The 72,089-nt window shown below is 41.2% G+C and overlaps 2 protein-coding genes and 2 pseudogenes across 2 annotated transcripts; 1 reads left to right on the top strand and 3 right to left on the bottom strand.

Moving 5' to 3' along the window:
• Nucleotides 1-10,770: 10,770 nt before the first annotated feature.
• Or2ak6b (olfactory receptor family 2 subfamily AK member 6B) lies at nt 10,771-11,691 on the bottom strand. The gene is given in 1 exon segment (NM_001000775.1): nt 10,771-11,691. A coding segment is annotated over 1 exon segment (921 nt).
• Nucleotides 11,692-30,198: 18,507 nt separating this feature from the next.
• On the bottom strand, nt 30,199-31,119 carry Or2ak5 (olfactory receptor family 2 subfamily AK member 5). Its single transcript, NM_001000019.1, is given in 1 exon segment — nt 30,199-31,119. A coding segment is annotated over 1 exon segment (921 nt).
• Or2w26-ps1 (olfactory receptor family 2 subfamily W member 26, pseudogene 1) lies at nt 59,428-60,323 on the bottom strand (annotated as a pseudogene).
• On the top strand, nt 66,570-69,252 carry Or2ak4b-ps1 (olfactory receptor family 2 subfamily AK member 4B, pseudogene 1; annotated as a pseudogene).
• The last annotated feature ends 2,837 nt before the right edge of the window (nt 69,253-72,089 follow it).

Below are 72,089 nucleotides of genomic sequence, written 5' to 3'. Positions count from 1 at the left end.
ACAAAAGAAGAAAATCTCTCTCTCTCTCTCTCTCTCTCTCTCTCTCTCTCTCTCTCTCTGTTCCTCACACACATAAACACACTCACACACATAAACACACAAACATACACACTGCACTACATCCAACAACATCAGAATTACATGACCTATGAATCATTGGTCATTAATATCTCTCAACATCAATGGACTCAATCTCCCCCCCCCAAAAAAAAACCCGACAGGCTAACAGGATGGGTATTTAAACTGGATCTATCAATCTGTGGCATACAAGAAACATACCTCAGCAACAAAGATGAACACTAGTTCAGACTAAAGGTTTGGAAAAAGGATTTCCAAGCAAAATGACCCAAGAAACAAGCTGGGGTAGCCATTCTAATATCTAATCAAATAGACTTTCAACCAAAACTAAGCAGATAGGAGGAAGGACACTTCATATTTGTCAAGGAATAATCCACCAAGATGACTTCTCAATTGTGAACATCTATGCCTCAAATGAATCTATCATACACATTCATAAAAGAAACATTACTAAAGCTTCAATCATCCACAAAACCTCATACATTAATAGTGGGGGACAAAAATGCCCCAATATCACCAATGAACAGGTCATTGAAACATATTCTAAACAGATAAATAATGAAACTACTTGACATTATGAATCAAATGGACCTTATAGATACTACAGAACATTTCACCCAAACACAAAAGAATATACATTCTTATCAGCATCTCACAGAACCTTCTCCAAAATGGGCCACATATTCAGTCACAAAGCAAGCCTCAAGAGATAGAAGAAGACATAGACAACTCCTTCCATCTTACCAAATCACCGTGGAGTAAAACAACAGAAACAACAGAAAGTCTACAAATTCATAGAAAGTGAAAAACTCTCTACTCAGTGACCACTGGGTCAAAGAGAAATAAAGTAAGTAATTAAAGCCTTTCTAGAATTCAATGAAAATGAAGGAACAACATATCCAAACATATGGGATGCAGTGAAAGCAGTGCTAAGAAGAAATTTTATAGCATTAAAGGCCTTCATAAAGAAATTGGATAGATCTCATACTAGCAACTTAACACCAACCCTAAAAGCTCTAGAAGAAAAAGAAGCAAACACACACAAGAGAAGTATGTGGCAGGAAATAACCAACTCTGGGCTTAAACAAATCCATTAGCAAAAAAGAATGATAACAAGAATCAATGAAACCAATGTTGGTTCTCTGAGACAGTCAAGGAGATGGAGAATCCCTTAGCCAAGGTAACTAAAAAGCAGAGAGACTATATTCAAATTAATATAATCAGAAAGGAAAATGGGGCCATAACAACAGACACTGAGGAAATACAAGAGTTATTACTTCAAAGCTTGTACTATACAAAGTTAGGAAATATAAGTGTAATGGATGATATTCTGCATAGATTACATTTACCAAAGTTAAATCAAGATCAGGTAAACTATCTGAATATTCCTATAACAACTAAGGAAATAGAAGCAGTCATTAAAAGTGCCCCAACCAAAAATAAGACCAGGGTCAGATGGTTTTAGCATAGAATACTACCAGACTTTCAAAAAAGAGCTAATGCCAATACTCCTCAAACTATCTCACAAAACAGAAACAGAAAGAACTTTGCCAAACTCATTTTACGAGGCCACAGTCACCTTGATACATAATTCACACAAAGACTCATCCAAGAAAGAGCATTTAAGATGAACTTGTCTTATGAGCATTGGTGGAAAAACACTCTTTAAAATACTCCTAAACCAAATCCAAAACCAAATCAAAACCATCATCCATCATGATCAAGTGGGCTTTATTCCAGGAACACAGGAGTGGTTCAATATGTGAAAATCTCTCCACATAATCCAGCACATAAATAAACTGAAAGAAAGAAAACCACATGACAATCTCATTAGATGCTGAAAAAGCCATTAGATGCTAACACTCGTTCTGCCACTTGGTACCAATTTTTGTATTAGTTTCTTTTCCCTGGACAAAGCTGTCATAAACTACCTCAAAGAAAGCACCTTGAGAAAGTTTCATAGGTTTGCAGTCCCAGAGGAATATGGCCAAAACGATGGGGAACATAATAGCAGGCAGATACTACATGGTGGTTAGGACAGGAGGTTGGCTTGTCACATTGCAGCTGCATTCAGGAAGCAGACCACAGGACAGAGAAAGTAGGGGTAAGGTACACAACCAGAAGGCTGACCCTAGAGACCCACTTCTCTGAGGCTCCACATTATAAGGGTTCCAAATCTCCCCAAACACTGTTGCCACTGTGAACTGAGGATTCAAATCAGGATCTGTAGGGACAGATAACTCTTGAATCACAATGGGGGACACATGAGGAGAGAGAACTTAGAAACCTCAGACTTTCAATTTAGAGTGAGTTTATAGATTATATTAATTACAGGAAATCAAACAGACAAAGTGAGCCATTCATGGATGATGCATTTCATTTTTTTTTAATTAACTTGAGTATTTCTTATATACATTTCAAGTGTTATTCCCTTTCCCGGTTTCCGGGCAAACATCCCCCTCCCCCCTCCCCTTCCTTATGGGTGTTCCCCTCCCAACACTCCCCCCATTGCCGCCCTCCCCCCCATAGTCTAGTTCACTGGGGGTTCAGTCTTAGCAGGACCCAGGGCTTCCCCTTCCACTGGTGCTCTTACTAGGATATTCATTGCTACCTATGGGGTCAGAGTCCAGGGTCAGTCCATGTATAGTCTTTAGGTAGTGGCTTAGTCCCTGGAAGCTCTGGTTGCTTGGCACTGTTGTACATATGGGGTCTCGAGCCCCATCAAGCTCTTCCAGTTCTTTCTCTGATTCCTTCAACGGGGGTCCTATTCTCAGTTCAGTGGTTTGCTGCTGGCATTCGCCTCTGTATTTGCTGTATTCTGGCTGTGTCTCTCAGGAGCAATCTACATCCGGCTCCTGTCGGTCTGCACTTCTTTGCTTCATCCATCTTGTCTAATTGGGTGGCTGTATATGTATGGGCCACATGTGGGGCAGGCTCTGAATGGGAGTTCCTTCAGTCTCTGTTTTAATCTTTGCCTCTCCCTTCCCTGCCAAGGGTATTCTTTTTCCTCATTTAAAGAAGGAGTGAAGCATTCACATTTTGATCATCCGTCTTGAGTTTCGTTTGTTCTAGGGATCTAGGGTAATTCAAGCATTTGGGCTAATAGCCACTTATCAATGAGTGCATACCATGTATGTCTTTCTGTGATTGGGTTAGCTCACTCAGGATGATATTTTCCAGTTCCAACCATTTGCCTACGAATTTCATAAACTCGTTGTTTTTGATAGCTGAGTAATATTCCATTGTGTAGATGTACCACATTTTCTGTATCCATTCCTCTGTTGAAGGGCATCTGGGTTCTTTCCAGTTTCTGGCTATTATAAATAAGGCTGCGATGAACATAGTGGAGCATGTGTCTCTTTTATATGTTGAGGCATCTTTTGGGTATATGCCCAAGAGAGGTATAGCTGGATCCTCAGGCAGTTAGTTCAATGTCCAATTTTCTGAGGAACCTCCAGACTGATTTCCAGAATGGTTTTACCAGTCTGCAATCCCACCAACAATGGAGGAGTGTTCCTCTTTCTCCACATCCTCGCCAGCATCTGCTGTCACCTGAGTTTTTGATCTTAGCCATTCTCACTGGTGTGAGGTGAAATCTCAGGGTTGTTTTGATTTGCATTTCCCTTATGACTAAAGATGTTGAACATTTCTTTAGGTGTTTCTCAGCCATTCGGCATTCCTCAGCTGTGAATTCTTTGTTTAGCTCTGAACCCCATTTTTTAATAGGGTTATTTGTTTCCCTGCGGTCTAACTTCTTGAGTTCTTTGTATATTTTTGGATATAAGGCCTCTATCTGTTGTAGGATTGGTAAAAATCTTTTCCCAATCTGTTGGTTGCCATTTTGTCCTAACCACAGTGTCCTTTGCCTTACAGAAGCTTTGCAGTTTTATGAGATCCCATTTGTCGATTCTTGATCTTAGAGCATAAGCCATTGGTGTTTTGTTCAGGAAATTTTTTCCAGTGCCCATGTGTTCCAGATGCTTCCCTAGTTTTTCTTCTATTAGTTTGAGTGTGTCTGGTTTGATGTGGAGGTCCTTGATCCACTTGGACTTAAGCTTTGTACAGGGTGATAAGGATGGATCGATCTGCATTCTTCTACATGTTGCCCTCCAGTTGAACCAGCACCATTTGCTGAAAATGCTATCTTTTTTCCATTGGATGGTTTTGGCTCCTTTGTCAAAAATCAAGTGACCATAGGTGTGTGGGTTCATTTCTGGGTCTTCAATTCTATTCCATTGGTCTATCTGTCTGTCTCTGTACCAATACCATGCAGTTTTTATCACTATTGCTCTGTAATACTGCTTGAGTTCAGGGATAGTGATTCCCCCTGAAGTCCTTTTATTGTTGAGGATAGCTTAAGCTATCCTGGGTTTTTTGTTATTCCAGATGAATTTGCAAATTGTTCTGTCTAACTCTTTGAAGAATTGGATTGGTATTTTGATGGGGATTGCATTGAATCTGTAGATTGCTTTTGGTAAAATGGCCATTTTTACTATATTAATCCTGCCAATCCATGAGCATGGGAGATCTTTCCATCTTCTGAGGTCTTCTTCAATTTCTTTCCTCAGTGTCTTGAAGTTCTTATTGTACAGATCTTTTACTTGCTTGGTTAAAGTCACACCGAGGTACTTTATATTATTTGGGTCTATTATGAAGGGTGTCGTTTCCCTAATTTCTGTCTCGGCTTGTTTCTCTTCTGTATAGAGGAAGGCAACTGATTTATTTGAGTTAATTTTATACCCAGCCACTTTGCTGAAGTTGTTTATCAGCTTTAGTAGTTCTCTGGTGGAACTTTTGGGATCACTTAAATATACTATCATGTCATCTGCAAATAGTGATATTTTGACCTCTTCTTTTCCGATCTGTATCCCCTTGACCTCCTTTTGTTGTCTGATTGCTCTGGCTAGAACTTCAAGAACGATATTGAATAAGTAGGGAGAGAGTGGGCAGCCTTGTCTAGTCCCTGATTTTAGTGGGATTGCTTCAAGTTTCTCTCCATTTAGTTTAATGTTAGCAACTGGTTTGCTGTATGTGGCTTTTACTATGTTTAGGTATGGGCCTTGAATTCCTATTCTTTCCAGGACTTTTATCATGAAGGGGTGTTGAATTTTGTCAAATGCTTTCTCAGCACCTAATGAAATGATCATGTGGTTCTGTTCTTTCAGTTTGTTTATATAATGGATCACGTTGATGGTTTTCCATATATTAAACCATCCCTGCATGCCTGGGATGAAGCCTACTTGATCATGGTGGATGATTGTTTTGATGTGCTCTTGAATTCGGTTTGCCAGAATTTTGTTGAGTACTTTTGCGTCGATATTAATAAGGGAAATTGGTCTGAAGTTCTCTTTCTTTGTTGTGTCTTTGTGTGGTTTAGGTATAAGAGTAATTGTGGCTTCGTAGAAGGAATTCGGTAGTGCTCCATCTGTTTCAATTTTGTGGAATAGTTTGGATAATATTGGTATGAGGTCTTCTATGAAGGTTTGATAGAATTCTGTACTAAACCCGTCTGGACCTGGGCTCTTTTTGGTTGGGAGACCTTTAATGACTGCTTCTATTTCCTTAGGAGTTATGGGGTTGTTTAACTGGTTTATCTGTTCCTGATTTAACTTCGATACCTGGTATCTGTCTAGGAAATTGTCCATTTCCTGAAGATTTTCAAGTTTTGTTGAATATAGGTTTTTATAGTAAGATCTGATGATTTTTTGTATTTCCTCTGAATCTGTAGTTATGTCTCCCTTTTCATTTCTGATTTTGTTAATTTGGACGCACTCTCTGTGTCCTCTCGTTAGTCTGGCTAAGGGTTTATCTATTTTGTTGATTTTCTCAAAGAACCAACTTTTGGTACTGTTGATTCTTTCTATGGTCCTTTTTGTTTCTACTTGGTTGATTTCAGCTCTGAGTTTGATTATTTCCTGCCTTCTACTCCTCCTGGGTGTATTTGCTTCTTTTTGTTCTAGAGCTTTTAGGTGTGCTGTCAAGCTGCTGACATATGCTCTTTCCTGTTTCTTTCTGCAGGCACTCAGAGCTATGAGTTTTCCTCTTAGCACAGCTTTCATTGTGTCCCATAAGTTTGGGTATGTTGTACCTTCATTTTCATTAAATTCTAAAAGGTTTTTAATTTCTTTATTTCTTCCTTGACCAGGTTATCATTGAGTAGAGCATTGTTCAATTTCCACGTATATGTGGGCATTCTTCCCTTATTGTTATTGAAGACCAGTTTTAGGCCATGGTGGTCTGATAGCACGCATGGGATTATTTCTATCTTTCTGTACCTGTTGAGGCCCGTTTTTTGACCAATTATATGGTCAATTTTGGAGAAAGTACCATGAGGAGCTGAGAAGAAGGTATATCCTTTTGCTTTAGGATAGAATGTTCTATAAATATCCGTTAAGTCCATTTGGCTCATGACTTCTCTTAGTCTGTCGACATCACTGTTTAATTTCTGTTTCCATGATATGTCCATTGATGAGAGTGGGGTGTTGAAATCTCCCGCTATTATTGTGTGAAGTGCAATGTGTGTTTTGAGCTTTAGTAAGGTTTCTTTTACGTATGTAGGTGCCCTTGTATTTGGGGCATAGATATTTAGGATTGAGAGTTCATCTTGGTGGATTTTTCCTTTGATGAATATGAAGTGTCCTTCCTTATCTTTTTTGATGACTTTTAGTTGGAAATTGATTTTATTTGATATTAGAATGGCTACTCCAGCTTGCTTCTTCTGACCATTTGCTTGGAAAGTTGTTTTCCAGCCTTTCACTCTGAGGTAGTGTCTGTCTTTGTCTCTGAGGTGTGTTTCCTGTAGGCAGCAGAATGCAGGGTCCTCGTTGCGTATCCAGTTTGTTAATCTATGTCTTTTTATTGGGGAGTTGAGGCCATTGATATTGAGAGATATTAAGGAATAGTGATTATTGCTTCCCGTTATATTCATATTTGGATGTGAGGTTATGTTTGTGTGCTTTCATTCTCTTTGTTTTGTTGCCAAGACGATTAGTTTCTTGCTTCTTCTAGGGTATAGCTTGCCTCCTTATGTTGGGCTTTACCATTTATTATCCTTTGTAGTGCTGGATTTGTAGAAAGATATTGTGTAAATTTGGTTTTGTCATGGAATATCTTGGTTTCTCCATCAATGTTAATTGAGAGTTTTGCTGGATACAGTAACCTGGGCTCGCATTTGTGTTCTCTTAGGGTCTGTATGACATCAGTCCAGGATCTTCTGGCCTTCATAGTTTCTGGCGAGAAGTCTGGTGTGATTCTGATAGGTCTGCCTTTATATGTTACTTGACCTTTTTCCCTTTCTGCTTTTAATATTCTTTCTTTATTTTGTGCGTTTGGTGTTTTGACAATTATGTGACGGGAGGTGTTTCTTTTCTGGTCCAATCTATTTGGAGTTCTGTAGGCTTCTTGTATGCCTATGGGTATCTCTATTTTTAGGTTAGGGAAGTTTTCTTCTATGATTTTGTTGAAGATATTTACTGGTCCTTTGAGCTGGGAGTCTTCACTCTCTTCTATACCTATTATCCTTAGGTTTGATCTTCTCATTGAGTCCTGGATTTCCTGTATGTTTTGGACCAGTAGCTTTTTCCGCTTTACATTATCTTTGACAGTTGAGTCAATGATTTCCATGGAATCTTCTGCTCCTGAGATTCTCTCTTCCGTCTCTTGTATTCTGTTGGTGAAGCTTGTATCTACAGCTCCTTGTCTCTTCTTTTGGTTTTCTATATCCAGGGTTGTTTCCATGTGTTCTTTCTTGATTGTTTCTATTTCCATTTTTAATTCCTTCAACTGTTTGATTGTGTTTTCCTGGAATTCTTTCAGGGATTTTTGTGTCTCCTCTCTATGGGCTTCTACTTGTTTATTCATGTTTTCCTGGAATTCTTTCAGGGATTTTTGTGCCTCCTCTCTATGGGCTTCTACTTGTTTATTTATGTTTTCCTGGAATCCTTTCAGGGATTTTTGTGTCTCCTCTCTATGGGCTCCACTTGTTTATTTATGTTTTCCTGGAATTCTTTCAGGCATTTTTGCGATTCCTCTCTGTAGGCTTCTACTTGTTCTCTAAGGGAGTTCTTTACGTCTTTCTTGAAGTCCTCCAGCATCATGATCAAAAATGATTTTGAAACTAGATCTTGCTTTTCTGGTGTGTTTGGATATTCCATGTTTGTTTTGATGGGAGAATTGGGCTCCGATGGTGCCATGTAGTCTTGGTTTCTGTTGCTTGGGTTCCTGCACTTGCCTCTCGCCATCAGATTATCTCTAGTGTTACTTTGTTCTGCTATTTCTGACAGTGGCTAGACTGTCCTATAAGCCTGTGTGTCAGGAGTGCTGTAGATCTGTTTTCCTCTCTTTCAGTCAGTTATGGGGACAGAGTGTTCTGCTTTCGGGCGTGTAGTTTTTCCTCTCTACAGGTCTTCAGCTATTCCTGTGGGCTTGTGTCTTGAGTTCACCAGGCAGCTTTCTTGCAGCAGAAAATTTGGTCTTACCTGTGGTCCTGAGGCTCACGTTCGCTTGTGGGGTGCTGCCCACGGGCTCTCTGCAGCGGCAGCAACCAGGAAGACCTGTGCCGCCCCTTCCGGGAGCTTCAGTGCACCAGCGTTCCAGATGGTCTTTGGCTTTTTCCTCTGGCGTCCGAGATGTGTGTGCAGAGAGCAGTCTCTTCTGGTTTCCCAGGCTTGTCTGCCTCTCTGAAGGTTTAGCTCTCCCTCCCACGGGATTTGTGTGCAGAGAACTGTTTATCCGGTCTGTTTCCTTCAGGTTCAGGCGGTGTCTCAGGCAGGGGTCCTGCCGCTCCTGGGCCCTCCCCCACGGGAGCCCAGAGGCCTTATACAGTTTCCTCTTGGGCCAGGGATGTGGGCAGGGGTGAGCAGTGTTGGTGGTCTCTTCCGCTCTGCAGCCTCAGGAGTGCCCACCTGACCAGGCGGTGAGGTCTCTCTCTCTCACGGGGTCTGGGAGCAGAGAGCTGCTGCGGGCCGGGATCCGCGGGTGTGGGACTTCCGGTAAACACAGAACGTGCCCGGTCCTAGAGGAATTCTGCTTCCGTGTGTCCCAAGCTCACCAGGCAGCTTTCTTGCAGCAGAAAAGTTGGTCTTACCTGTGGTCCCGAGGCTCAAGTTCGCTCGTGGGGTGCTGCCCACGGGCTGTCTGCAGCGGCAGCCGCATTTCATTTTTAAAAAATTTTTCTTTATCTGCATTGGTGTGAGGGTATCAAATACCTATAAACATTACAGGCCATTGTGAGCTAGAAATTCAACCCAGATCCTTTGGAAGAACAGGAAGTGCTCCTCAACATTGAGTCATCTCTCCAGTGACAGCCATGGTGCTTTGTCCCAGAAATAGAAAAGTGCCTAAGACAGTTTGAGAGAGGCATCCTGTGCTTGACACATAGATTTCTCTTAAATAATCCATGTCTTTTCGGTGCACCATTATAATCCTCTGTAGGGTATGTCTGGCTAAGTCTCTTTCACTTTAAATTTTTACTGAATTTTTAAGTGCAATAGAGTAGTATTATTTTCCTTCTCTTTATTTCTTCAAATCTCATCCACATTTTCCATTTTCAATCTGATAACCTCTTTTTATTGATTATTGCTGTATAGACATGTATGTATTCATATGTAGCATATGATACATGTATATAATAAATTATATCCACACATGTATGCATACACAACTTGTGGAGTACATTCATTTTTTACCATTTTTAAATTAAGTTTACATCTTGAATGCTGCCCCTTTGTTCTCCCTCACACAATTCAACCCCCATAGCCATCTCCTTTTTCTCTTAGTGTGGGGGCACACTTGATATTAGAGACCCTAGTGTACAAACTTTCTGCTTTTCTTGTTCTCAGCTTTTACTGTATATTATCCATGGACAAAATACAGACATTGTCTATGGATTTCTAAAGCAGAACCATTCTGGGTCCGTTTCTCTAAGTGTCCTTATCCTAAGTTAGCATGGGTGATCCACATAAATTTTAACATGAGAGAACAACATAAAGGTGTTGATGGAAAGAGACAGGGTGCATACTGATAGACAGATCCATTGATGATGTTTATTATAAAGTCATTAGTGAGTTTTGGGGAATGATACTAAGAAAGTGAGTCAGCAAGACATCTTAAACAGCTTAGGGTGCCTGAAAAACTTATTTATGTGGTAATAGTCACATAAGAATCAAAGCAAGAATTAACTTGGCTCCCTACCTATTTCAGGATTGTCCTTAAAATATGTCATAATATAACATACATATTATTATATAATATCTGTATCTGCAAAGGAAAACTGATAAAATATTCTAGATTTCTGCAAAATTCATGCATAGCTACAATTGTACTCCTAAACTGCAGAAAGAACTTCCAGAGCAAGACAAGTGCATATCAGGCAACTCCTGAATCCCACAGTCTGACAGCCTGTATCAGGGAAGAAAGTGAGAAAAGTCCATGGAAAGCCAACCCAGGCTGACAGGCAGCCAGAGATGCCAGGGCCAGAGTCAAAGCCCTTCCATCTCTCCTGGAGATAACATTCAGATCAAACCATGAACTCAGGGCAACACTGTGTGGGAGAAGGTTCACGTTCTTGCCTTGTTAGTGAGAAGAGCTGATGAGCGTCCACCAGAATATCAGTCCTGAAATCATCGCAGAGAGTGTCAAGACCAGGCTTTGCAATAGTTTATAAGGTGACCCAAAGTCCCGTGTTCATATCCATCATCCCATTTGTCTCCTCAGGGCCCCCATGACCTCCTTGTTCCTCAGGCTGTAGATGAACGGGTTCAGAACAGGGGTGATGATAGAGTAGACCACAGCTACCACTTTGTCCCTCCCAGGAGAATGCAAAGAATGTGGCTGGGTGTAGGTGCAAAGACCAGTGACATAGAACAGGCTGGCCACAGTCAGATGGGAAGAGCAGGTGGACACAGCTTTACTCTGTCCCTTCCCTGAACCCATCCGGAATACAACAACCAATACCTGAGCATAGGAAGCTAGGATGGCCAGGAAAGGTATCAGTACAAGGATAAGGACACTCATGACAATCAAATGCTCATATTGGGACGTGTCTTCACACACCAGTGGCAGGAGAGATGGAACCTCACAGAAAAAGTGGTTAACAATCTTAGATCCACAGAATGGAAGTTGAAATATATAGATTATGTGCATTAATGCAGTGATGGAGCTACTGCTCCAGGCACTGGCGACAATAGAGCAGCAGATCTTTCTGCTCATGAGCAAAGGGTAGTGCAAGGGCCAGCAGATGGCTATGTACCTGTCATAGGACATGAAACTCAGCAGGAGGGCTTCAGACCCACCCAGGGTCAGAAACACAAAGGTTTGGATTGCGCATCCCAGAAAGGAAATGGTCTTAGTGTCTGACAGGAAGTTAGCTGCCATCTTGGGCACAGTGGTGGAGATGTACATCATGTCGATGATGGAGAGCTGACTGAGGAGGAAGTACATGGGGGTGTGGAGTGTTTGGTCCAGCCTGATGAGGTGGACCAGTGTGATGTTGCCTATGAGAGCCACTGCAAAGAGGAGGACAATGATTGTGAAGAGGAAGGTGTCCATGTGTCCATACTGGAAAAGACCAACCAAGGTGAAGTCTGTCCCACAGCTGTGGTTTCCCATCTCCATGACTTAGACTGAACCATCAAAGCAGATACAACTGGAAAGGGCATGGACTGTCCTTGAGGAGAAAATGTCATTTATTATACAGAATAGATTTCGGGACTAGCTCTAGGACACTGTCTCATATCCTGTGTTTTATGATTTCATCTATTTTAAAACAGTCCTTTTAGTTATTTATATTTTTTCTATTTCTGCACAACAGGTAATAATTACACATTTTAAGGTAAGACTCTTAAATTTCAGTCAGACCAGGTAGAGCACATCCATTTAACCAGGGGATCCCCTTCCCTTCTCCTGGTCATTTCTTACATTTGAAATCTGCAAGCTCTTCCTTCTCAAGGTCTTTGTAAATTACAACATAGAAATGGAAACAAAATTCTTCAGGACAGCAACATTAAAATGCAAATGACAAATTACTTTGTTCATCTGCTTTGTTTTCAAAAACTGTATTCCCCTCAGATTCTTTTCACTGGGGAATTGGAGCCTTGGTCTTTGGCAGTGAAAACATTCTCTGGGTTCTCTCACATTTGTGATTTAATATGTAGAGCAGAGTTGATCAAAAAGAGTAAAATTTTTAACGATTATTTTATATCTCAATTTTAATCATAAAGGTGAGTTAAGGGTTTTGAACTATCTGCATAGAAGTTTGCATTCCTTATGAGCTTAACTTATTCCTGTAAAATTAACATGGAAAAAGGTACAATGACATAAGAAATCAATTGGTTGGAGTTGGAAAGAAGGTTTAGGGGTTAAGAGCATTGGTTATTCTTAGAGGGCCCTGTTTCAAGTCCCAGCACATAAATGGCAGCTCACAACTGTTTGTAACTGCTATTCCAGGGGAAGCTAATACTTGATTCTGATTTCCATGGGTACTAGATACACAGTGTTGCACAGACATACATAAAACCAAATGTTGATATACATAACATAACATAAAATTATATAAAATCAATTGTTCAATTTTATTTAGTGCTTTTTATTTTTGATTACTGTTCAAAGATTTTTAAATGAAATTTATAGACCTGAATATAGTGTTCCTGAGACACAAAGGTAATGGGAGTATTGCCATGAGACCAAAACATTTTTTACTGTTTTGAGAATTGAAAAGTGAGAAAAATGACCTTGCAAACATAAAACAGGCCAACTGTGTGAGTTAGAATTATTAAAGCAGAAGAATTTTATCATATGTTTTGTTCCATTTTATAGTAACCTAAAAGAATTCACAGTTAATATACACCAATTTATATGTAGGCTATATTTTAATATGATTATTGTAAGAATAATTCATGTATCAGATTAAGTAGACAATACAGCCCAGATCTCACATAGACAGACTCTGTGGCAGCATATGGTTCTGTTAGTAATGGACCTCCATCTCTAGATTCCAAATTTCGATCTGTGACTTATAAACTCATAAAAGTTTAGAAAAAAAGCTATAGCAAAGATGTTAAAAGAGTTGTCAAGACGGTGTCCTAGAAAATTCTAATATAGTATTTTATAGAAGAGGAAAAATAGAATCAACTGTGAGAGAATTTCACCTTGAAATACACACAATATCTGTAATAGACAACATGAATTATGAGGTCATTAGTGTTGTACCAAGCTGCTATAAAAAGCAAAGTCAACTGCCACTGCTTAGGTGTAGCTAGGCAACACAAGGTGGACTCTGCTTTTTCTATGATATTTTTTGTTCATTTGTTTGGTTGGTTTTGGTCTTCCTTTTTAATAGAAAGTACATTGTATTGGGTGGGTCCGTCAATGTGAGTGGGTAGGGAGGTTGAAGAAGATCTGATAGGAGTTGGTAGAGGTGAAAAATTATAAAAGTATATTACGTGAAATTCCAAACAATGAATGAAAACATATAGAATACTGCTCTTGAACTGGTAACATGAAAATGTGAGCTATTTTTCAAATATCTGAAATGGTCATGCCATTTATGGCTACTGTAATATATTAGACTTTTCCTTGGAAAGTCTTAATATACATACTGAAAAACATCTAGTGTGAATGAAGTAAAATTTAAGAGAAGTTTCATGTATGGGTATATGTGTGCATGCACATGTGTGAGCATATGTGTATGTGTGTGAGCATATATGTATGTGTGTATATGTGCACATGTGTGACAATATGTGTGTTTAAGTATGTCCCTGTATGTGTGTGGATACACATGTAGTAGTATGTGTATATATGTAGGTGAGTGTATGTGTATCTGTGTTTGCCTGTGCATGTGCATGCTCACGTAAGTGCTCATGTGTGCCGCTTCTGCTGAGGCAGACTGTGTTTTATCTTAAAAGGTGGAGAAGCCTGATGAGGTAATGTTCAAAACACTCAGCAAATGTCTTTCCTCATTGGTGGTGAAGGGAAGAGGATGGAAAACATCATCATCATCTCATGAAATTAGTAAGGACAAATTATGCTATCATACGCTCATTTGTATACTGGAATTTTTTTCTTCATGGACATGGATTATTTGTCTTAGCTTTTAAGCCTTGGGGACTGACAGTTTCTAATAAGCACTTGGCAATATTTTTGGGGTCCATGATTCTAAGAACAAATTGAACGTTTTATATATACATCCATCTATAACTGTCTGTCTGTCTGTCTGTCTGTCTGTCTATCTATCTATCTATTGTGTGTGTGTGTGTGTGTGTGTGTGTGTGTGTGTGTGTGTATGCCTGCACGTGTGCATTTCTGAGGCTCTAATTATGAACACTAGAAATGCTAGCCAACTTGGTGGGCACCAATGTGAGGAGAAACCCTTGGTCCGGTCAAGGCTGGACTCCCCAGTGGAGGGGAATGTCAGGGTGGGGAGGCAGGAAGGGGTGGGAGGGTGGGTGGAGGAACACCCTTATAGATGAAGGGGGAGGTGGATGGGATAGGGGGTTTATGGACAGGAAACCAGGAAAAGGGATAACATTTGACATGTAAATAAAAAATCCAATAAGAAAAGAAATGCTAGCCAAGTTCTGTACCACTTTTCTTATGGGACCTTTTTCAGATAATAGGTTTTGTTCTGTGACCCAGACTGGATAGGATCTTGATTTGTAACTTACACTTGTCTTGAACCTGTAATCCTCTTGACTCTTATTCTGGAGTGCTGGGATGATTGTCCTGTAACACAATGTCATGTGTGCTCTGACCTTGGATGATCAGAAATGTTAGTCACATTGAGCCCATCAGCTGTTGTGTGTTCTAAATCTCTGGAGCTAGACAAGCCATGTTTGCAATTCTCTTCCCTTCACAAATGAGATCAGAGGTTGGGTGAATGTATTGAAAATTACCTAGTCAAGTTTCTCCACCTCTTAAATTAAAAACAGCCATCATCATCATCATCATCATCATCATCATCATCATCATCATCATCAGCAGCAGCAGCAGCAGCAGCAGCAGCAGCAGCAGCAAACCCTGACATTTCCTCCCCTCCAGAAGTAGATCTTTCCCTTGTGTAGGGTGGGGAGTCTTGAGAGGTCCAGAGCAGCAGGAACACCCCAAGCCCCATCTAACAAATCCATGTCGCAATAACCTCTTTTATCAGATGAAGGTATGAAAATAAGACTCATTTATAATCTTTTGACCCAATTTTGTGTGGCTCATGCTTGTTTTGGATACCATATAGCCAGGCATAAAAATCACAAATTTGTTATCTATGTAACAAATCAACATACTCTACCTCAATGAATAATAAATTACAATAAAAATGAATTTTAAAAAACACTGAGAAACAGCGTCTAACATTACATTTACAATCATGCTTAGCACATTGCAGGGTCATGCCCCACAGCTCTAGGGTGCTGCTGCAGATCTAACTGCCTGTGAGTTCACAGCTAAGACAGCAGCATGACTTCAGTCACACATCTTCCTGTCCATTTGATCTTCACTGCTAGTCAATCCCAGACCTTACAGAGAGAGATGAGGTAATGCAGCATTTTTCATGACCATCACAGACTCAGCAAGGAGTCCACTATCAATCTACTGAACAGCAGCTTGGAGATGTCCCCACTGCAGCACTGCCTTTTCTCACAGACTCACTGGGCACACAGGTGTGCACCACTCAAAAGCATGTTAATATGAATTTGAACACAGATGTGTCAGTCATTCTACCATGGAAAGGTTTAACCCTGTACAGTAACTCATCAATGTGCCCAGGAACTGAACAAATGGTGCAGCTAGGGACATGGAAATAGCAATTCTCTCACAGGGAAAGTTGAAAAAAATAGAGTCAACAGTAGAATTAAATGTACCATGTATTACACAAATTTTATTGTATTTTAGAAATGTAATAGAGTCTCCTGAATTTTAGGAATATGGTGGAATATATTATAGGATAAGTCTAGTTTTAAAAACTGAGGTCTAAACAAGAAAGACATGTATTTCTACACCCCAAGAAAGAACTCTGTGACTCTGCCATGTCCTGCTCCTTCAGGGGGAGAATTTGCTAGACTACCATACCTGTGCTCCCATGTCAGAACACTGAACCCCAGCTCTCATCCCTAAATCTGTGAGATGGTTACACAGAGCCTGGGTAACTTGGCTGCACACACTTTCACAATGCACATGTTTTTAAAGCAATACTAGAAATGCTGTAGCCTGGAGTGAATCAAAGTCAGAACATTAACCAACAAGAAAAAGATGCAGTGTGATGAACAAGGTGATTCCAGTCAGACATACCTGAACCAGCAAAGTGGGATGAGTTGTGTCTTCTCACCAATTACCACTAGGTTCTCTTCACTTCAGTACTTCACTGGCTTCAGGGCTGCTTGGCAGCTGAAGGAATGAGTTGGGAACCAACCTTTTGGTCCTAGTCCATCTGAGCCTTGAACATGACAGAGAATGATGGGTACTTTCCTCTAGTTGTCTAGGGATATTAGTTTTGTGTCATATCCTAGGATAACCCATTCGATTATAACTCAAGTGAGGTCTATACAGCCTCTTTGTTTCAGAAGTCTCTCCAGAAAGTTTACAGGGAAACAGACCTGCAAAGGCTGACTTCTTGACAGTTCACTCCCACTGAGAGACAGTTATTAAATAGTACACCAATGCCTTTTTCGATGTACTTTTAAATTAAATTATGATATGTTATCTTTTTTCTTTACCAAACAGACATAGGAAAGGAAAGGAATGTACTCTGAAGAATGAGTCCACCTGAGCCAAGTCATCTGAAGTAAACTTCTACACTTCCATGGCCCCCAATATCAACCATATTTTAGGAACTATGCCTACTCATGAATTTGGAAGTTGTTTCTTTTGCTTAATATAAACAGACCTTCAGTTAACCCTAAAAGCTTGAGGGGAAAGTAGAGTTGAAATAAAAATGTTGCTATTTTTCCCATCCTGGCAAATGCTTAGAATGTCTCCAAGGATCTGTCTACCTGATGAATGTTGGGACTCACATGGGTTCTGTCTCAGTCCTTCTGGGAAAACTAGTCTCTCATCCACAATTAAACACACTGTGTACAGAACATGTGTTTCATTAGATCTGACTTCTGCATTCCATTTTTGAAAACCATTCAAAATAGTGTTCAGAATTAATGCTCAAAATTTTGTTTGAATTAGTAAGTCACAATTGGAAGATTGAAAACTCTGGTTCTCATGTTCATATGAGTTACACACAGTTGCTCATAAGCAATGAACTGAAATGTATACATAACCCAAAGCAACTGTATGATATTTTAGGAACTGAATATCCTAGGCCTTGGTATGTTCCAGATATCACAGAATCTATCCCTGAAAACCATCTTGATAACTGAGGTAGACTCAAACTTCCCAGAGTCCCTGGTGCTGATACTTCAATGTATCCCATGGAGAATGAGTTGGGCTGTTTCTAAGTGTCCATTCAATCTTTCCCTGCTACAACCAAATTATTTAATTGAAGGGAGTTGTAGTAAGATTGAATGGAATGAATGTTCTTGCACACTGAGGTGATGTCAGTGACCCTTGCTCATGTGGAAAATGAAAAAGAAGCAGGGGCTCGGACTGAGTAATGACTTGAGTTGGGGTCCAGAGGAAGCCTATGTGGGTTCAACCTGCCTCATGGGCAGCTAAGTCCTAGGTTCCCAGAAAATGCACTACGGACTTCACAACATTTCTCATGGCAGGAGTTTTCATTTTCAGTGAATGCTAACCAACAGTTTGGATAGGAAATCTATGCTGAACATTTGTCTAGAATGTGAAAAAACTAATAGATAGTTTTGGGTCCTATGTTAAGAAGCAGAAAACAAGGCCACCCTCACTGAGAGCTCAAAAGCAGCAGCCCTGTTTCAAGTTTGTGGAATAGTTTGGATAGTATTGGTATGAGGTCTTCTATGAAGGTCTGATAGAATTCTGCACTGAACCCATCTGGACCTGGGCTCTTTTTAGTTGGGAGACCTTTAATGCTTCTATTTCTTTAGGAGTTATGGGGTTGTTTAAATGGTTTGTCTGTTCCTGATTTAACTTCTGTACCTGGTGTCTGTCTAGGAAATTGTCCATTTCCTGCAGATTTTCAAGTTTTGTTGAATATAGGCTTTTATAGTAAGATCTGATGATTTTTTGAATTTTTTCTGATTCTGTAGTTATGTCTCCCTTTTCATTTCTGATTTTGTTAATTTGGACACACTCTCTGTGTCCTCTCATTAGTCTGGCTAAGGGTTTATTTATCTTGTTGATTTTCTCAAAGAACCAACTTTTGGTTCTGTTGATTCTTTCTATGGTTCTTTTTGTTTCTACTTGGTTGATTTCAGCTCTGAGATTGATTATTTCCTGCCTTCTACTCCTCCTGGGTGTATTTGCTTCTTTTTGTTCTAGAGCTTTTAGGTGTGCTGTCAAGCTGGTGACATATGCTCTCTCCTGTTTCTTTCTGCAGGCACTCAGAGCTATGAGTTTTCCTTTTAACATAGCTTTCATTGTGTCCCATAAGTTTGGGAATATTGTACCTTCATTTTCATTAAATTCTAAGAAGTCTTTAATTTCTTTCTTTATTTCTTTCTTGACCAGGTTATCATTGAGTAGAGCATTGTTCAACTTCCATGTATATGTGGGCGTTCTTCCCTTATTGTTGTTGAAGACCAGCTTTAGCCGTGGTGGTCTGATAGGATGCATGGGATTATTTCTATCTTTCTGTATCTATTGATGCCTATTTTATGCATCAATTAATATGGTCAATTTTGGAGAAAGCACCATTAGGTGGTGAGAAGAAGATATATCCTTTTGTTTTAGGATAGAATGTTCTATAAATATCTGTTAATCCAGTTGGTTCATGACTTCTCTTAGTCTGTCTATGTTTCTGTTTAATTTCTGTTTCCATGATCTGTCCATTGATGAGAGTGGGGTGTTGACATCTCCTACTATTATTGTGTGAGGTGCAATGTGTGCTTTGAGCTTAAGTAAGGTTTCTTTTATGTATGTAGTTGCCCTTGTATTTGGGGCATAGATATTTAGGATTGAGAGATCATCTTGGTGGATTTTTCCTTTGATGAATATGAAGTGTCCTTTCTTATCTTTTTTGATGACTTTTAGTTGAAAATTGATTTTATTCGATATTAGAATGGCTATTCCAGCTTGCTTCTTCAGATCATTTGCTTGCAAAGTTGTTTTTCAGCCTTTCACTTTGAGGTAGTGTCTGTCTTTGTCTCTGAGGTGTGTTTCTTGTAGGCAGCAGAATGCAGGGTCCTCATAGTGTATACAGTTTGTTAATCTATGTCTTTTTATTGGAGAGTTGAATCCATTGATGTTGAGAGATATTAAGGAATAGTGACTGTTGCTTCCTGTTATATTCGTATTTGGATGTGAGATTATGTTTGTGTGCTTTTCTTCTCTTTGTTTTCTTGCCAAGATGATTAGTTTCTTGCTTTTTCTAGGGTGTAGCTTGCCTCCTTATGTTGGGCTTTGCCATTTCTAATCCTTTGTAGGGCTGGATTTGTAGAAAGATATAGTGTAAATTTGGTTTTGTCATGGAATATCTTGGTTTCTCCATCTATGTTAATTGAGAGTTTTTCTGGATACAGTAACCTGGGCTGGCATTTGTGTTCTCTTAGGGTTTGTATGACATCTGTCCAGGATCTTCTGGCTTTCATAGTCTCTGGTGAGAAGTCTGCTGTGATTCTGATAGGTCTGCCTTTATATGTTACTTGACCTTTTTCCCTTACTGCTTTTAATATTATTTCTTTGTTTTGTGCATTTGGTGTTTTGACCATTATGTGACATGAGGAGTTTCTTTTCTGGTCCAATCCATTTGGAGTTCTATAGGCTTCTTGTATGTTTATGGGGATCTCTTTCTTTAGGTTAGGGAAGTTTTCTTCTATGATTTTGTTGAAGATATTTACTGGTCCTTTGAGCTGGGAGTCTTCACTCTCTTCTATACCTATTATCCTTAGGTTTGATCTTCTCATTGAGTCCTGGATTTCCTGTATGTTTTGGATCAGTAGCTTTTTCCGTTTTACATTATCTTTGACAGTTGTGTCAATGATTTCTATGGAATCTTCTGCTCCTGAGATTCTCTCTTCTATCTCTTGTATTCTGTTGGTGATGCTTGTATCTATGGCTCCTTGTCTCTTCCTTTGGTTTTCTATATCCAGGGTTGTCTCCCTTTGTGCTTTCTTTATTGCTTCTATTTCCATTTTTAATTCCTTTACCTGTTTGAATGTGTTTTCCTGTGATTCTTTCAGGGATTTTTGTGTTTCCTTTCTATAGATTTCTACTTGCTTATTTGTGTTTTCCTGCATTTCTCTAAGGGAGTTCTTTACGTCTTTCTTGAAGTCCTCCATCATCATGATCAAATGTGATTTTAAATCTAGATCTTGCTTTTCTGGTGTGTTTGGATATTCAGTGTTTGCTTTGGTGGGTGAATTGGGCTCTGATGATGCCATGTAGTCTTTGCTTCTGTTGCTTGGGTTCCTGCACTTGCCTCTTGCCATCAGGTTGTCTGTGGTGTTACCTTGTTCTGCTATTTCTGACAGTGGCTAGACCGTCCCATAGGCCTGTGTGTCAGGAGTGCTGTATACATGTTTTCCTTTTTTTTCAGCCAGTTATGGGAACAGAGTGTTCTGCTTTCGGGCATGTAGTCTTTCCTGTCTACTGGTCTTCAGCTGTTCCTGTAGGCCTGTGTCTTGAGTGCACCAGGCAGGTTGCCTGGAGCAGAAATGTTGGTCTTACCTGTGGTCCTGAGGCTGAAGTGGCTCCTTGGTGGCTGCTTTTGAGCTCTCCATGAGGGCGGCAAACAGGAGGACCTGTGCCACCTTTTCCCTGGGCCCCCATACACCGGGGTCCCAGATGGCATTAGGTGTTTTCCTCTGGAGTCAGAAATGTGATCAGAGTATTGTCTCTTCTGGCTTCCCAGGTGTGTCTGCCCCTGTGAAGGTTTAGCTCTCCCTCCCACCAGATTTGGGTGCTGGGAACTTTTGATCGGGTCCCTTCAGATCTGGGTGGTGTCCAGACCACAGGGGACCTGCCACTTGGGTGCCCCTATCTTCCGGTTCCCAGAGGCCCTATACAGTTTCCTCTTGGGCCAGGGATGTGGGCATGGGTAGTCAGTATTGGTGGTCTCTCCCACTGTGCAATCTGAGGAGTGCCCACCTGTCTGGGCGGTGAGCTCTGTCTCCCATGGGGTTTGTGAGCAGGGAACTGTGGGCCGGGATCATTGAGGTTCAGGCTCCAGCTAAAAACCGGAAGTGTCCAGTCCCAGAGGAATTTTGCTTCTGTGTGCCCTGAGTCCACCAGGCAGGTCGCCTGGAGCAGAAAAGTTGGTCTTACCTGTGGTCTCTCGGCTGAAGTGGCTCCTGGGGGGCTGCTTTTGAGCTCTCCATGAGGGCAGCCACCCGGAGGACCTGCAGTGTCTTTTCCCTGGGGGCCCTGTGCACCAGGGTCCCAGATGGCGTTAGGTGTTTTTCTCTGGAGTCAGAAATGTGGGCAGAGTGTAGTCTCCTCTGGCTTCCCAGGCATGTCTGCCTTTTGTTCTTCTTATGGAGTTGCAAACCCTTTCAGATACTTCAGTTCTTTTTTTAACTCCTCCATTGGGAACTCAGTTTTCAGTTCATCAATTGCCTGCCAGCATCATCCTCTGTATTTGTCAGGCTCTGGCAGACCCTCTCAGGAGACAGCTATATCATATATCTGTCAGAATGCACTTCTTGGCATGCACAATAATGTCTAGGTTTGGAGACTGTATATGGGACAGATCCCCATGTAGCACAGTCTTTGGATGGCCTTCCTTTAGTCTCGGCACTGTGCTTTGTCTCTGTATTTTCTCCTGTGAGTATTTTGTTACCCCTTCTAAGGACTGAAACATCTACACTTTGGTCTTCCTTATTCTTGAGCTTCATGTGGTCTGTAAATTATATCTAGAGTATTCTGAGATTTTGGGCTATTATCCATATATCAGTGAGTGAATATCATGTGTTTTCTTTGGTGATTGGGCTAACTCACTCAGAATGAAATATTTTTTTAGTTCCACCCATTTGCCTAAGAATTTCATGAAGTCATTGTTTTTAATAGCTGAGTAGTACTCCATTGTACAAATGTACCGCATTTTCTGTTTCTATTCCTTTGTTGAAGGACATCTTGGTTCTTTCTAGCTTCTAGCTTCTGCCTATTACAAATAAGGCTGCTTTGAACATAGTGAAGTATGTGTCCTTGTTATATGTTGGAGCATCTTTTGGGTGTATGTCCAGGAGCAATAGAGCTGGGTCCACAGGTAGTACTATGTTAAATTTTCTGAGGAACCACCAGACTGATTTCCACAGTGGTTATGCCAGTTTGCAATCCCACCAGTAATAGAGGATTGTTCCTCTTTCTTCGCATCCTCCCCAGCATCTGCTCTCACCTAAGTATTTGATCTTAAACATTCTGACTGGTGTAGGGTAGAATCTCAGGGTGGTTTTGATTTGCATTTCCCTGATGACTAAGGATGTTGAACATTTTGTTAGGGGCTTCTCATCCATTCAGCATTTCTCAGTTGAGAATTCTTTCTTTAGCTCTGTACCCCATTTTTAATAGGGTTATTTGGCTCTCTGGTGTCCAACTTCTTGAGTTCTTTGTATATATTAGCTATGAGTCCTTTATTGGATGTAGGATTGATTGATAAAGATCTTTTCCCAATCTGTAGGTTGTTGTTTTGTCCCATTGACAGTGTCCTTTGCCTTACAGAGGCATTGCAATTTTTTTTTTATTATTATTAACTTGAGTATTTCTTATATACATTTCGAGTGTTATTCCCTTTCCCAGTTTCCGGGCAAACATCCCCCTCCCCCCTCCCCTTTCTTATCGGTGTTCCCCTCCCCACCCTCCCCCCATTGTCCCCCTCCCCCCAACAGTCTAGTTCACTGGGGGTTCAGTCTTAGCAGGACCCAGGGCTTCCCCTTCCACTGGTGCTCTTACTAGGATATTCATTGCTACCTATGAGGTCAGAGTCCAGGGTCAGTCCATGTATAGTCTTTAGGTAGTGGCTTAGTCCCTGGAAGCTCTGGTTGCTTGGCATTGTGGTACATATGGGGTCTCGAGCCCCTTCAAGCTCTTCCAGTTCTTTCTCTGATTCCTTCAACGGGGGTCCTATTCTCAGTTCAGTGGTTTGCTGCTGGTATTGAGGCATTGCAATTTTATGATGTCCCATTTGTTGACTCTTGATCTTAGAGAATAAGCCATTGGTGTTCTGTTCAGAAAAATTTCCCCAGTGCCCATGTGTTCAAGGCTCTTCTCCATGTTTTCTTCTGTTAGTTTCAGTGTATCTGGTTCTATTCGGAGGTCCTTCATCCACTTGGACTTGAGGATTGTATAAGGAGATAAGAATGGATCGATTTGTGTTCTTCTACATGCTGATTGCCAGTTGTACCAGCACTATTTGTTGAAAAGGTTGTCTCTTTTTCCAGTGGATGGTTTTAGCTCCTTTGTCAAAGATCAAGTGACAATAAGTATTGTGGGTTCATTTCTGGGTATTCCATTCTGTTCTATAGATCTACCTGCCTGTCTCTGATCAATACCATATAGTTTTTATTACTATTGCTTTGTAATATAGTTTGAGGTTAGGGATGGTGATTGACCCAAAAGTCCTTTTATTGTTGAGAATAATTTTCACTATTCTGTGTTTTTTGTTATTCCAAATGAATTTGAGAATTGCTCTTTCTAACTCTATGAAGAATTGAATTGGAATTTTAATGGGGGGATTGCATTGAATCTGTAGTTTGCTTTTGACAAGATGGCAATTTTTTACAATATTAATATTGCCAATGCATGAGCATGAGAGATCTTTCCATCTTCTGAGATCTTCTTCGATTTCTTTCTTCAGAGACTTGAAGTTCTTGTCATACAAATCTTTCACTCGGGGTTGGGGATTTAGTTCAGTGGTAGAGAGCTTGCACAGCAAGCACAAGGCCCTGGGTTCAGTCCCCAGATCCAAAAAAAAGAAAAGAAAAAAAACCTTTCACTTGCTTGGTTAGAGTATTTTATGTTATTTGGGACTATTTTTTTTCCATTTTTCTTTATTAACTTGAGTATTTCTTATTTACATTTCGAATGTTATTCCCTTTTCCGGTTTCTGGGCCAACATCCCCCAGCCCCTCCCCCTCCCCTTCTATATGAGTGTATCCCTCCCCACCCTCCCCCCATTGTCCCCCTCCCCCCAACAGTCTAGTTCACTGGGGGTTCAGTCTTAGCAGGACCAAGGGCTTCCCCTTCCACTGGTGCCTATACTTGGCTATTCATTGCTACCTATGAGGTTGGAGCCCAGGGTAAGTCCATGAATAGTCTTTGGGTAGTGGCTTAGTCCCTGGAAGCTCTGGTTGGTTGGCATTGTTGTTCATATGGGGTCTGGAGCCCCTTCAAGCTCTTCTAGTCCTTTCTCTGATTTCTTCAACGGGGGTCCTGTTCTCAGTTCAGTGGTTTGCTGCTGGCATTCGCCTATGTATTTGCCATATTCTGGCTGTGTCTCTCAGGAGAGATCTACATCTGGTTCCTGTCGGTCTGCACTTCTTTGCTTCATCCATCTAATTGGGTGGCTGTATATGTATGTGGGGGCAGGCTCTGAATGGGTGTTCCTTCTGCCCCTGTTTTAATCTTTGCCTCCCTATTCCCTGCCAAGGGTATTCTTGTTCCCCTTTTAAAGAAGGAGTGAAGCATTCACATTTTGATCATCCGTCTTGAGTTTCATGTGTTCTGTGCATCTAGGGCAATTCAAGCTTTTGGGCTAATACCCACTTATCAATGAGTGCATACCATGTGTGCTTTTCTGTGATTGGCTTACCTCACTCAGGATGATATTTTCCAGTTCCCTCCATTTGCCTATGAATTTCATAAAGTTATTGTTTTTGATAGTTGAATAATATTCCATTGTGTAGATGTACCACATTTTCTGTATCCATTCCTCTGTTGAAGGGCATCTGGGTTCTTTCCAGCTTCTGGCTATTATAAATAAGGCTGCTACGAACATAGTGGAGCATGTGTCTTTTTTATATGTTGGGGCATCTTTTGGGTATATGCCCAAGAGAGGTATAGCTGGATCCTCAGGCAGTTCAATGTCCAATTTTCTGAGGAACCTCCAGACTGATTTCCAGAATGGTTGTACCAGTCTGCAATCCCACCAACAATGGGGGAGTGTTCCTCTTTCTCCACATCCTTGCCTGCATTTGCTGATTTGTGACTATTGTTAATGGTGTCATTTCACTAAATTCTTTCTCAGCCTGTTTATCATTTGAGTAGGGGAAGGCTACTGATTTATTGTAGTTAATTTTATATCTAGCCACTTTGCTAAAAATTTTTTTAACCAGCTTTAGAAGTTCTTTCTTGGAATTTTTATGATCATTTAAATATACTATCATATCATCTGCAAATGGTGATATTTTTTCTTCTTCCTTTTCAAATTGTATTCCTTTGACTTCCTTTTCTTGTCTAATTGCTCCAGCTAGGGCTTCAAGTACTGTATTCAGTTGATGTGGAGAGAGTGGGCAGCCTTGACTAGTCCCTGATTTTAGTGGGATTGCTTCAAGTTTCTCTCCGTTTAGTTTGATGTTGGCAACTGGTTTGCTGTATATTATTTTTACTATGTTTAGGTATGGGCCTTGAATTCCTGATCTTTCCAGGACTTTTACCATGAAGGGGTGTTGAGTTTTGTCAAATGCTTTCTCAGCATCTAATGAGATGATCATGTGTTTTTTTCCTTTGAGTTTGTTTATATAGTGGATTATGTTAATACATTTCCATATATTGAACCATCGGTGTATCCCTGAGATGAAGCCTACTTCATCATGATAGTTGACCATTTTGATTTGTTCTTGGATTTTATCTTGTGGAATAGTTTGAAGAGTATTGGTATTAGGTCTTCTTTGAAGGTCTGATAGAATTCTGCATTAAACCCATCTGGTCCTGAACCCTTTTTTTTTTTTTTTTTTTTTTTTTGTTAGGAGACTTTTAATGACTGATTTTATTTCTTTAGGGATTATGGAATTGTTTAAATCATTTATCTGATCCTGGTTTATCTTTGGTGCGTGGTATCTGTCTAAAAAATTGTTCATTTCATCCAGATTTTGCATGTACGCTTTTGTAATAGGATCTGATAATTATTTTGTATGTATTTCTTCAGTATCCATTGTTATGCTTCCTTTTCCTTTCTTATTTTCCTAATTTTGATACTGTTTCTGTGCCCTCTGGTTAGCCTGACTAAGGGTTTATTTATCTTGTTGATTTTGTCAAAGAACTAGTTCCTGGTTTTGTTGATTATTTGTATAGTTCTTTTTGTTTCTATTTGGTTGATGTCAGCCTTTAGTTTGATCATTTCTTGCAGTGTACTTTTCTTGGGTATATTTAATTATTTTTTCTAGAAGATTCAGGTGTGGTGTCAAGCTGTGAGTGTATGCTCTTTATAGTTTCTTTCTGGAAGCACTCAGAGCTGAGTTTTCCTCTTAGCACTGGTTTCATCATGTCCCATAATTTTGGGTATGTTGTGCCTTCATTTTCACTAAATTCTAAAAAGTTTTAAATTTCTTTATTTTTATCATCCTTGACCAAGTTGTCACTGAGTAGAGCATTGTTCAGCTTCCATGTGTATGTGGGTTTTCTGTTTTTTTTTGTTTGTTTTGTTTTTTTTTTTTTTTTTTTTTTTTTTTTGTTATTGAAGACCAGTCTTAGTCCGTGGTGATCTGATAGGATGCGTGGGATTATTTCAATCCCTTGCATCTGTTGAGACCTGTTTTGTGACCAATTATATGGTCAGTTTTGAGGAAGGTACCATGAGGTGCTGAGAGGACAGTATGTTCTTTTATTTTCAGATGAAATGTTCTATAGATATCTGTTAAATCCATTTGGTTCATAACTTCTCTTAGTTTCACTTTGTCTCTGTTTAGTATCTGTTTCCATGATCTATCCATTGATGAGAGTGGAGTGTTGAAGTCTCTCACTATTATTGTGTGTTGTGTAATATATGCTTTGAGCTTTAGTAAAGTTTCTTTTATGAATGTGGGGGTCCTTGAAATTGGAGCATAGATGTTCAGAATAGAGAGTTCATCTTGGTAGATTTTTCCTTTGAGACATATGAAGTGTTCTTCCTTATCTTTTGGGATAACTTTTGATTGAAAGTTGATTTTATTCGATATTGTAATGACTACTCCTGCTTGTTTTCTGTGACCATTTGCTTAGAAATTTTTTCCAGCTTTATACTTTGAGCTAGTGATTGTCTTTGTCACTAAGTTGTGTTTCCAGTATGCTGCAAAATGCTGGGTCCTGTTTACTTATCCAGTCTGTTATCTATGTCTTTTTATTGGGAAATTGAGTTCATTGATATTAAGAGATAGTAAGTTAAAGTGGTTGCTGCTTCCTGTCATTTTTTTCTTAGAAGTGGATTTATGTTTGTGTGGCTACTTTCTTTTGGGTTTGTTGCAAGATGATTACTTTTTTGCTTTTCTTGTGGTGTAGTTTCCCTCCTTGTGTTGGAGTTTTTCATCTATTATCCTTTCTAAGACTGGATTTATGGAGATATTGTGCAAATTTGGTTTTGTCACATCATATCTTGGTTTCTCCATCTGTTATAATTGAGTGTTTTTATGAGTAGAGTAGCCTGGGCTGGCATTTGTGTTCTCTTAGGGCCTATATGACATATGCCCAGGATCTTCTGGCTTTTATAGTCTCTGGTGAGAATTCTGGTGTAATTCTGATATGTCTGCCCTCATAGGTTACTTGGAGAATGCAATTCTTCTTCTTCTTTTCTTTACTTTTATTTTATCTGTGTTTGTGTGAGGGTGTCATTTACCTGAGAAATAAAATTTCAGGCAATTGTGAGCAATGATTTCGTTCTGGAAATTGAACCCAGAGCCTGTGGAAGAACAGATAGTGCTCTTATCCACTGAGCCATCTGTCCAGTGATGGTCATGAGGTCTTTGTCACAGAAATAGAAAACTAAGACAGTTGAGTGAAGTATCCTGTGCCTGACATTTAGATTTCTATTAAATAACCCCGAGAGCATTATTTTTTCCTCTGTATGGTATCTCTGAATAATTCTCTTTCAATTAAAAACGTCAAAATATTTTTAAGTGAAATACAGTAACATTATGTTTTCTCTTCTCTTTTCCCCTCAAACTCTATCTAACAGTTTCAATTTGATAGTCTCCTTTTATTGATAGTTATTGTCACATATATGTATGTATCTATGTATTATCTATCTATCTATCTATCTATCTATCTATCTATCTATCTATCTATCATCTTTTATGTATACACATGAATTCCCATACAACTTTTAGAGTGCACTATTTATTTCCATTAATTAACTTATTTATTCAGTTTACATCTGATTGCTGTCACTTCCTTTCTTCCCCTCACGTAATCCCTCCACTCTCCCTCTTACCCTTCTCCTCTAAGCTGGTGGAGGACCCTCTGGCAAATCAAGTCTCAGCAGAGCAGGGTGCATCATCTTCCCACTGAGTCTAGACAAGGCAGCCCAGTTAGGGGAATGGAATCTACATACTGACAACAGATACAATTCATTTTTATTAGCACCAAGAAGAGGTGTCATTAAAATTATCGCTTTAATTATGGCACCAATTACACAGAAGCAACAAAGAATCCCTAAATTTTTCACATCATATATTATTATTATTGTTATTATTATTTATAACTGTGAGTGTGGATGTAGATATATGCACATGAGTGCTCCTGGAGGCCACAGGCTTCAGACATCCCAGAGTTGTAGCTATAGACCTTACCAGGGTGCTGGGATTTGAACTTTAGCACATTGGAAAAGCAGCCAGTGCTACTAATGGCTATGCCACTGTTCTAACCTCACAACATATATATTTTAACATTGAGAATTACTCATCATGTTACCTACATCAGTATTAGGTGCATAGAAATTCTCATTTATTGGTTCTTGGACTACATGACAATGACTTGAGTGTTTTAAGAAACTAGAGGGACTCAAAAGATGACTCAACAGTTAAGAGCACCGACTGCTCTTCCATAGAACCCAGGTTTGATTCCCAGCATTCACATGGTGGCTCACAAGCATCTGTAACTTCAATTTAAAAGAAAAATGAAAGCCAGTGATGGTTTTTCTAACTGGCAACAACTTTTTTTTCAAAAACTAGTGTTTGGTCCACATATAGAGCTTCAGGATTGATATATATATATATATTTTTCAGGAAGTTTTCTTATATTTTTGGTTGTGAGCCTAGCCTTTAACAGCTGAGCCATCTCTCCAGCCTGGAAGTTTTCTTGATACAACATTATTGCTGTTGGCATTTATTGTATATTAGCTATAGACAAAATACAGAAATTGCCTATAGATTTCAAAGCAGAAGCATTCTAGTTCTGTTTGTCTAAATGTCCTTAACATAAGCTAGTATGGCTGCTGAGAGATCAATATAATGGTGTTTATGGAAAAAGACAGAGTGCATACTGGCAGACACATCCATTGATAATGTTTATTACAAAGTCATTAGTGCATTTTGGGGAACAGTATTGATGAAGAGAGCCAGCAAGACATCATTAAACAGCTTAGGAGAGCTTAGAAATCTTATTCAGGTCATCTCAGCAAGCATTAACGTACCTTCTTACACAATTTTTTCAGAATTGTCCTTAAAACATGTTATTGTATAAAAACACACACTCTTCTATAATAACTGTACCTGCAAAGGAAAATCAAGGAAATAGTCCAGATTTATGTAAAATGTCTGCAAAATGTACAGCTGTGCTTATAAACTTCAGAAAGTATCCCAAGAAAGATAGCAAGCACCTGTACTGACTCCCACAGTCTGAGAAGCCATGGTGCCTTGCATCAGAGCAGAAGGTAAGAAAGTTCTGTGGAAGTCAACACAACCTGACAGGCAGCCAGAGATGCCAGGTTCAGAGACAAAGCCCTTCCATCTCTCTCAGAGCCAACAATCAGATTCAAACCATCAACTCTGTGAAACTGTGTGGGCAAATGTTTATGCTCTTGTTCAGTCAGTGACACAAGATAGTGAGCTTCCATCAGAATGTCAATCCTGAAATCATCCCAGAGAGTATAAAGACCAGACTTTACATCAGTCCACAGGGCAACCCGAAGTCCTGTGTCAGTATACATCATCCCACTTGTCTCCTCAGGGCTCCCATCACCTCCTTGTTCCTCAGGCTGTAGATGAATGGGTTCAGAACAGGGGTAACGATTGAGTAGAGCACAGCCACCACTTTGTCCCTCCCAGGAGAATGCAAGGAGTGTGGCTGTGTGTAGGTGCAGAGACCAGTGACATAGAACATGCTGGCCACAGTCAGGTGGGAGGAGCAGGTGGACACTGCTCTACTCTGTCCCTTCCCCGAACCCATCTGGAATACAACAACCAACACCCGAGCATAGGAAACTAGGATGGCCAGGAAGGGTAACAATAGAATGACAATGCCACTCATGAGGACTGTATGCTCATATTGGGACGTGTCTTCACACACAAGTGGCAGGAGAGATGGAACCTCACAGAAAAAGTGGTTAACAATTCTAGATCCACAGAACGGAAGTTGAAATACATACACTGTATGCACAAAAGCATTAATGGAGCTGCTGCTCCAGGCACTGGCTACCATGGAGCAGCAGATCTTTCTGCTCATGAGCAAAGGGTAGTGCAAGGGCTGGCAGATGGCTATATACCTGTCATAGGACATGAAGCCCAGAAGGAGGGCTTCAGACCCACCCAGGGTCAGAAACACAAAGGTTTGGATGGCACATCCCAGAAAGGATATGGTCTTGGTGTCTGACAGGAAGTTAGCTGCCATCTTGGGCACAGTGGTAGAGATGTGCATCATGTCAATGATGGAGAGCTGGCTGAGGAGGAAGTACATGGGGGTGTGGAGTGTTCGGTCCAGCCTGATGAGATGGACCAGTGTGATGTTGCCTATGAGAGCCACCGCAAATAGGAGGGCAATGACTGTAAAGAGGATGGTGTCCAGGTGTCCATACTTGAAAAGACCAACCAAAGTGAAGTCTGTCCCACAGCTGTGGTTTCCTGTCTCCATGGCTTAGAAGGAAACAGTAAAGCAGATAAAATCTGGAAAGGGCATGGCCTGGTGACAAATGTCCTTGAGGAGGAAATGACAACTATTACATTCGATAGTTTCCTGATTAGGGCACTCTCTCTTCTACCCTGTATATTAACACTCTTAGTTTTGCTTAACCTGTTGTGATATATGCTTCAATGCAAGACTTTCTATTTCCATTCATACCTGACACACTAAACTTTGAAACACGATTTGGGTTCTCTGTCCTTACCATTTGTACATAGATGGAGTTGTCCATCTCTCTTGATTCAATGATGTTTATAAGTTATAACTGAGGAAATAAGAATAAACATTTTTGAGATCACAGAATGAAATTCCAATAATCTTAAAATAAACTGTTATATAATTCTCAGCAAATTTTCTATATGTGATGCAGATCCTTACTGGTGAAAGACTGGAATTGGGTCTCTTTCTTGACAGTGTTCACTCACTCATTTTTGTTATCCATGTTAACATAATACAGACAGGGGAGTCTTAGGGAATCAAAGCACAGAATGAGTCCAGGAAATGAACAAAATACTGAGATCATTGTGTAATGTAAAAATTGAGAAGATACTATATGCCCTCAAAGGATTATGTAATGCAAGAGACCATCATGTGAACTCATACTAGGCATTTTATTACATTATACACATATTACTCACCTGTAACCTAAAGCAAGTACACTACTTTAAATGAGCAGAGGAGTAGGCAACAATTTTCAAACTCTCAAAATATTTCTTAAGATGGAGAATTAAGCAGAAATTAATAGTGCAAGGTAGGAAATGATTACTACCTTTCATATAAAGACTTCAGTTAATCCATACCTCCCCACTATTCCTTAAGTCCAGTTTTTTGTTTGTTCCTTAATTACCCCCAGTGTCAGATGTTATCAGGATCCTGTTAGTAGTCACTGCTGAAAGTGTGGCATTGTCTGCTGATTTAAATGGTGCATGTGCATGTGCATTTGTGTGTGCCTGTGCCTGTGCCTGTGTTACTGGGATCAAATGCCTGACCTTGGCATGCACTGTGCCCTGATTTACAGCCTTAGTAATTGACTTATGAGGCTCAGTCTCACTCATCTTGCTCAGTAGCTCAGATGTTATCAACTCTAATCCTGTCCTGAACTTCTTGAAAGCTGGAATAGGGACTGGGCCACTGAGACCAGCCCTGTCCTCGCTTCTCATCATTAGAAGCATTGGTCAGTGTCTGCTAATCCTTCCTGGTGTTAAAGTCAGTTTTAAATGCTCTGAAATCAGAAAAGGTAAATTTTCCTTTCTCTTCATTGCAATATGAGAAGAATTTTTGCTTTTGTTCAATATGTTGGAAATCCTCTAATCTGATTTCTCATTCTCTAAAGACAAAACTTAGTCTATGGCAGCAGCAGCAGCAGCAGCAGCAGCAGCAGCAGCAGCAGCAGCAGCAGCAGCTCTGGTTCTATAAACCTCCCCAGGCCACCCCAAACACAAAGTGTTTTAGATGTGGATGCTTCCCTTTGAAGGACAGAGTGTGCTGTGGCATCCCAGAGCAGTGGACACACTTGAACTCCTTACTCCTGTGAATCCCTGTCACAATCACATCTATTACCCAATGAGAGTCTGTAAAAGGGTCACTTGGAATCAGTGTAAAAGATGTCCACTAGCCTGATGTTTTCCATGCACACTATGCACTGTACATGTGTGTCAAATTATCATATCACACCTCTGTGATTAATAAATTAAATCACAATTAATTTTCAAATCAGAAAATATTCTAAATATGTTGAGAAATGACATATTTGGTGACAATCTTGTCCCTGGAACTAGAAGAGCCCCAGTCCCTTTCTCCTTGTAAGAAGGGTTCTATGCTGAAGAAGAGCAATGGACAGCATTCATACATGTTGATCTTTCAGGTATTTTTTAAAGCGGTAGCTGTAGTGTGCATCTCTCCAGGAGTTGATTCAATTCAAGAGTATGGGTTACAGGTAGAACAATGCACTTTACCCAGTAATCCCAATGTATAACTCACCAGCAAGAGCACCACTGCTATAGCAAACTCATCAGAGAATCCAGCTTCACTTCAGTAACTCCTTGACTGCCACACTCCTTTGTCAGCTAAGGGGCTGTGCAGTGACCAAGCCAGAATTCCATCCTCCATCAACCTGAGCTCTTTAATAAGAGGACCATGGCGAGCTTTTCCTCCAGATGACTCAATGTGTGGAGTGCCTGTCTTTTTATAAATTTAACTCTAACAAAATTTAACTATATCATAAGTGACTGTATATTAGAGATACACATCTCACTTTCCTAGGGTTTCTCCTCAACAATGGAATATTAAATAAGAACAGAAAATGAACCTGCCCAAAAATATAAGAAAGATGAGACACTTAGAGATTGGAGGTAGAAAGTCACAAATATGAATAACTTTTAAATATAGTGTCAATTTCCAGTGAATCAAGCTATTTAATCTGTATATCCAAAAGGAAATCCTGGCTTCTAAAACTTCTGATACTCAATACATTTTGGAGCCTTTTTTCCCCACTGTGAATTTGTAAGGTAATTGGTTTTTTGCTTTAAAAATAATTCTCACTTAACGTTGAACACTTAGGTAGAAAAGAAATATCATTTTGGCATCTATGGAAGACCTTTAAGGTCTTAAATGCTCTGGCTGCCTGTGCAAGATTGGACCTCATAGGTATTCTTTCAGAATACTTCTGGGAAAACCTGGTCTCTTGTCCACAATTAAATAAACGCATGACATACAAGAGATACCATTTTATTAGAACTCAGGTTTTCACTGCACAGTAGAAGTTAAAAGAGGAGAGAATGAATGTTCAAAACATATTTTCATCATAACTGAAGCCAATCACTTTTTTAAAAACTCATTTCATTAAACACACAGAAGCACAGGAATAACCTGCAAAATGTAGATACTAGGAACAACATAATATGATATTTCAAAGAATTATATAATCTAGGTTTTGGCTTGTGTCACATATTCCTGAAGACAATGTTCAAATGTTCAGCAGGACCACTGACATAAGAGAGTCATGTTTATGAAAGCCATGGCTCCTTTTGATGTTAGAATAAAAAAAATAGTTCACTGTGTCCCAGCTTGGACAAGAAGTTGGATCAATGGTAAAGTACAATCTTTACCTGCTACAGAAATGTTTCTGTCAATCTAAAGAGGCTATAGTTTTTAATTAGAAGAGAAAAATGAAGGAATGCAATTAATACTGACAGTATACTTGAGTCTGTAGTGTTTCTCAACAGGTAGCAACATCCTATCAACATTGTAAAAACTGGATCTTTGAATTAGCTCAAGCCTATTCCTAGATTGCTGTGTAACACGTTTGTTTAATTTTTTTTATCTATTAATACAAATGACTGTTTCTTATTTTGCCCTTTTACCTGGAGTCAATGTTATGTTTCTAAGAAGATGGTTCAATACAAATTTATCCTTTTACAGTTACTGTGTTAATTGTAAAAATTTGACCATATTTTACCTAAGACTTCTCGGTAAGTCTTTATAGTTACATGGAGCCATTTTTTTAGTACTGATTCCATTTTCTATGAGACATTTTTTCTTGATAACATAGCAGATTCAGGTAAAATGGTTATTATATTTTATTCTACTTGTAGATTCCTTATTGTTATTTACCTGTAGAGTAATAGGTGAAAAGTGGGCTAGATCAACCTTGAAATGAATGTTTTCTACAATTTAACAAAAAAGCAAATTCTTGTATCTTTCTGTTACTTACACATTCTTTTTTTTTCTAGTATTGACCACTTCTTCATTGCAGTGTTGAAATGATTTTTTCTTTTTTTCTTATTAATGTTTCTTCCCATCAGTCCTGGATTTCATGATTTATTCCACATTCAGTGGGCTTTTAACCTTATTAACTAATGACCCATTGATCTATTACTACCTATGAACAAGCTGCTACAACCACCACTCATGTGATGTTTGGATTCTACAAATTTCACTCTGTAAACATAGCTTTAGAAAATCTTTCACTCCTCTTTTCTTATTTTATATTTTTCTAATTTTACTACTAGTTCTTTTCCTTCTGTATTTAAATTAAAATTACAAGTTCAGTCAATAACTAAGGTGTAATATATATGTGTATAGAAGTCCTCTGTGACATCATTTCTATGCAAGTCAAAAAAGTCTTATCCAAGAAAACTGTTAGTTATACATGAAGTTTCCTTGGCTTACAAGGCAGTAAAAATAATTGCAACACCCAGATTGTCACGAATGCCATCTCCATCCATTTTTGTAGAGGTATGATATATTCTAATAGATTGTATCACTTTCCTGATGATGTTTTGTTTATTTATTCTTTTATTTACATGTATGGGTGTTTTGTTACCATATGTTTCCATATATGGTGTACAAGCTTGGTGCCTGAAGAAGCCAGAAGAGGGTGACAGACTCCCTGGATTCAGCAAAAGGTTGTGAGCAGTCCTGTGGATGCTTGGAATTGAACCTGGGTCCTCTGTAAGAGTGATCAGTGCCCTTAACTGCTGAACCTCTCTATTTATTCTTTTTTTTTTATTAACTTGAGTATTTTTTATTTACATTTCGAGTGTTATTCCCTTTCCCAGTTTCTGGGCAAACATCCTCCTAATCCCTCCCCCTCCCCTTCTTTATGTGTGTTCCCCTCCCCATCCTCCCCCCCTTGCCGCCCTCCCCCCAACAATCACGTTCACTGGGGGTTCAGTCTTAGCAGGACCAAGGGCTTCCCCTTCCACTGGTGATCTTACTAGAATATTCATTGCTACCTATGAGGTCAGAGTCCCGGGTCAGGTCAGTCCATGTATAGTCTTTAGGTAGTGGCTTAGTCCCTGGAAGCTCTGGTTGCTTCCAGTTCTTTCTCTGATTCCTTCAACGGGGGTCCCGTTCTCAGTTCAGTGGTTTGCTGCTGGCACTCACCTCTGTATTTGCTCTATTCTGGCTGTGTCTCTCAGGAGAGATCTACATCCGGCTCCTGTCAGCCTGCACTTCTTTGTTTCATCCATCTTGTCTAATTGGATGGCTGAATATGTATGGGCCACATGTGGGGCAGGCTCTGAATGGGTGTTCCTTCTGTGTCTGTTTTAATCTCTGCCTCTCTATTCCCTGCCAAGGGTATTCTTGTTCCCCTTTTAAAGAAGGAGTGAAGCATTCACATTTTGATCATCCGTCTTGAGTTTCCTTTGTTCTAGGCATCTAGTAATTCAAGCATTTGGGCTAAGAGCCACTTATCAATGAGTGCATACCATGTATGTCTTTCTGTGATTGGGTTAGCTCACTCAGGATGATATTTTCCAGTTCCAACCATTTGCCTACGAATTTCATAAACTCGTTGTTTTTGATAGCTGAGTAATATACCATTGTGTAGATGTACCATATTTTCTGTATCCATTCCTCTGTTGAAGGACATCTGGGTTCTTTCCAGCTTCTGGCTATTATAAATAAGGCTGCTATGAACATAGTGGAGCATGTGTCTTTTTTATATGTTGGGGCATATTTTGGGTATATGCCCAAGAGAGGTATAGCTGGATCCTCAGGCAGTTCAATGTCCAATTTCCTGAGGAACCTCCAGACTGATTTCCAGAATGGTTGTACCAGTCTGCAATCCCACCAACAATGGAGGAGTGTTCCTCTTTCTCCGCATCCTCGCCAGCATTTGCTTCCACCTAAGTTTTTGATCTTAGCCATTCTCACTGGTGTGAGGTGAAATCTCAGGGTTGTTTTGATTTGCATTTCCCTTATGACTAAAGATGTTGAACATTTCTTTAGGTGTTTCTCAGCCATTTGGCATTCCCCAGCTGTGAATTCTTTGTTTAGCTCTGAACCCCATTTTTTAATAGGGTTATTTGTCTCCCTGCGGTCTAACTTCTTGAGTTCTTTGTATATTTTGGATATAAGGCCTCTATCTGTTGTAGGATTGGTAAAGAACTTTTCCCAATCTGTTGGTTGCCGTTTTGTCCTAACCACAGTGTCCTTTGCCTTACAGAAGCTTTGCAGTTTTATGAGATCCCATTTGTCGATTCTTGATCTTAGAGCATAAGCCATTGGTGTTTTGTTCAGGAAATTTTTTCCAGTGCCCATGTGTTCCAGATGCTTCCCTAGTTTTTCTTCTATTAGTTTGAGTGTATCTGGTTTGATGTGGAGGTCCTTTATCCAGTTGGACTTAAGCTTTCTACAGGGTGATTAGCACGGATCGATCTGCATTCTTCTACATGTTGACCTCCAGTTGAACCAGCACCATTTGCTGAAAATGCTATCTTTTTTCCATTTCATGGTTTTGGCTCCTTTGTCAAAAATCAAGTGCCCGTATGTGTGTGGGTTCATTTCTGGGTCTTCAATTCTATTCCATTGGTCTATCTGTCTGTCTCTGTACCAATACCATGCAGTTTTTATCACTATTGCTCTGTAATACTGCTTGAGTTCAGGGATAGTGATTCCCCCTGAAGTCCTTTTATTGTTGTGGATAGTTTTAGCTATCCTGAGTTTTTTGTTATTCCAGATGAATTTGCAAATTGTTCTGTCTAACTCTTTGAAGAATTGGATTGGTATTTTGATGGGGATTGCATTGAATCTGTAGATTGCTTTTGGTAGAATGGCCATTTTTACTCTATTAATCCTGCCAATCCATGAGCATGGGAGATCTTTCCATCATCTGAGGTCTTCTTCAATTTCTTTCTTCAGAGTTTTGAAGTTCTTATTGTACTGTGAGGAGCTGCCCTCACATACTCCATTACAAGATGGCGCCGGCATCCGGCAGGACGCACCTAGTAAAAAGGGCAATACACAGGCGCCTGGTAACTTCCTTACTCAAAGGGACACGTACGCTTTGGTACGTCATCTGGCATAATTGGCAGCGACTAGTCAGAGAGTGACACGTCCTAGGCGAGGATAGTTTCCTATATAAGGGACGGTTATTCCTCTCTCAGGGTCTCCGCATTGTAAGCTTATGCTCTCCCTCTCAAGTCGCATTAAAGCTTTTCTGCAGAAGGATCCTGTGTGTGCCATGTCATTCTTGCTGGCGAGACGTAGCGCCGACATCTGGTGCCGAAAACCCGGGAAAGACCTCGCCATCGTCAGCACCTTCGGAGACCCCTTGGCGACAAGGAGGATTCAGAACTGCAGGCAGGTACGTTCGGAGAGGCATGCCTCTCTTGGACTTTGGTCTGGGGCTGTCACCGCCTTGGGAAGGATTTGTTGAGGCTATAGTATTTGTCCTCAGAGCCACCCTACTCTTTCTTATTATTATGTTCTGTTTTCACCGTTTTTGCTGTTAAAAGGACGATTTTGGTGTGGTTGGTCTGATACGAATAGGTGACAGCAGCTGAAGGCACGTCTCAGTCTCTCGTAAATAAGTGAGCTTCGCGCAGCTCCATTTTACCTTCGCTTTTGACTGTTGAGGAGCAAGGATGCGATAAGGCCGACGTAGATAAGCGGCACCGTCCGGGGAGGCGCGTGTTAAGACTCCCATACATAAGAGAGCAGCGTGACTGTCTCTACCCTTTCACCTCACGCCTTGTCAGACAGACATAGATAAGCCGTCGGCGTTCCTTCCCCATCATGGGATCCTCACAGTCTGTGGTCACGGCCTTGGAAACAGTGTTAAAGCAGAGGGACATCAAAATTGGAGGAAGAACACTTAAAAACTTTGTGAAGGAGGTGGAGAGGGTGGCTCCTTGGTTTGCCTGTTCAGGCTCGTTTACAATTGCCTCATGGAATAAACTTGGAAAGGACCTTGACAGAAAATTGGCGGAAGAGGATCTGCGCCTAGGGACCAAAGCTATATGGAAGCTGGTTAAGAATTGTTTAGAGGATGAAACATGTAAGGCAGCAGTAGTAGAAGGACAGGCCACTCTCGAGGTAGTCCAGGACAGCATGTCAGAAACCGAACGTAGTGAGAGGTTGGGCGCGCGCAAGAAAAAGGACGTCCTAAGAAAGAAAAAAGGCCCTCCCGGTAAGTTCGCAGACAAGGGAGCGTTGAAATTTTCAGATTCCGGCACTTCCTCCTCTACACATAAACCAGGAGGGGGAGCCAGCCTATACCCTGTGAAAGAGCTAGAAGCGCTGAACCTCAACAGTTCTGAAAGCTCTGAAAATAAAACCTTAGACTCAGAGGAGGAGGCCGAGCTAGATGAGGAAGCAGCTAAATATGAGGAGGAAAGATATTACCCCGATGAACGTAAGGGAAGTAATAGAAGGCTTCTAGCGCGGCCGCCACCAACGGCGCCCCCTCCATATGAGACACGCTCACGCACCTTCTCGCTAGTCCCTGAGAGGGTGAGAAGAAAGCTGAGTATGACATTTCCTGTCTTTGAGACTCCGGAGGGAGGACGGGTCCATGCCCCTGTTGAATATAATCAGATTAAGGAATTAGCAGAATCAGTTAGAAAGTATGGAGTCACGGCCAACTTTACTCTAACACAACTCGACAGGTTGGCCATGACGGCATTGACACCATCTGATTGGCAGATGATTGCTAAGGCAGCCCTTGCCAGCATGGGCCAATACATGGAATGGAAAGTGCTCTGGTATGAGGCAGTCCAAACACAGGCCGGATCGAATGCTACAGCCTTAACACCTGAGCAACAGGAATGGACTTTCGAACTCTTAACAGGACAGGGCCGCTTTGCAGCTGATCAGTCTGCTTACCACTGGGGCGCCTATGCTCAGGTCTCCAGCACGGCTATTAGAGCCTGGAAGGCACTCTCCAGGAGAGGAGGGATCGATAATCAACTTACAAAAATCATTCAGGGACCCCAGGAACCTTTCTCAGATTTTGTAGCTAGAATGACAGAGGCTGCAGGACGAATCTTTGGCGATCCTGAACAAGCAGCACCGCTTATAGAACAGCTCGTTTTTGAGTCAGCCACCCAGAAGTGCCGAGCAGCCATAGCCACCTGAAGAAATAAAGGGCTACAGGATTGGCTTTCAGTCTGCAGGGAACTTGGAGGGCCCCTTACTAACACAGGCCTGGCGGCCGCCATTCTCCAATCCCAGCGACACCCCGTTAAAGGGACAGATAAAAGATCATGCTTTCAATGTGGGAAAACAGGCCATCTAAAAAGAGACTGCAGGATGACAAAATGAGACAGGGGGTCTGCAACCCTCTGTGTCCGATGTGGCAAAGGCTACCATGGGGCTGGCCAGTGCCGATCAGTGAGAGACATTAAAGGTAAACTACTCCCTCCTTTGGAGCCTCGGCCTAATGAGATGTCAAAAACGGGCTGGTGGGCCCCCCGGTCCCAGGGCCCTCAAAGATATGGGAACCGCTTTTACAGGGCCACGACCCCGGCAGAGGAGGTCCCCCAAGAGGCGACACAAAATTGGACCTGCGTGCCGCCTCCGACTTCTTTCTAATGCCCCAGATGGGCATTCAGCCAATTCCTGCTCAGACTGTGGGGCCTCTACCCCCGGGAACCATAGGCCTTGTCCTTGGGAGAGGATCTCTCACCCTACAAGGACTGATAGTCCATCCAGGCCTTGTTGAAGCTTAGCGCTCTCTTGATGTTCAGATTCTTTGTTCAAGTCCTGATGGGGTTTTTTCCATAAGTAAAGGAGATAGACTAGCACAGTTATTAGTCCTTTCGTGCTCCCAGGCCACGATACAGGATATCAAGGGGCCCATGAGGTCTACTGGTCATGATTCGGCATATTTGGTGGTTCACCTTAACAACCGCCCAAAATTGAGCTTAGAAATTAATGGAAAGAAATTCGAAGGCATACTGGGGCTGATAAAAGTATAATTTCCTCAAAATGGTGGCCTCAATCATGGCCTACCACAAAATCTTCTCACTTGCTACAAGGATTAGGCTACCAGTCGTGCCCTATGATCAGCTCTGCCACTCTAACTTGGACAACTGCCGATGGCCGACAGGGACAATTTATTCCTTATGTACTTCCCCTACCTGTTAATCTTTGGGGGAGGGACGTTATGCAGACCATGGAACTGACCTTATCTAATGAATACCCCCCACAAGTGGCCCACATGATGTCAAGGATGGGCTATAAGGAAGGGAAAGGCCTAGGGCGATTAGAACAGGGTCGTCTCACGCCCATTGAACCGATCGCCAACCCCCATAAACAAGGCCTGGGTTTTTCCTAGGCACCATTGGGGCAGCACGACCCATACCATGGAAGATGGAGGATGTGGTGTGGGTTCCCCAATGGCCATTAACTTCTGAGAAATTACAGGCAGCTACAGGACTGATGGATGAACAATTAAGATTGGGACATTTGGAGCCCTCTACCTCTCCTTGGAACACCCCAATTTTTGTAATAAGGAAAAAATCAGGAAAATGGCGACTACTCCATGACTTGAGGGCCATTAACGATCAGATGGAATCCCTTGGACCCATTCAGCGGGGCCTTCCTATACTCTCGGCCCTACAAAAAGATTGGAATTTGGTAATAATAGATATCAAGGATTGTTTTTCTCTATTCTACTTTACCCCCCTGATAGGCCCAGGTTTCCTTTAACTGTCCCATCAATTAATCATACTGAACCTGATAAAAGATACCAGTGGAAGGTCCTACCTCCGGGCATGGCCAACAGCCCTACGATGTGTCAGTTATATCTTCAGGAAGCCCTCAAACCAGTCAGGGAGACCTATCCAAATTTACTGTTAATCCATTACATGGATGATATATTGATGTGTCATAAAGACTTAGAATTACTCAAACAAGCCTATTCCTTATTACAAAAAACCCTTAAACAATGGGACTTACATATTGCTACAGAAAAGGTCCAAATCGCTGACACAGGTCATTTTCTAGGATCCATTATTTTCCCTGATAAGATTATACCCCAGAAACTGGAAATCCGTAGAGACCACCTCCATACTCTCAATGACTTTCAGAAGCTCTTGGGAGATATCAACTGGTTGAGACCATTTTTGAAAATCCCTTCCGCGGAATTAAAACCTTTGTTCGAAATATTGGAAGGGGATGGCCACATCACCTCCCCTCGTGTGCTAACTCCCGCTGCAACCAAGGCCTTACTAAAAGTAGAAGATGCCATAAAACAGGCCCAATTGCAACGCATTGATTGGTCTCTACCTTTTTCACTCTGTGTACTAGATACCAAGGATTTACCCACTGCAGTTTTATGGCAACAAGGTCCACTGTTATGGATCCATCCACATGCTTCCCCTGTGAAGATTATTGATTGGTATCCAGCCGCAGTAGCACATCTGGCTATTAAGGGCCTAAAAGCTGCCATCTGTCATTTTGGAACTCCACCCCAATCCTTGATTATCCCATATACACCCTACCAGGTCCAAACTCTAGCCGCTACCTCTGATGATTGGGTAGTGCTGCTCACATCCTTTACAGGGAAGATAGATAATCATTATCCTAAACACCCCCTCTTGTGTTTTTCAAGATCACAACCTGTTGTTTTCCCTCGTGTCACATCCCACAGACTATTAAAGGAGGGGATAACAGTGTATACGGATGGGTCAAAAACAGGGGTGGGAGCATATGTGGTAAACTCCCAAGTATTCTCACAACAATATTTTGAAACCTCACCCCAAGTGGTAGAATGCCTAGTGGTCATGGAGGTCCTTGAAAAATTCCAGGTTCCTCCTATGTGGTTAATGCTGTTAGTATTCTTGAAACCGCCGGTATAATTAAAACCACTAGTAAGGTGGCAGATATTTTTCAAAAAATCCAAATTATCCTATTAAATAGAAGATTCCCTGTATACATTACTCATATACAGGCCCATTCTGGACTCCCTGGCCCAATGAGTTCAGAGAATGATTTGGCTGACAAAGCCACAAAAATGATAGCTGTGGCCCTGGCCTCTCCTCTGGAGGCCGCTAAAGCCTTTCATGGCAATTTCCATGTCACCTCAGAAACTTTACGCCACCGCTTCTCTATAACTAGAAAAGAGGCATGTGATATAGTCACCCAATGCCAACAGTGCTGCCAGTTCCTCCCATTTCCTCACATTGGGGTCAACCGGAGAGGAATACAGCCATTGCAAATCTGGCAAATGGATGTTACTCATAATTCTACTTTTGGAAAATTACAGTGTGCATGTATCTATAGACACATGTTCTGGAATTCTACATGCCACCCCACTTACAGGAGAAAAAAATAACACATGTCATTCAGCACTGCCTTGAAGCATGGAGTGCTTGGGGAAAGCCAAAATGTATAAAAACTGACAATGGCCCCGCCTACACACCTCAAAAACTCCGCCAGTTTTGTGCTCAGATGCAGGTTACCCACCTGACGGGCCTGCCCTACAACCCTCAAGGACAGGGAATCATAGATCGTGCTCATCAGACGCTCAAATCATATTTAGTTAAACAAAAAGGGGGAATTCTGACAGAACTCCCCCCAACACCCCGAGTGGCCACTGCTCTGGCCCTTTTTACCTTAAATTTTTTAAATCTTGATGAAGCTAGACAAACAGCGGCTGAGCGACATTGCTCAGAGCCCAAGAGGACAAAAGAATTAGTCAAATGGAAGGATGTATTGACAAATGAATGGAAAGGCCTGGATCCTGTTTTAATAAGATCCAGGGGAGCTGTCTGTGTTTTTCCACAGGACAATGAAAATCCCATATGGATCCCAGGACGACTTACTCAGAGCATCACAGCAAGTGATCAAGAAGGGACTGGGACTCCTGCACCTCCTCACTCTTCTTCCATGGATGCCAGCAATGGTGCAGGGCAAGCTACGATGGGGAATAATGTTAACCTTTCCACTCCCAATGCCGGTGATGTACCACTAACAGGGATTTAGGGTTGGCCTATTTACCTGAGGATCCACAGGTTGAATGACTAAAAGAAAATAGGACTATTCCCCTTAAGGGCAGCCTTTGTTTTGGCATATTCAACAAAACATCTTTTGGTCTCCCTTGCATTATGTTGCGTAATCAATCTTCTGCTTGGTTAAGGGAGGCCACATGGGGAACTGGTGAGGAGGACATTGTGGCTAACGCCACAGTTCTCTATGGTTGGTGGCCTTACATTAACTCCCCCACCTGCCCTCTCTGTCAACCAAAGTTGGCACCCTTTTGTAGAGGGACCCAGGATGAAGAACTTACTTTGCCTTGGACTGGTTGCCAGTCCCGGGACTCTGCCTGGGCAGTCCAGAATCTTTTTTCCTTCTCCCTTAATTTGGGAGGTGGAGTGAACTTCACCACCATTGATCCTAGACGGTCCAATAATAATCCTTTTGATCAATGGATGCTTTGTAGCGTTAATGGTAGCTGCACTGATCTTACGCCCATGGCGATGCTACTTGGAGGAAAGGGCGAAAAGGGACAGTTATCATTTTCCTGGATGGGGAACATTAAACCTGCTGCCTCTGTCTTGACAGCTACTCATATAAAATATAAACCTCACCAGAGCACGGAGTTTAACCCTGCTCCGGTTTGTGTCTGGCCATCATTTGTGTGGATCATCAGTAATGCCACTGAAGTTTCTGATCTGAACTGTACAGATGGTTCATGCTTTTATGCCCTGTGTTGGGATGCCAGTCAATACCCTATTGCAGTAGTTACCCGCATGCCTCACTTTATCCTGATCCCTGTTGATACCCCGGGGACCATGACCTTATTTAGAGGAAAAAGAGATTTTGGTATTTCTGCAATTATTGTTGGCATTATTGCTACGACAGCAGTTGCTGCCTCAGTTACTGCCTCGGCATTGGCCTTGTCAAATTCAGTACAGACAACCCAAACTATCAATGATTTATCGGCCACTGTCTCTGTGGCTCTGGACAGACAGGCCTCGGCCAATACTCAGATACAGGGAGGCCTTATGCTTGTCAACCAACGTATAGATCTGGTCCAAGAGCAATTAGACATTCTATGGCAACTGGCCCAGCTTGGCTGTGAGCAAAAACTCCCAGACCTTTGTGTCACCTCCATATAATATGACAAATTTACCCGAGCTGCTAATCTGTCTAAGAGTCTTTCACAGCATCTGTTACAGAATTGGACCTCGGAGTCTGAACAGATGCTTCGGGAGCTGAGAGCGGCCATCATTCAAGTAAATTCTACCCAACTGGACCTGTCTTTGATGGAGGGATTGTCGTCCTGGATCACCTCAGCAGTCTCTTATTTCAAGGAATGGGTGGGAGTGGGACTTTTTGGAGTGATCCTGTGCTGTGGATTAGTGTTACTCCTCTGGTTGGTTTGCAAATTGAGATCTCAAACAAGAAAGGACAAAGTAGTGATCGCCCAGGCGCTTGTAGCCCTTGAACAAGGAGTGTCAGCCGATATCTGGTTGACCATGCTCAAGCAATAGGTCGCCGGCTGGACAGCTCTTGCACTCCTAGAACCTCGGTTCATTGCACAGGATTAGAGTGTCCGGTTTGAGCAGCCCATGAGGGATGACGAGCTTAGCATCGCACAGGGAAGTTCTACCAAATACGCTCCCTGGAAGGCATGTCATATTACATGAGGGTTTCTGCCCCAGTTTTCCCTCCCTCGAAAAATGGCAGTGCGACGGGTCGGGAGTGCCCTGGGTCCTAACAACAGCCTAAGGGCATCTCTCTTGTACAGGTTCGCCAACTTTGTGCAAGGATATGACCTCTGTCTTCACCCTCCTATATCTGGGTGTCCTATTTGCTTAAAAAAACAGAAAAGGGGGAGATGTGAGGAGCTGCCCTCACATACTCCATTACAAGATGGCGCCGGCATCCGGCAGGACGCACCTAGTAAAAAGGGCAATACGTAGGCGCCTGGTAACTTCCTTACTCAAAGGGACATGTACGCTTTGGTACGTCATCTGGCATAATTGGAAGCGACCAGTCAGAGAGTGACACGTCCTAGGCGAGGATAGTTTCCTATATAAGGGACGGTTATTCCTCACTCGGGGTCTCCGCATTGAAAGCTTATGCTCTCCCTCTCAAGACGCATTAAAGCTTTTCTGCAGAAGGATCCTGTGTGTGCCGCGTCGTTCTAGCTGGCGAGACATAGTGTGGGACATTGTACAGATCTTTTACTTGCTTGGTTAAAGTCACACCGAGGTACTTTATATTATTTGGGTCTATTATGAAGGGTGTCGTTTCCCTAATTTCTTTCTCGGCTTGTTTCTCTTTTGTGTAGAGGAAGGCTACTGATTTATTTGAGTTAATTTTATACCCAGCCACTTTGCTGAAGTTGTTTATCAGCTTTAGCAGTTCTCTGGTGGAACTTTTGGGATCACTAAAATATACTACCATATCATCTGCATATAGTGATATTTTGACTTCCTCTTTTCCGATCTGTATCCCCTTGACCTCCTTTTGTTGTCTGATTGCTCTGGCTAGAACTTCCAGAACTATATTGAATAAGTAGGGAGAGAGTGGGCAGCCTTGTCTAGTCCCTGATTTTAGTGGGATTGCTTCAAGTTTCTCTCCATTTAGTTTAATGTTAGCAACTGGTTTGCTGTATATGGCTTTTACTATGTTTAGGTATGGGCCCTGAATTCCTATACTCTCCAGGACTTTTATCATGAAGGGGTGTTGAATTTTGTCAAATGCTTTCTCAGCATCTAATGAAATGATCATGTGGTTTTGTTCTTTCAGTTTGTTTATATAATGGATCACGTTGATGGTTTTCTGTATATTAAACCATCCCTGCATGCCTGGGATGAAGCCTACTTGATCATGGTGGATGATTGTTTTGATGTGCTCTTGGATTCGGTTTGCTAGAATTTTATTGAGTATTTTTGCATCAATATTCATAAGGGAAATTGGTCTGAAGTTCTCTTTCTTTGTTGTGTCTTTGTGTGGTTTAGGTATAAGAGTAATTGTGGCTTCATAGAAGGAATTAGGTAGTGCTCCCTCTGTTTCAATTTTGTGGAATAGTTTGGATAATATTGGTATGAGGTCTATGAAGGTCTGATAGAATTCTGCACTAAACCCGTCTGGACCTCGGCTCTTTTTGGTTGGGAGACCTTTAATGACGGCTTCTATTTCCTTAGGAGTTATGGGGTTGTTTAACTGGTTTATCTGTTCCTGATTTAACTTCGGTACCTGGTATCTGTCTAGGAAATTGTCCATTTCCTGAAGATTTTCAAGTTTTGTTGAATATAGGCTTTTATAGTAAGATCTGATGATTTTTTGAATTTCCTCTGAATCTGTAGTCATGTCTCCCTTTTCATTTCTGATTTTGTTAATTTGGACACACTCTCTGTGTCCTCTCGTTAGTCTGGCTAAGGGTATATCTATCTTGTTGATTTTCTCAAAGAACCAACTTTTGGTTCTGTTGATTCTTTCTATGGTTCTTTTTGTATCTACTTGGTTGATTTCAGCTCTGAGTTTGATTTTTTCCTGCCTTCTACTCCTCCTGGGTGTATTTGCTTATTTTTGTTCTAGAATGTTTAGGTGTGTTGTCAAGCTGCTGACATATGCTCTTTCCTGTTTCTTTCTGCAGGCACTTAGCGCTATGAGTTTTCCTCTTAGCACAGCTTTCATTGTGTCCCATAAGTTTGGGTATGTTGTACCTTCATTTTCATTAAATTCTAAAAAGTCTTTAATTTCTTTCTTTATTTCTTCCTTGACCAGGTTATCATTGAGTAGAGCATTGTTCAATTTCCACGTGTATGTGGGCATTCTTCCCTTATTGTTATTGAAGACCAGCTTTTGGCCGTGGTGGTCTGACAGCACACATGGGATTATTTCTATCTTTCTGTACTTGTTGAGGCCCGTTTTTTGACCAATTATATGGTCAATTTTGGAGAAAGTACCATGAGGAGCTGAGAAGAAGGTATATCCTTTTGCTTTACGATAGAATGTTCTATAAATATCTGTTAAGTCCATTTGGCTCATGACTTCTCTTAATCTGTCTATGTCTCTGTTTAATTTCTGTTTCCATGATCTGTCCATTGATGAGAGTGGGGTGTTGAAATCTCCTACTATTATTGTGTGAGGTGCAATGTGTGTTTTGAGCTTTAGTAAGGTTTCTTTTACGTATGTAGGTGCCCTTGATTTGGGGCATAGATATTTAGGATTGAGAGTTCATCTTGGTGGATTTTTCCTTTGATGAATATGAAGTGTCCTTTCTTATCTTTTTTGATGACTTTTAGTTGAAAATTGATTTTATTTGATATCAGAATGGGTACTCCATCTTGCTTCTTCTGACCATTTGCTTGGAAAGTTGTTTTCCAGCCTTTCACTCTGAGGTAGTGTCTGTCTTTGTCTCTGAGGTGTGTTTCCTGTAGGCAGCAGAATGCAGGGTCCTCATTGTGTATCCAGTTTGTTAATCTATGTCTTTTTATTGGGGAGTTGAGACCATTGATGTTGAGAGATATTAAGGAATAGTGATTATTGCTTCTTGTTATATTCATATTTGGATGTGAGGTTATGTTTGTGTCCTTCTCTTCGTTTTGTTGCCAAGAAGATTAATTTCTTGCTTTTTCTAGGGTATAGCTTGCCTCTTTATGTTGGGCTTTACCATTTATTATCCTTTGTAGTGCTGGATTTGTAGAAAGATATTGTGTAAATTTGGTTTTGTCATGGAATATCTTGGTTTCTCCATCTATGTTAATTGAGAGTTTTGCTGGATACAGTAACCTGGGCTGGCATTCATGGTCTCTTAGGGTCTGTATGACATCTGTCCAGGATCTTCTGGCTTTCATTGTTTCTGGCGAAAAGTCCGGTGTGATTCTGATAGGTCTGCCTTTATATGTTACTTGACCTTTTTCCCTTACTGCTTTTAATATTCTTTCTTTATTTTGTGCATTTGGTGTTTTGACTATTATGTGACAGGAGGAGTTTCTTTTCTGGTCCAATCTATTTGGAGTTCTGTAGGCTTCTTGTATGCCTATGGGTATCTCTTTCTTTAGGTTAGGGAAGTTTTCTTCTATGATTTTGTTGAAGATATTTACTGGTCCTTTGAGCTGGGAGTCTTCACTCTCTTCTATACCTATTATCCTTAGGTTTGATCTTCTCATTGAGTCCTGGATTTCCTGTATGTTTTGGACCAGTAGCTTTTTCCGCTTTACATTATCTTTGACAGTTGAGTCAATGATTTCTATGGAATCTTCTGCTCCTGAGATTCTCTCTTCCATCTCTAGTATTCTGTTGGTGAAGCTCGTGTCTACAGCTCCTTGTCTCTTCTTTTGGTTTTCTATATCCAGGGTTGTTTTCATGCGTTCTTTCTTGATTACTTCTATTTCCATTTTTAATTCCTTCAACTGTTTGATTGTGTTTTCCTGGAATTCTTTCAGGGATTTTTGTGACTCCTCTCTATGGGCTTCTACTTGTTTATTTATGTTTTCCTGGAATTCTTTCAGGGATTTTTGCGATTCCTCTCTGTAGGCTTCTACTTGTTCTCTAAGGGAGTTCTTCATGTCTTTCTTGAAGTCCTCCAGCATCATGATCAAATATGATTTTGAAACTAGATCTTGCTTTTCTGGTGTGTTTGGATATTCCGTGTTTGCTTTGGTGGGAGAACTGTGCTCTGATGATGCCATGTAGTCTTGGTTTCTGTTGCTTGGGTTCTTGCGCTTGCCTCTCGCCATCAGATTATCTCTAGTGTTACTTTGTTCTGCTATTTCTGACAGTGGCTAGACTGTCCTATAAGCCTGTGTTTCAGGAGTGCTGTAGACCTGTTTTCCTGTTTCCTTTCAGCCAGTTATGGGGACAGAGTGTTCTGCTTTTGGGCGTGTAGTTTTTCCTATCTACAGGTCTTCAGCTGTTCCTGTGGGACTGTGTCTTGAGTTCACCAGGCAGGTCTCTTGCAGCAGATAAGTTGGTCTTACCTGTGGTCCCGAGGCTCAAGTTTGTTCCTGGGGTGTTGCTTATGAGCTCTCCGTGGTGGCAGCAACCAGGAAGATCTGTGCTGCCCTTTCTGGGAGCTTCCGTGCACCAGGGTTCCAGATGGCGTTTTGTGTTCTCCTCTGGAATCAATAATGTGTGCAGAGTGCAGTCTCTTCTGGTTTCCCAGGCATGTCTGCCTCTCTGAAGGTTTAGCTCTCCCTCCCACGGGATTTGGGTGCAGAGAACTGTTTATCTGGTTGGTCCCTTCAGGTTCCCGCGGTGTCTCAGACGCAGGGGACCTTCTGCTCCTGGGCCCTCCTCTACGGGAACCCAGAGGCCATATACAGTTTCCTCTTGGGCCAGGGATGTGAGCAGGGGTGGGTAGTGTTGGTGGTCTCTTCTGCTCTGCAGTCTCAGGAGTGGCCACCTGACCAGGCGGTGAGGGCTCTCTCCCATGGGGTTTGGGAGCAGAGAGCTGTGGCGGGCAGGGATCCTCCGGTTTGGGACTCCTGCTAAATACCGGAAGTGTCCGGTCCTAGAGAAATTTTGCCTTTGTGTGTCCTGAGTTCACCAGGCAGGTCGCTTGCAGCAGAAAAGTTGGTCTTACCTGTGGTCCCGAGGCTCAAGTTTGCTCATGGGGTGTTGCTTATGAGCTCTCCGCGGCCGCAGCAACCAGGCTCTATTTATTCTTTAAATACTCTTGATAGCTTTATAATTTCGTGATAATCTTATTTGGAAAATAAATGTTTTTTACAGGAATAAAATTTTTCTGAGGAGGAGAGACATAGCATAGAACCACTTTTTGAAATATAATAGCTTCCTTAAGAGCTGTGGCTCATCTTTTATTCTTTTTTATTGGATATTTTAGATTTACATTTTAAATGTTATCCCCTTTTCTGGTTACTCACCCATAAACCTGGTATGCCACCCCCTCACCCACTTCTTCTATGACGATGTTCCCCACACATCTACCCACTCCTTCCCTCCTCCATGCCATGGAATTCTGCTACACTGGGGGTTCAAGCTTTGGCAGGACCAAGGGCTTCTTCCACTGGTGTCCAACAAGGCTGTCCTCTGCTGTATATGCAGCTGGAGTCATGGGTCTATCCATATGTACTCTTTGGATGATGGTTTAATCCCTGGTATCCCTGGTTGGTAGGTATTATTGTTCTTATGCTGTTGCAAACCCCTTCAGATCCTTCAATCATTTTTCTAACTCCTCCAATGGGGATCCTGTTCTCAGTTCAATGGTTGGCTGTAACCGTCCACCTCTGTATTTGACATGCTCTGCCAGAGTCTCTCAAGAGACAGGTATATCAGGCTACTGTCAGCATGCACTTCTTGGCATCAGCAATATGTCTGGTTTTGGTGTCTGTATGTATATGGACAGGATCCCCAGGTGGGGCAGTCTCTGGATGACCTTTCCTTCAGCCTCTGCTCCAAACTTTGTTTCTGTATTTCCTCCTATAATATTTTTGTTCTCCTTTCTAAGAAGGATTGAAGCATCCACACTTTGCTCATCCTTCTTAAGCTTCATGTGGTCTGTGGATTGTATCTTGGGTAATTCAAGTTTTTGGGCTAATATACACTTATCCAATTATCAGTGAGTGCATACGGTGTGGGTGGGTTTTTTGTTTTGTTTTGTTTTGTTTTTACCTCATTTAGGATGCTATTTTCCAGTTCCATCCATTTGCCTAAGTAATACATGACGTAATTTATTTTCATAGCTGATTGGTACTCCATTTTGTAAATGTATCACATTTTCTGTATCCATTCCTCTGTTGAAGGGCTTCTGCGTTCTTTCCAGCCTTTGGCTATTATAAATAAGGCTGCTATGAATATAGTGCAGTGTGTGTCCTTGTTATATGTTGGAGCATTTGGGGGGTATATGCCCAGGAGCAGTATAGCTGGGTCCTCAGGTTGTGCAATGTTCAATTTTCTGAGGAACCTCCAGATGGATTTCCTGAGTGGTTGTACCAGTTTTCTATCTCACCAAAAAAGGAGGAGTATTCCTCTTTCTCCACATCCTCACCAGCATCTGTTGTCACATGAGATGTTCTTCTTAGCCATTCTGACTGTTGTGAGGTGGAACTGCAGGGTTGTTTTGATTTGCATTTCCCTGATGGTAAAGAAGTTGAATATTTCTTTAGGTACTTCTCAGCAATTCAGTATTCCTCAATCCTTTGTAGAGCTCTCTACCCCATTTTTTAATAGGGTTATTTGACTCTCTGGTGTCTAACTTCTTGAGTTCTATATATATATATATATATATATATATATATATATATATATATATATATATATATATATATATATATTGGATATTAGCCCTCTATCAGATGTAGCATTGGTAAAGATCTTTGCCCAATCTGTTGGTTGCCATTTTGTTGTAATGACAGTATCCTTTGCCTTACAGAAGCTTTGCAGTTTTACCAAGTCCCATTTGTTGATTCTTGATCTTAGAGCATAAGTCATTGGTGTTCTGTTCAGGAAAATTTCCCCGGTGCCATGTATTCAAGGGTCTTCCCCACTTTTTATTCTATTAGTTTGAGTATATCTGGTTTTAGGTGGAGGTCCTTCATCCACTTGGACTTGAGCTTTGTACAGGGCAATAAGTGATTTATTTGCATTCTTCTACATGCTGACCACCAGTTCAACCAGCACCATTTGTTGAAAAAATGCTACCTTTTTTTCCTAATTAATGGTTTTAGCTCCTTTGTCAAAGATTAAGTGACCATAGGTGTGTGGGTTCATTTCTGGGTCTTCAATTCTATTCCATTGATCTGCCTGGTTGTCTCTGTACAAATACCATACAGTTTTTTTAAATCATGATTGCTCTGTAATACAGCTTGAGGCCAGGGATGTTGATTCCCCCAGAAGTGTTTTATTGTTGAGAATAGTTTTTGTTATCCTGGATTTTTAGTTATTTCAAATGAATTTGCAAATTGCTCTTTTTTAACTTTATGAAGAAGTGAGTTAGAATTTTGATGGGGATTGTATTGAATCTGTAGATTGCTTTTGGCAAAATGGCCATTTTTACTGTATTAATCCTGCCAATCCATGAGCATAAAAGATCGTTCCATCATCTGAGATCTTCTTCAATTTCTTTCTCTAGAGACTTGAAGCTCTTATCATGCAGATCTTTTACTTGCTTGGTTAGAGTCACATCGAGGTCTTTTATATTATTTGTGACTGTTTAAAAGGTTGTCATTCATCTACTTCTTTCTTGGCCTGTTTATCCTTGGAGTAGAGGAAGGCTACTGATTTGTTTGCATCGATTTTATATCCAGCCACTTTGCTGCAGGTGTTTATCAGGTTAAGTAGTTCTCTGGTGGAACTTTTGGGGTCATTTAAGTATACTATCACATCATCTGCAAATAGTGATATTTTGAATTCTTCCTTTCCAATTTGTATCCCTTTGACTTCTTTTTCTTGTCTGATTGCACTGGCTAGGACTTTGTTTACTTTATTGGATAGATCGGGAGAGAGTGGGCAGGTTTGTCTGGTCCCTGATTTTAGTGGGATTGCTTTGGGTTTCCACTTAGTTTGATGTTGGATACTGATTTGCTGTATATTGTTTTTTACTATATTTAGGTAAGGGCCTTGAATTCCTGATCTTTCCAAGACTTTTTACCATGAAGGGGTATTGAATTTTGTCAAATGCTTTCTCAGCATCTAATGTGATGATCATGTGTTTTTTTTTCTTTGAATTTGTTTATATAGTGGATTACGTTGATGAATTTCCATGTATTGAACCATCCCTACATCCCTGGAATGAAGCCTACTTGATCATGATGAATGGTCGTTTTGATGTGTTCTTGAATTCAGTTTGTGAGAATTTTATTGTGTATTTTTACACCAATATTCATAAGGGAAATTGGTCTGAAGTTCTCTTGTTTCTTGGGTCTTTGTGTGGTTTAGGTGTAAGCATAATTGTGGCTTCACAGAATAAACTGGGTAGTTTTCCTCCTGTTTCTATTTTGTGAAATAGTTTGGATGGTATTGTCATTGGGTTTTGATACTCTCTCTGTGCCCTATGCTTAGTATGGCTAAGGGTTTATCTATCTTGTTGACTTTCTCAAACAGCCATCTCCTGGTTTTGTTGACTTTTTGTATAGTTCTTTTTGTTTCTACTTGGTTGATTTCAGCCCTGATTTAGATTATTTCCTGACATCTACTTTCTTGAGTGTATTTGCTTCTTTTTGTTCTAGAGCTTTTAGGTGTGCTGTCAAGCTGCTAATGTATGCTGTCTCCAGTTTCTTTTTGGAGGCACTCAGAGCTATGTGCTTTCCTCTTAGCACTGGTTTCATTGTGTCCCATAAGTTTGTATATGTTGTGCTTTAATTTTCATTAAATTCTAAAACGTCTTTAATTTCTTTCTTTCTTTCTTCTTTGACAAAGTTATCATTGAGCAGAGCATTGTTCAACTTTCATGTATATGTGGGCTTTCTGTTGTATTTGTTGTTATTGAAAACCAGCCATAGTTCATGGTGATCTGATAGGCTGCATGGGATTATTTCATTCTTGTATCTTTTGAGGCCTGTTTTCTTTCTTTCTTTCTTTCTTTCTTTCTTTCTTTCTTTCTTTCTTTCACCTATTTTATGGTCAATTTTTGAGAAGATGCTATGAAGTTCTGAGAAGGTATATTCTTCTGTTTTAGGATGAAATGTTTTATTGATATCTGTTAAATCCATTTGGTTTATAACTTCTGTTAGTTTCACAGTGTCTCTGTTTAGTTTCTGTTTCCATGACCTGTCCATTGCTGAGAGTGGGGTGTTGAAGACTCCCACTATCATTGTTTGAAGTGCAATGTGTGCTTTGAGCTTTAGTATGGTTTTTTTATGAATGAAAGTACCCTTGCATTAAGAACATATATATTCAGGATTATGAGTTCATTTTGGTAGATTTTTCCTTTGATGAATATGGTGTCCTTCCTTATCCTTTTTGATAACTTTAGTGGAAAGTTGTTTTTATTCAATATTAGACTGGCTACTCCAGCTTGTTTCTTGGGAACATTTGCTTGTAAAATTGTTTTCTAGTGGTTTACTCTGATATAGTGCCCTTTTTGTCACTGAGGTGTATTTCCTGCATGCGGCAAAAGGCTGGGTCCTCTTTACATATACACTCTGTTATTCTCTGTCTTTTTATTGGGGAATTGAGCCCATTGATGTTGAGAGATATTAGGGGCCAGGGATTTTTTGTTTCCTGTTTTTTTGTTGTTAGAGATGGAATTATGTTTCTTTGGCTATCTTCTTTTGAGTTAGTTGACATTACATTACTTTCTTGCTCTTTCTAGGATGTAGTTTCCCTCCTGTGTTGGAATTTTCCATCTATTATCCTTTGTAGGGCTGGATTTGTGGAAAGATACTGTGTAAATTTGGTTTTGTCATGGAATATCTTGGTTTATTCATCTGTGTTAATTGAGGTTTTGCTGGATATAGTAGCCTGGGATGGCATTTGTGTTCTCTTAGTGTCTGTATGGCATCTGTCCAGGATCTTCTGACTTTCATAGTCTCTGGTGAGAAGTCTGGTGTAATTTTGATAGGTCTGCCTTTATATGTTACTTGACCTTTTCCCCTTACTGCTTTTAATATTCTTTCTTTGTTTTGTGCATTTGGTGTTTTGACTATTATGTAATGGGAGGGATTTCTTTTCTTGTCCAATGTATTTGGAGTGAGTTCTGTAGGCTTCTTGTATGTTTGCATCTTGTATGTGGGCATCTCTTTCTTTAGGTTAGGGAAGTTTTCTTCTATGATTTTGTTGAAGCTATTTACTGGCCCTTTAAGTTGGGAATCTTCACTCTCTCCTATACCTATTATCCTTAGGTTTGATCTTCTTATTGTGTCTTGGATTTCCTGGATGTTTTGGGTTAGGAGCAATATGCATTTTGCATTTTCTTTTCTTTTTTTTCCATCAGATTTTTAATTTGCATTTCAAAATGTTATCCCTTTCTTGGTTTCCTGTCCATAAACCCCCTATTCCATCCTCCCTCTCTCTTCTTCTATGAGGGTTTTTCCCCTCCCCAAACACCCACCCCTTACTGCCTCCCCACACTGACATTCACTTACATTCTGGGGTCCAGCATTGGTAGGACTAAGGGCTTCTCCTCCCATTGGTGCCCAACAAGGCCATCCTCTGCTACATATACAACTGAAGCCATGGGTTTGTCCATATGTACTCTTTGGGTAGTGGTTTAGTCCCTGGGAGCTCTGCTTGGTTGGTTTTGTTGTTCTTATGGGGTTGCAAGCCTCTTTAGCTCCTTGAATTATTTCTCTAACTCCTCCAATGGGGATCTTGTTCTTAGTTCTGGTTGGCTGCTAGTATTCTCCTCTGTGTTTGTCAGTCTCTCTTCTATCTCTTGTATTCTGTTGGTAATGTTTGTGTCTATGACTCCTGATCTCCTTCCTAGGTTTACCATCACCAGTGTTGTCTACCTTTGTGTTATTTTTTTATTTTTTCTATTTCCATTTTTAGATCCTGGATTGTTTTGTTCAATTCCTTCCCCTGGTTTGGTGTTTTTTCTTGTAATTCTTTAAGGAATTATTGTGTTTCCTCTTTAAGGGCTTCTACTTGTTTACCTGCGTCGTCCTGTATGTCTTTAAGAGAGTTATTTATGTCCTTCTTAAAGTCTGCTAACATCATCATGAGTTGTGGTTTTAAATAAAAATCTTGCTTTTCTGGTGTGTTGGGGGTATCCAGAGCATGCTGTCATTAGGCCACTGTATTCTGATGATGCCAAGTGGCCTTGGTTTCTGTTACTTAGTTTCTTGCCCTTGCCTCTCACCATCTAATTATCTCTCATATTATCTGATCTTGCTGTCTCTGACAGTGTCTTGACTCTCATGTAAGGCTGTGTGTCAGCACTCCTGGGTATCCCAGCAGGACCTGGGTATAGAGAGCTGTGGCACAGGGTCAGCTCAGGGTACAGGCAGAAACTGGACGGATCCTGTGCTTGTTGGTTCCTGTGTCCTGAGTTCTCCAGGTGGGTCCATTTGAGCAGAAGTGGTGGTCTTACTTGTGCTCTACAGATCGTCCACATGTCTGAGAATCCAGTTTTCTCCCCAGAGGATCTGAGTACAGAGAGCTGTGGCACAGGGTCAGCTCTGGGCACAGGCAGAAACCAGAAGGATCTCCTCTTTTCTTTAAAAGTTGACAAATGTTATTTGCAATACTGAGAGTCTGTATTTTTAGAGAGGCATGATGACATACATTGTAATCTCAGGACTTGGGAGGCAAAAGTGGAAAGGTCAGAAGCTCAGTGCCATTCTCCACTACACAGTGGGGTTGAACCCATCCTGGGCTACATGAGACCTTGCCTCAGAATAAATGAACTTATGGGTAAACAAATGCCAAAGGAAAGTAGCATACTTATGAGTTTGATTTTGAAAGGTGAATATAACTCTAACTTGCTGTCTTGCAGCAGAGACTGGTATCAGTTGGTGCATGCGTGCTCCATTTCTCCATTATGGTATAGAAGCTACATACATGTGTACCATTCTATGTATTTTTAAAAATGTATTTGTATGGCTGTTTTGCTTGTATTTGTGACTGTGTATCACTTTCATGTCTTATACCTGCAGGCCAGAAGAGGGCATCAAATCCCTTGCAACTGGAGCTATACACCATTGGGGATAACTATTTGGGTGCTGCGAACTGAATCCAAGTCTTCTGCAAGGATAGTAAGTGCTGTCAACTGTTGAGGTATCTCTCTATTCTCCCTCCCTCTTTTTTTGGAGGGAGGGTCTTGTGTGTGCTGGGCTGGTTTTGAACTCATTATGGAACTGGTTGACCCCCTGCCTCCACCTCTCCAGTGATAGGAAGACAGGCATTTATTACCAAATTAGATCTGCACATGCTAACTGAGCTACATATCTGGTCTCTGCATGGGCCTTCGTCACAAACAGCTGACTCACTAAGATGCTTGAGGCCCCTGGTATGACTATGTCATTTGCAAACCACACCAACACAATCTACTTTGTCCATGACATAAATAGTGATATATATTTGTGTTCTGCCATATGCATTTGTAAATCTCAGGCCCCCACAGATTTCATTGTTCATACCTCCAAAGAGAAACTGGCAAAGCACATGGAAAGGTTTCCTTTGAGTTCATTTCCCCAAAGACTGAAAGAACAGAGAAAAGTGGCAAAAAAGAAACAACCAAAATGAAACAAGATATAAAAGAAAAGGTTTTGTTCTCAGTGAAGATCATGTTGGGCTTTCTTACCACACTTCACACCCCCAATCTACCTCATGTCATGGCTCAGCTTCTCCCACACTTTAGCTAGTAACCACTTCCTACAATGTAGAAAGGAAACAGAAGCAGCCAAGAAAGCAAGGCACAATCCCCACAAATGCAAATACCCCCCCACACCTCTTACATCCTTTTCTTTATGTCTTAAGGGTCTGCACTTGTAAATACTGGATATTGAGCACATTCCCCTCATAGGCCCCCATTTTCCCTTTTCTCTCCCCTTGCTGAGTAACCTCTGTGTTTGGACCTTTAACCTGTAGCATCCACTGCATCCCTCACAAGAAGCAGGAAGAGATCTGGGAATCATGATTTGCATTATGGAACTTATTTATCTCTTTATTGTCCTGCATTTGTACTCAGAGATCCCACTCTCCAGCCTTGCACACAAGACCCCCCTCTCTGGTAGTTGCAACTCTCTCAGAGTATTCCTATTTTCTCTGTCTTCTAAAGTGTCCAAGATCATTCTGGAATGAAGAAACATCAACTTCCCTGCTACAAGAGAGGTGTCTGTGGTTTTTTTTTTGTTTTATCACACAAATAAAAAGCCACCTCAAATCTGTCCCCTGGATATACCTGTTAGGCCTTCCCTATCCCATGGTTACCCCCTTAATGTCTCTTTATGTCATGTATTGTTGAGTGGCACCTTTATCCTTGATATTCATAGTCACCAGCATGCACAGCAGCAAACTCCCACTCAAGTTGTCTTCTGACCTCCACACATGAGCCAAGGCATGTGCACCCCAATAAATAAACAACTGTGGTTATAAAGAAAGTTTTATCCATAATGCTGTTGTATGAAGAAGTGGAAAAGTAGTCCCATTGTGCTAAGGAAAGATCTTGTGGTAGACTATAGTGAAGGCTGAGTGAAAGAAAGCTCTTGTTCATATTGGCAGGCTTTTGCCTGGAGTATACATCCCAGGTCTTCATGCCATGCTGCCGATGAAGGCTAAATGCTCAGAGAGTCTGTGTCAAGGAAATCCCATTCCTCTCAGACTATTACTAAATGTCATTCCCAGACTGACTTAAGAACACAGTACAGTCCTCATTTCTAGCCTTCCTCATCAGTATGTGTAGGCATTTGAGCATTAGGAATGGTCAGCAGATCTGACATCAGTACACATGGCTTTAGCATCCTGGAACTCACACAATCCTTCACAATTCTCACATAAGAAAACAAAGTGGACCAGAAGTTGGTAACAAATTCTGCTTCAATTCAGAGAGGTGTTAGTGATATTGAACATGGCTAACCAACCCATATTTTGTAAGGTTTTACCCTTTGAGCAGTCTTAGCTTTGCCCTTAATTATAATTTCTTTGTTAAACTTACATTTCCTCAAATCAGCCTCCTAAGCGCCCCTTCACTTCCTTGTTCCTTAGCGTGTAGATCAGATGGTTGAGGAAAGAGGTCACAATGTTTTAGAAGAGGGTGAGGAATTTGCCTTGGTCCTGGGAGGAGCTGTTCCCTGGCTGCATGAACATCCAGATGATATTTCCGTAGAAGGGCAAGACTATGAAAGTCACAGGTGTAGAAGATTTTGTGCCTTCCTGAGGACAACTGCATACAAGACACAACCCTCATGATTTAGAAATAAGAAAACAAGATGAACCCCAGATGGGACAGCACAATGCCTATTTCCAGGAGGAAAGTAAAGCCTTCAACAACAGTTGTGCTGGTACAGGCCATCTTGATGAGGGCTGGCATTTCACAGAAAAAGTGGTCTACTCTGAAATACCCATAATGAGGCAACCACAAGGTCCTTGGGGACATAATCAAAAAGTTGACCACACCATACCTGAAGCAAGAGACACTAAAATTCTACAGAGCCTTGGACTTATGAAGATGATGTAGTGTGGGAGCTTGCAGACTTCCACAAAGTGGTCATAGACCATGACAGCCAGCAGCAGGCACTCCACACACCCCAGGCCTAGGAACAGGACTAGCTGCAGAGCACAACCCATGTAGCTGATGGTCTTGTCCGGCCCGCTGAGGTTATAGAGCCGCTGTGGGATGGAGCTACTGGTGTAGGTGAGGTCCAGAAAGAACTGAGGAAGAAGTACATGGGGGTGTGCAGGTGCAGGTCCAGCCTGGACACCAGGATGATGGTGCTGTTGCCTAGCAGGATCAAAAGATAGGCAGACAGGATGATGGTGAAGTGGACCCTCTCCAGCTGGGGCCAGTCAGTGAAGCCTATAAAGACGAAATGGCTGAAGGTGCTGTCGTTCACTGCGCCCATCTCTACTGCACATGGGGAAGAGGAAAAAACAAAGGAATAAATAAATTAATTAATAATTCATAATTAATTACTAATGATACTTAAATTTCTGGTAAAATGACCCATATGTGCATAGTTTACAGGTTACTTATAGAAGTACATACAACAGTTCTCACTAGATGATCGGGAATCCTGTCAAAACAACACAAAACCTGAAAATAAGTTTTCAACGAATAAAAATATTGGCCAAAATTAAACCCAAAAGCATTTTGTGGATAAAAAGAGCAGACTAAGCTTGCAAACAATATGCTCGGGCTGTCTTCTGAAGCAAGGGCTCTGCGTGTGTGTGTTTGGATAAAGTCTCAGGGTGTTCAGGAATATACTATTATTCAAGGTTGGCTTCAGATTTATGGAAAACAATCTACTCCTTCCGTATCTTTTGGAGATGAAAATACATTTCCCAATTTGAGGAAATCAGTATACTTTTAACTCTTTGGAACACATTATTGCTATTGTGATAGCCAAACATGGTTCACCTCATGCCAGGCGTCCACCTTGTAACTGCTAGCTATTTCTTTCTGACCCGAGTCCCTGAGAGATAAGATCTCGCTCATCCTGACTCAGAGACCCCTCCACCCAATAATGGATAGCTGTGACTACTTAACTTGTTATGATTTGACTGATTGCTTTTTGTGGCTTCTGTAACTTGCTTATTAGGATACCCAAAGATTGTTTGGCGGTCACTTCACTTGGTAGAACACGGCAGTATTGCTTGCTTGCACAGATAGTGAAGCTCTCGTGCTTTCCCCTTTAAACATCCTTCCCTCACCTCATTTCTCAGAGCAGTCTCAAGTCTGGCTCAGAGATTGTTCATCGTGCTAGCAAATAATCAATAGATCTTTTAATTAATTAATAAATTAACATCCAACACACTGATCCTTCCCTCACAGAATCCCCCTGTTACACCAAGTCTTTGCCAGTTTTGGCACATTCTCTCCCACTGAGGCCAGACAAGGCAGCCATGAAGACCAAGTAGCATGTGTCTGCTACATATGTGCTGGAGGCTCCATACATCACAAGTATGTTCTTTGGTTGATGGTTTAGAGTCTGAGAGCTTCCAGTGGACCAGGTTTGTTGACTATGTTGGTTGTCCTATGGGGCTCCCATCTACTTCAGTGCCTTCAGTCTGTTTGCCCACTCTTTCAGAAGTGTCCCCAACCTCCATCTAAAGTTTGGCTGTGGGTATCTGGATCTGTTTCAGTCTGCTACTGGTAGAGCCTCTCAGAGAACAGATTTGCTAGGCTCCAGGTTGCAGGTAGAACAGAGTATCACGAATAGTGTCAGGGATTGCTGCTTACCCATGGGGTGGGTTTCTAGTTGGGCCAGTTATTGGTTGATCACTCCTTCAGTCTCTGCTTCAACCCTGCATTTCCTTTAGACATGATAAATTTCAGGTTGAGAGTGTTTTAGGTGAGTTGCTGTCCCTATCCTTCCACTGGGGGTCATTCCTGGCTACAGCAAGTAGCTTCCTCAGATTCTATGTCCCCACCGTTAGGCCAGGTTCACTTGTACTGGCTCCTGGAAGCCTCCACTATCCCAGGTCTCTGGGACTACTTCCTAGGGATTTCTATGCACACACCGTAACTGCAGATTTCCATTCATTCTCCTGGCCCTCAGGGCCTATCTCCAGTCTCTCCCTGTACCTTATCCTGTCTTCCAAGTCCTCTTCCCCCACCTCTTCCACACATTTTCCTCCCTCCCTCTACCTCCCATGACTATTTTGTTTCCCCTTCTAAGTGTGATTCAAGCATCCTTGCTTGTGCTTTGCTTCTTGTCTAACTTGTTTGTGTCTGTGGGGTGTATCATGGGTAGTCTGTACTTTGTGACTTATATCTGCTTATCAGTGAGAATGTACCATGCATGTCCTTTTGTAGTCTGGGTTACCTCACTTAGGAAGATATTTTCTAGTTCCATCCATTTACTTCATGATGTCCTTGTTTTTAATATCTGAATAATATTTCAAATGAAACACATTTTCTGTAATCATTAATTAGTTGAGAGACATCTGGGTTATTTCCAGTTTCTGGCTGCTATGAACATGGTGGAGCACTTGTCCCAGGGTTATGATGGAGCACCTTTTGGGTATATGCCCTGGAGAAGTATAGCTCAGTCTTCAGATAGAACTATTTCCAATTTTCTGAGAAACTGCCACTTTATTTCAAGAGTGGTTGTACAAGTTTGCAATCCCACTAGCAGGGGAATAGTATTCATCTTTCTCCACATCCTCTCCAGTATGTGCTGTCCTTTGAGGTTTTAATCTTAGACATTCTGATTGGTGCAAGGTGGAATCTGAGGTCCATTTGCATTTGCATTTCCCTGATGACTAAGGTCTTTGAACATTTCTTTAAGTGCTTCTTTGCCATTCACCATTCTTCTGTTGAGAATTACCTGTTTAGCCCTGTACCCCATTTTCATATTGCATTATTTGATTTTTTGAGACTAACTTCTTGAGTTCTTTATATGTTTTGAATATTGTGAGCACCAGTCATCCTCCTGTCTCTCACAGCTAGGAGCTGGGGTACAGGTATTAACAAGACACCAGGCTAGGTACATGGGTGTTGAGACACCATTGTGGATATTGTGATTGCCCTCACTCTGCTGAGCCACCTCACCGGTCCATGGTTTTATTACTGAATATTATCTACTATAGCACTGCCAGGCCCCTTCTGCAATCCCTAGGGCTTCTCACATGGGTTGAGGAAATCTTCAGAATGTACCTGACTTTGTTTTCTGCTTCTTAATATCCCAAACTGTGTATTGGTTTTATTTATTTATTTATTTATTTATTTATTTATTTATTTATTTATTTATTTATTACAATCTAGATGTATCTTCACCATAGATTTCCTACCCAAACCCTTGGTTTGCATTCACTGAAAATGAAGATTCCTGCCACGGGCACTGTTGTAAAGTGTTGAATATTGCATTTACTGAGAACCTAGGACTCAGCTGTCCTCAGAGGTTGAACCCACATAGGCTTCCTTTGGATCCCAACTCCAGTTGTCACTTAGTCCATGCCTCTGCTTCTTTTCATTTTCCACATGAGGAAGGGTCACTGATGCCACCTCAGTGTGCAAGAACATTAATCCCATTCAATCTTACTGCAACTCCCTTTGATTAAAAAAACTTGGTTTTACCAGGGAGAGATTAAATGGGCACTTAGAAATAGGCCAATTCATTCTTCATGAGATACAATGTAGTATCAGCACTGGGGAATCTGGGAAGATTGAGTCTACTTCAGTTATCAAGACGGTTTTCAGGGATAGATGGAATACTGGAATATGCCAAAGCCTTGGTTATTTGACTCCTAAAATATCATACAGTTGCTTTGGGTTATCTATATATTTCAGTTCATTGCTTATGAGCAACTGTGTGTATCTCATTTTCAAACTTCCAATTGTGACTGTTACTAATTTGAACAAAAATTTGAGGAACACTCCTCCATTGCTGGTGGGTTTGCAGACTGGTCCAACCATTCTGGAAATCAGTCTGGAGGTTCCTCAGAAAATTGGACATTGAACTACCTGAGGACCCAGCTATACCTCTCTTGGGCATATACCCAAAAGATGCCCCAACATATAACAGAGACACATGCTCCACTATGTTCATAGCAGCCTTATTTATAATAGCCAGAAGCTGGAAAGAACCCAGATGCCCTTCAAGAGAGGAATGGATACAGAAAATGTGGTACATCTACACAATGGAATTCTACTCAGCTATCAAAAACAATGACTTCATGAAATTCATAGGCAAATGGATGGAACGGGAAAATAAAATCCTGAATGAGGTAACCCAATCACAGAAAAGCACACATGGTATGCACTCATTGATGGGTGGCTATTAGCCTAAATGCTTGAATTACCCTAGGTGCACAGAACACATGAAACTCAAGAAGGATGACCAAAATGTGAATGCTTCACTCCTTCTTTAAAAGGGGAACAAGAATACCCTTGGCAGGGAATAAGGAGGCAAAGTTTAGAACAGAGGCAGAAGGAACACCCATTCAGAGCCTGCCCCACATGTGGTCCATACATATACAGCCACCAAACTAGATAAGATGGATGAAGCAAAGAAGTGCAGGCTGACAGGAACTGGATGTAGATCTCTCCTGAGAGACATAGCCAGACTATGGCAAATACATAGGTGACTGCCAGCAGCAAATCACTGAACTGAGAATGGGACCCCCATTGAAGGAATCAGAGAAAGGACTGAAAGAGCTTGAAGGGGCTTGAGACCCCATATGAACAACAATGCCAACCAACCAGAGCTTCCAGGGACTAAACCACTACCCAAAGACTATACATGGATTGACCCTGGGCTCCAACTGCATAGGTAGCAATGAATAGCCTAGTATAGGCACCAGTGGAAGGGGAAGCCCTTGGTTCTGCCAAGACTGAACCCCCAGTGAATGGGATTGTTGGGGGGAGGGTGGTAATGGGGGGTGGGGAGGGGAACAGCCATATAGAAGGGGAGGAGGAGAGGTTAGGGGGATGTTGGCCTGGAAACTGGGAAAGGTAATAACAATTGAAATGTATATAAGGAATACCCAATTTAATAAAGATGGAGGAAAAAAAGAAACTCTAAACCTACTGTTTGAAACCTTGATGATAAGGCTGGAGAGATGGCCCTTCCAGAGATCCTGAGTTAAATTCTCATCATTTACATGAGGGTCCACAAAATTTGTAACTGGGGGCTGATGCCCTTTACTGGTGTGTACATGTTCAGACAAAAACCTCATGTGAAAAAGTACATACATAAATAAATATTTTCTTAAAAAATTTGAGCAATAATTTTGAATACTATTTTAAATTCTTTTCTAAAATGGAATCCAGACACCAGCTCTAATGAGGCACATATTCTGTACAGTGTATTTAATTGTGGATGAGAGTCTAGTTTTCCCAGAAGGGATGAGACAGAACTCCCATGAGTTTCAAACTTCATCAGGTAGCCAGGTCCTTGGAGAGATGCAAAGCATTTACCAAGATGAGAAAAATGTCAGTGTTTTTACTTCACACCTACTTCCCACTCAAATTTTTAGTGCTGACTGAAGGTCTGTTTATGTAAGGCAAAAGCAACAACTTCTAAATTCACATAATAGGCATAGATCCTAAAATATGGTTGGGATTAGAGGCCATGAGAGTATAGACTTTTGACATTAGAAGATTTCCTCTGGTGAATTCCTTACTCAGAGCACATCACCATTCTTTTCTATGTGTTTGGTATAAAATGATCACAAATATTACAATTTCATCTAAAAGGTCATCGAGGAAGGCATAGGTGTAATATTTTGTAACTGTCTGTCAGTGGGGGTGAACTGTCAGGCAGTCTGTTTCCCTGTAAACTTTCTAGATAGAAGACTTTCTGCAACAAAGAGACTGTATAGATCACAGTCATTACTGAATGGGTTTTCCTAGGATACGACACAAAACCCATATCCTTAGACATCTGAAGGAAAGTGCCCATTGCTCTCTGCCATGTGCAAGGTTCAGGTGTGTGGGGACAAGAAGGTTGGTTCCCAGCTCATTCCTTCAGCTGCCAAGGAGCTCTGAAGTCAGTGAAGTGCTGAAGTGAAGAGAACTGAGTGAGAATGGGTGAGAAGACACAACTCATCACACCCTGCTGGCTCAGGTAGATCTAACTGGCATCACCATTTACAGCACACTGCATCCTTTTCTTGTTGGCTCCTGTTCTGATTTTGATTCACTCCAGGCTAGAATCAGTTCTAGATATTGCTTTGAAAACATGTGCATTGTGAAAGTGTGAGCAGCCAAGTCACTCAGACTCCACAGACTGTAACCGTCTCACAGTTTTAGGGATGAGAGCTGGGGTTCAATGTTCCTGCATGGGAGCACAGGAATGGTAGTCTAGGAAATCCTCCCTCTGAAGGAGCAGGACCTGGCAGAGTCACAGGGTTCCTTCTTGGGGTATGGATACACTTCTTTTTGTTTTGATTTCAGTTTTTAAAACTAAAGTTCTTCTGTAATTATATTTCACCAAATTCCTGATATGCATGAGATTCTATTGCATTTGTAAAATACAATAACTATTTGTCTCTTACATGGTACATTTAATTCTACTGTTCACTCGAATTTTTTTTATCTTTCCCTACGAGAAAATTGCTATTTGCATGTTTCTAGTTGTACCATTGGTTTAGGACCTGGGTGCACTGGTGAGTTACTGTACATGGTTAAACCTTTGCATGGTAGAATGACTGACACATTCATGTTTAAATTCATACTAAATATGCAGGTGAGTGGTGAAGACCTGTGTGCCCGGTGAGGCTGTGAGAAAAGCAGTGCTGTAGTGGAGACATCTCCAAGCTGCTGTTTATTAGGTTGACAGTGGACCCCTTGCTGAGTTGTGATGGTCAGGAAAAATGCTGAATTACCTCACTTGCTCTGTAAGGTCTGGGATTGACTAATGGTGAATCACATGGACAGGACTATGTGTGTGTGAGCTCATGCTGCTGTCTTAGCTGTGACCTCACAGGCAGATAGTTCTGTAACTGGGGGGCAGGATGCTGCAATGTACTTAGTATGATTATAAGTGTAATGTTAGTCACTGTTTCTCAGTGTTTTTTAAAATTCATTTTGATTGTAATTTATTAATCATTGAGGTAGGGTGTGTTGACTTCTTACCTGGTAATCTTCAGGTAGCTAATTTATTCTCTGTTGAGTTCAAGTAATCCATGTAGGACTAGGGATTTATTTCAGGGTTTGCCTGCCCTGCATCAAGCCTCTGTTTGATCCAATATTTCATAATGTGAGTGCGATGGTGCAATCGTGTAAATCTAACTCATGGGAGACAGAGGCAGGATGATAACAAGATTGTGATTTTGTGCTTGGCTTCATGGTGTCGAATATCAGCCAGAGAAAATTGGGTCAAAAAATTTAAATGAGTCTTTTTTTCAGACATTCATCTGTTAAAAGGTGTTTGTGGCATGATATTATCATGTAGGGCTCAAGGTGTTCCTGTTGCTTTGGGCTTCTCGAGACACCCCACCTGACACAAGGGAAAGATCTACTTCTGAAACATGCTCTATATAAAATGACCTGAAACTCAAGCAAATGGCTTCTGGAGGGGAGGAGATTTCAGGATCTGCTGCTGCTATTGCCGCCGCTGCTGCTGCTTCTGCTTCTGCTGCTTCTGCTGCTGTTGCTGCTGCTACTTCTAATGTGTTTTTTCCTAAGAGGTGGAGAAACCTGACTACATAATTTTCAACATTTCATCAAACCTGTGTCCTCATTTATGAAGGGAAGAGAATGGCAAACGTGGCTTGTCTAGCTCCAGAGATTTAGAATACACAGGAGCTGAGGGGCTCAGTGTGACTGACATTCCTGATCATCCAAGGTCAGAGCACACACAACATCATGTTGCAGGACAATCATACCAGCACTCAGGAAGAAGAGGCAATAGAATTACAGGTTCAAGACAACTGTAGGGTACACATAAGATCCTATCCAGTCTGGGTCACAGAAGAAAACCTTGTATCATTAAAGAAGGTCCAATGTAGACATTTCTAATTGCAAGCATAGTTTGATCCCCAGAAAAACACAAACACACACACACACACACACACACACACACACACACACACACAGACACAGACACAGACACACAGACACATACACACACTCTCTCTCTACATCTATCTATCTGTCTGTCTGTCTGTCTGTCTGTCTGTATGTATGTATGTATGTATGTATGTATTATATATAACTGATTCATCTTGTTCTTAGAATCATGGACCCAGGAAATGTTGTCAAGTGTTTATTAGAAACATGAAACTGCAGTAAGGGAAAAAGGTCAAGTAACATATAAAGGCAGACCTATCAGAATCACACCAGACTTTTCGCCAGAAACTATGAAGGCCAGAAGATCCTGGACAGATGTCATACAGACCCTAAGAGAACACAAATGCCAGCCCAGGTTACTGTATCCTGCAAAAGTCTCAATTAACATAGATGGAGAAACCAAGATATTCCATGACAACACCAAATTTACACAATATCTTTCTACAAATCCAGCACTACAAAGGATAATAAAGGGTAAAGCCCAACATAAGGAGGCAAGCTATACCCTAGAAGAAGCAAGAAACTAATCGTCTTGGCAACAAAACAAAGAGAAGAAAAGCACACAAACCTAACCTCACATCCAAATATGAATATAACAGGAAGCAATAATCACTATTCCTTAATATCTCTCAACATCAATGGCTAACTTCTTGTCAGACACCAAGACCATTTCCTTTCTGGGATGTGCCATCCAAGCCTCTGTGTTTCTGACCCTGGGTGGGTCTGAAGCCCTCCTGCTGGGTTTCATGTCCTATGACAGGTATATAGCCATCTGCCAGCCCTTGCACTACCCTGTGCTCATGAACAGGAAGATCTGCTGCTGTATGGTTGCCAGTGCCTGGAGCAGCAGCTCCATCAATGCTTTTGTGCATACAGTGTATGTATTTCAACTTCCGTTCTGTGGATCTAGGATTGTTAACCACTTTTTCTGTGAGGTTCCATCTCTCCTGCCACTGGTGTGCGAAGACACATCCCAATATGAGCATACAGTCCTCCTGAGTGGCCTTGTTTTTCTGCTGATACCCTTCCTGGCCATCCTAGCTTCCTATGCTCGGGTGTTGGTTGTTGTATTACAGATGGGTTCAGGGAAGGGACAGAGTAGAGCAGTGTCCACCTGCTCCTCCAACCTGACTGTGGCCAGTCTGTTCTATGTCACTGCTCTCTACACCTACACACAGCCACACTCCTTGCATTCTCCTGGGAGGGACAAAGTGGTGGCTGTGCTCTACTCTATCATCACCCCTGTTCTGAACCCATTCATCTACAGCCTGAGGAACAAGGATGTCATGGGGGCCCTGAGGAGACAAATGGGATGATGCATATAGACACTGAAAGTGGGTCTTTGGGTCACTTTGTGGACTGATCTAAAGGCTGATCTTGACACTCTCTGGAACAATTTCAGGATGGATGTTCTGATGGAAGCTCATCTGACTGTCTCACTGACTGAACAAGAGCATGCAACTTTACCCATACATTGTCACACTCAGTTGACGGTGTGAATCTGAATGTTGGCTGTGAGGGACCTAGAAGGGTTTTGTCCCTGGCTCTGTCATCTTTGACTGTACATCATCCTGAGTTGGCTTTTCACAGAACTTTACCTTCTGCCCTGACACAGACTCTCAGTCTATGGGATTCAGGGTAGTTGCACTTCTCTTGCACTAGAAGTCCTTACTGTAGTTTAGGAGTACAGATATACCTGTATATGAATTTCACAGAAATCTAGAATATTTTATTGGTTTTCCTTTGCAAATGTAGCTAGTATAAAATTGTGTGTGTGTGTGTGTGTGTGTGTGTGTTACATATTTTAAAGACAATCCTGAAAGAAATAGGGAGGGAGCCAAATTAATTCTTGCTTTGATGCTTATGTTACTATTACCATGTGAATAAGTTTTCCAGGCTCTCTAAGCAGTTTAATGATGTCTTCCTGTCTCTCTTTATTAATACCATTCCCCCAAATTCACTAATGACTTTGTAATAAATATCATCAATGGATCTGCCTGTCTGTATGCACTCTGTGTCTTTCCATGAACACATTTATTTTGATCTCCTGTGTTTCAATTTACATTGATCACTCATGCTAACTTAGGATATTTAGAGAGACAGACCCAGAATGGTTCTGATTTAGAAATCCGTAGACAATTTCTGTATTTTGTCCATGGATAATAAACAATAAATTCTGAGAACAATAAAAGCAGAGAGTTTATACACCAGGTTGTGTGGAAATCCAGGGTGCACCCACACTCTTAAGAAAAGGGGATGGCTATGGGGAATGAGTTGCATGAGGGAGAGCAAACAAATGGGCAGCATTCAGGATGTAAAATTAATAATAAATGGTAAAAATGAATGTACTCCACAAGTTGTGTATGCATACATAGGTGGATATAATTTGTTATATACATATATCATATACTAATATTAATACATACATGTATATACAGCAATAATCAATAAAAGGAGGATAGCAGATTGAAAATGGAAAATGTGGATGAAGTTTGAGGAAAGAAAGAGAAGAAGGAAAATAATACTACTCTATCCACTTAAAAATACAATAAAAATTTAAAGTGAAAGGAACTTATCCAGAGATATCCTACAGAGGATGAAAAATGGTGCAACCAAAAGACACTAGTTATTTAAGAGAAATCAAAGTGTCAGGCACAGGATGCCTCCCATAAACTGTCTTAGGCACTTTTCTATTTCAGGACCAAGCACCATGGCTGTCACTGGAGAGATGGCTCAGTGTTGAGGAGCACTTTCTGTTCTTCCAAAGAATCTGGGTTGAATTTCCAGTTCACAATGGCCTGTAATGTTGTTTGTAGGATATTTGACAACCTCACACCAATGCCAATAAAATAAAAGTAAAAAAATATGCATTGTGTCATCCACGAATGGCCTGCACTTGCTGTTTTATTTTCCTGTAGTTAACATAACCCATAAACTTACTCTAAATTGAAAGTCTAAGGTTGCTAAGTAGTCTCACCTAATGTGTCCCCCATTGCTGTGATTCAAGAGTGATCTGTCCCTACAGATTCTGATTTGAATACTCAGTCCCCAGTGGCAACAGTCTGGGGAGACTTGGAACCTTTATGAAATGGAGCCTCCATGAAGTAAGTCTGTAGGCTGGGTCCTGAGGTTGTGGTATGCTTACTGGGAGCAGATGAAATGTGACCAGCCAGCCTCCTGTCCAAACCATCATGCAGTCCCTGCCTGCTGCTAGGTGCACTATCCTTTCAGCCATATTCTTCTGGGACTTCAAACCTATGAAACTTTCTCAAGGTGCTTTCACAGCACCAAGAAAAGAACCTAATACAGAAATTTGAACCAAGTGGAAAAAATCTGACCATGAAGTTCTTGGGACTCTGGAAATGTCTTCCAGTTTGAGTAAATAATTTAGGTATTTAGGATAGAAAAGCCACCACTGTGCTGGAGCAGAATGTAGTGCAACACTTAGTGGAGGCTAAGAGACAAGAATGTTGTGAGAAATGTGTGCAATGAACACATAGCTTGTGACATTTCAGAGGAGAAAAAACTCTCCAGGGAAGTAGGGAGACACCAGCCATTCATGTACTATTATGGCCAAGAATATGACTTCATCATGCCAATGTCCTGAGATCTCAAGTGGTTTCAGAGTAAGGATAACAGACAAATTGGTTTGGCAGAGTATAGATGTGAGGCCAAGTTTCAAGTTTATATAAAGTACACACGGGAAGCAGCTGTAGTTATCGAAGAGGTTAGTGCCATGAAACTTGGTGCTTGAATCAGTGGCAATGGAGAAAGTCTCTCGATGTCAAAACCCTACCTACCCATCAAAAGCTACAAAGTGGAAGGATACAAGTTCCCAGGAAAGAAGAAAGACTGAACTGAGTCCTTGCTCTTAGACAACAACGACCTAGAAAGATGCTTCCCTGGGGGTGAGAACTAATACAGCTGTGGTCAGGTAGGACACAGCCCGGGCAGGGCAGGCTCCATGCCAAGCTGGCAGCACAATGTGGCAGAATTATCCACCTGGAGCTGTATTTGAAGGCCTGAAAGATGAAGGACTGGGGGTGGGGCATGGAGAGCAGCTGAGGTCAGGCAGTGTGTGGCGGGGTCCAAGTCCCTGCAGGAAGCTGTGAAGGTGAAGCATAGATTGCAGTGGAGACCCCAGGATGTTGGG

Source organism: Rattus norvegicus, chromosome 10 (genome assembly GCF_021556685.1).
Source record: "Rattus norvegicus strain SHRSP/BbbUtx chromosome 10, alternate assembly SHRSP_T2T, whole genome shotgun sequence".
Classification (NCBI taxonomy): Eukaryota; Metazoa; Chordata; class Mammalia; order Rodentia; family Muridae; genus Rattus; species Rattus norvegicus.
Note: the sequence above shows the minus strand (reverse complement) of the source record. Positions and strands in the feature narration are given on the sequence as shown.